Source organism: Vicugna pacos, chromosome 33 (assembly GCF_048564905.1).
Source record: "Vicugna pacos chromosome 33, VicPac4, whole genome shotgun sequence".
NCBI lineage: Eukaryota > Metazoa > Chordata > Mammalia > Artiodactyla > Camelidae > Vicugna > Vicugna pacos.
In genome coordinates, this window is record NC_133019.1 from 19894627 (window position 1) to 19966715 (window position 72089).

At 43.9% G+C, this 72089-nt stretch overlaps 1 protein-coding gene and 1 long non-coding RNA gene across 2 annotated transcripts; one reads left to right on the forward strand and one right to left on the reverse strand.

Annotated features, from left to right (window-relative positions):
• The first annotated feature begins 10586 nt into the window (after positions 1 to 10586).
• LOC140691104 (rho GTPase-activating protein 20-like) lies at positions 10587 to 42419 on the forward strand. The gene is made up of 9 exons (XM_072953912.1): positions 10587 to 10877; positions 17091 to 17157; positions 19512 to 19700; positions 26787 to 26965; positions 28368 to 28529; positions 31832 to 31941; positions 34605 to 34794; positions 35944 to 36058; positions 37211 to 42419. The coding sequence occupies exons 1-9, from the start codon at positions 10734 to 10736 to the stop codon at positions 39043 to 39045; spliced, it is 2991 nt and encodes a 996-aa protein (XP_072810013.1). The 5' UTR covers positions 10587 to 10733; the 3' UTR covers positions 39046 to 42419.
• On the reverse strand, positions 29498 to 34633 carry LOC140691105 (uncharacterized). Its single transcript, XR_012066572.1, has 3 exons — positions 33412 to 34633; positions 30823 to 30987; positions 29498 to 30348 (listed from the first exon to the last, which is right to left on the reverse strand). It is a non-coding gene; the product is annotated as an uncharacterized lncRNA (long non-coding RNA).
• Positions 42420 to 72089: the final 29670 nt, after the last annotated feature.

Here is a 72089-nt window from a genome sequence, read left to right on the forward strand (position 1 = left end):
GCGCCCCAGCGCCCCGGCGCCCCGGCGCCCGTGCGCGCGCGCGCACGCGCAGCTTTGAGCGCCCCTCCCCCTCCCGCCTGCCTGACAGCAGCATGGAGGCTTGGCTGGGACTTCAGCAGTAGGGATGCTGCGAGTGGGGCCGGGCGGTGGGCCGGTGGAGCTTGGGGCGGTGGGGCGCGCCCGCCCGCGGCCAGGGCTGGCCAGGTCCCCAACCCCAACGCGCCCCCCCCCGCCCCCCTCCAGGGTCCCGGTACCCAAGTAGGACCACCACGGACCCAGGGCCAGGCCACGCCCCACCAGCCCCACTACCCCTGCTCGCCGATCGCCACCCAGTCAATGCCTCCCCACCCCCTGCCACGCCCGGTCCCCCGATCCACTGCACCCCCGACACAAAGCTGCTTCTCCTCACACCCAAGTCCCGCCCCAGGTCTGCGCCCCACTAGGTCCTACGCCACAGCCCCTGTAAACCGCGCTCACCCCTCGTGCCTCACCCCAGGTCCCCCCACCGTCCGGAGATACTCCCCTAACCCTTCACCTCGGAATGACCCCCCCACCCCTCAGCCGGGTCACTTCTGCTCCCAGCAACCCCTCCCCCTCAGCCTGTCCGCCCTCACCGCCAGATCGCCCCACACCCAGAGTGCACCCCTACCCCAGATGACCCCATCAGCCCTTTCCTCGCGGGAGCGGGGCGGTCTGGGCTCCGATCACCCCGGCGACAGCCGCTAGACAGGGATCCCCGGGGCCCACGGCAGGCACACAGCCCTGGGTCCCAGGTGCCCGGCCCTGGGCGGGCGGGAGGGTGGGCGGGGCTTGAGGCCATTCCACTTCCCTGCCCCACCCCCATGCCCACTGCCTCCTCTGAGGTGCCTCCCATGGGTCAGGGTGTTCCTGGGCGGCACACCGCTAGCCAGTGGGCCTTGGCTGCTTGATGCTGCTGCGGGGAGGGAGGGTGCAGCTGCAGCCCGCCCCCCGGGATGGACAGCAGGCAGCAGTGGCGGCGGCGTGGGAGGGGTTGCTGCCCTGGGAGAGCCAGTCCACTTGCTCCCATCTCCCCTGCTGCCTGGCCTGGGGGCAACCTCTGCTGCCAGATCTTCCCGGGAAGAGTTTCCTCCTGTCAGCCTGCCCCTGGGAGGCAGGCCGGCTGTGGCCAGGGGGGCGGGGTGGCGGCAGTGGCAGCAGCAGGGCTGGAGATGGCAGGATTGGGGCTGCCCCAAACTGGATGAGGGATGTGCTCCCATTTCCCGCTGTCACTCTCTCTGTCCCTGTAGCTGCTGACCCCGCCCCCGGCACACTGACTGCACCACGCCCACCTCTCAGGAGCAGGCTGACCTGAGGACAAGCCTCCAGGGACCCTGGGGCAGCAGAGGCCGCCCCCAGGTCAGGCCGCGCGGGAGATGGGAGCAAAGCCATAGGCTGGACCAGGGCAGCGCCCTCTTCTCCCGCCACCCCCGCCGACGCCGCCTCAGCTGCCGCCGCTGCGGTCTCCCTGCTGCTCCCTGACCGAACCGTGCAGGCCTCCAGGAAGGAGGCTGACCTCAACACGTGAGTCCTGCAAGCCTGGGGCACCGGACGCTGCTCCCAAGCCAGGCCGCTGGCGAGATGGGAGTCAATGCGACGGCTTGCACAGGGCAGCCTCACTCCCGACACCCCACCGCCGCCCTGGGCCCTGACCCAACCATGCCAGCCTCCTGGGAGCCGCCTGACCTAAAGACGTGGGTCCAGTCAAACTGCGGCGGCAGAGGCCACCCCCAGGTCACGCTGTGGGGGAGATGGGAACAAACGCATGGCTCCCAAGGGGCAGCCCCCCCTCTTCCCGCAAGCAGCTGCTCCTACCGCCACCATCCTCCCAAGCCACCCCCCCCCCCGCACCACGCTCAGCCCGCCGTCTTACCCAACTGGGTAAAGAGGGAACAGATCCCCAACACAATCAAAGCGACTTGTGACAAACCTACAGCCAGCACAATACTCCACCGAGAAAAGCCGGAAGCCTGTCTGCTAAAATGGGGAACAAGACAACGATGCCCACGCGCACCACTTCTACTCAGCAGGGTATTGGAAGTCCTCGTAGAGCAACTGGACAAGAACAAGAAAGAAGTGGGAAAGAAGAGGGAGGGCTGTCATTCTATCCGGATGACACGATCCTATAGACAGAGAGGGAAAACCCTGCAGGCTCCACATACAAAACTGACTAGAGATGAGAAAAGAACTTGGCAAAGCAGCAGGACACAACAACAACGTACAGAAATCAGTGGCACTTCTTGACACGAAACGAAGAATCCCTTTTAAAATGGCATCCAAAACAAGACAACGCTTAGGAGTACATCGGACCCAGGAAGTGAAAGACTTCCATGCGGAGGACCTACAAAACCCTGGCGGAGGAAATTCAAGAGGACTTCAGGAAATGGAAAGACAGCCCACGTTCTTGCACTGGAAGAATTCATCATGTTCCAACGGCCACGCTGCCCAAAGCAAGCTACAGATTTAATACGATCCCTATCAAATTACCCAGCCCATTCTTCGCAGAACTACAACAAAGCATCCTAAACTTCACGTGCAATCACAAAAGTCCCGGAATGACCAAAGCATTCCTGAAGAAAAAGACCGAAGCTGGACGAATACCCCTCCCGGACCTCACACGATACTACAGGGCTACAGGCAAAACAGCACGGTACTGGTCCAAAAACAGACACACGGGATCAATGGAACAGGACACAAAGTCCGGAAATAAACCCACGCACGTACGCTCAATCAATCGATGACAAAGGAGGCAAGAATATGCAACGGAGGAAAGACAGTCTCTTCAGTAAGTGGTGCTGGGAAAACTGGACAGCTACCTTGTAACAGACTGAAATTAGAACATTCTCTGACAGCACGTACACAACGAAACTCAACTCAACACGGACGAGAGACCTCAACGTAAGACCAGATACCGTAAAACTCCTAGAGGAAAACATAGGCGTGACACTCGAGGGCGGACATTACAGCAGTGTATTTTCTGAACCAGCACCTGGAGTATAGGAAATCAAAGCAAAAATCAACAAACGGGATCCAATTAATCTCACAAGCTTTTGCACAACTATGGATACCATCAACACAACGAAGAGACAACCTACACAACAGGAGAAGATCTTTGCAAATGACGGGACGGACGGGAGACTCATCTCCAAAACATACAAACAGCTCATACACCCTCATACCAAGGAAACAAGCAACCCAATCCAAAACTGGGCACAAGACCTACACAAGCCATTCTCCAAGGAAGACACACAAATGGCCAATAGGCACAGGAAAATATGCTCAGCATCGCCACTTGTCAAGAGACGTGCAGATCAAAACTGCAATGAGACAGCACCTTACACCAGCCAGAATGGCCACCATTGACAAGTCTACAAATGATACATGCTGGAGAGGGTGTCGAGAAAAGGGAACACCCCACACACACACACACACACATAGACACACACACGCGCGCACGTGCTGCTGGTGGGAGTGTAGATGGGTGCAGCCACGATGGAGGACAGTACGGAGGTTCCTTCAAAAACTGAAAATAGACCTACCATGCGATCCACCAATCCCACTCCTGGGCATGCATCCCGCGGAAAATAAAATTCAAAACGACACACGCACCCCAGGGCTCACGGCACCACTATTTGCCACAGCCAAGGCGCAGGAACAACCCAAATGTCCATCGCCAGGTGACCGCATAAAGACGACGTGGTACAATATACACAACGGAACACTAGTCAGCCACACAAAAAGAAGAAAATAATGCCATCTGCGGCGATACGGACGGACCTGAAGGTTGTCATTCTAAGGGAGGCGGGCGGGAAAGAGAAAGAAAGCTACCCTAGGACTCTAAAAACTAGTAACAAACATGATAAGGCCACCAAAGGACTAACTGTCACTTTGAATTCTTGAACATGTATAAGCATATCTGACTGTCCTTTATGATCAGATTGCCGCCTTCTGTGGATTCTCATCTTCTAGCTGGCTTTATTCCTCTGATAACTATGTAAGCTGAGAAACCTAAGCTCTTCCTAGAATCGGCAAGTAGTACACACGTGGAAACTTAAAAAAATGTGCAGTATACTGTAAGTATGTAACTACATGCAATATACTGTGTACGTGCAGCACAGCTGTAGTACTTCTGACCAACAAAACTGGAAGAGGAGGAAAACACAAACGGACCGAGGGATCAGTGGAACAGAATAAAGAGCCCAGAAACACACCCGCAAACTTTGACAAAGGAGGCAAGAACGTACAGCGCAGTAAAGACAGTCTCTTCTGCAAACGATGTAGGGAGAACCGGACGGCTGCACGCAAAGCAATCAAGTTAGAATACTCCCTCACACCATACGCGGAAATAAATCCAAAATGGCTTAAAGACTTAAACATAAGACAAGACACCACACACCTCTCGGAAGAAAACATAGGCCAAACAGTATCCCACGTACACCTCAGCCATGTTCTCCTAGGGTAGTCTCCCCAAGCAACAGAAAACTGAGCAAAAATAGACACACAGACGGCAGCAAACTGAATTCATCAGCTTTGGCACAGCAAAGGAAACCACAAGCAGAACCAAACGACGACCTACGAGATGGGAGACAGTATTTGCCAAACACGAGACTGACTAGGGGTTAATTTCCAGAATATAGAAACAGCTCATCCAACTGAACGAACAAAAGGCAACCCAACCCGAAAATGGGCAGAAGACGACCTCAGGAAGCAATTCTCCAGTGAAGACATACCAGGGGCCAGTAAGAGGCACATGAAAAAAAGGCTCAACGTTGCTAATTACCCGAGAAATACAAGTCAAAACTACAATGAGGTGGCATCTCACCCCAGTTAGAGTGGCCATCATGCCAAAGCCCACAAAGGATCAACGCTACAGAGGCTGTGGAGAAAAGGGAACCCTCCTACACTGTCGGTGGGAATGTCGTTTGGTGCAGCCACTGTGCAGAACAGGAGGGAAGAGTCCTCAAAAGACGGAAAGTGACACTGGTCAGAAGCTTTGGATCTCGGGGGCAGGCCAACAAGCTCCCAAAGGCCCGGCCTCGCCCCTGCTTCTGCCCCAGCTCGCCTGTGCCCCACAGGGTCCGGGGCGGCCTCCACTCCCAGGGCAGGGCCACCCGCGCGGGAAGGCCACGCAAGGCCTGAGGGCCAGTCTCGGCTGGTCCGGGGCCGTCCATCGCCCTCCCATCTCCCGGGGCTCCCCCCGCTTTGCCAAAGCCGCCTATGAGCGGCGGCCAGGAAAGCCGCGGGGTTCAGCCAATACTAATGGGGGGTAGGCACCCCAACCAGGGCGGGGGGCCCCGGGACCCGCCTCAGGGTCCCAACCTGGACGCGCGGCCTGGACCCCACCGACGCACCCCTCCCCCCCCCGCGCCTCCCCAACTGCACAGCCCAGGCCTCACCCGCCGACTCCCCGACCTGCGCGCCCCCACCAGCGCCCCCTTACCTGACTCGCGACGGCAGCACAGGCGACAGCAAGCGGCGGGAGGCCGAGACCCCAGGCAGCCTTCCTCCTCCGGGAGCTGGTCCAGGAGCACCCAGCTCCCGCCCAGCTTCCTCACGTTCTGCGCGCGCCCCAGCGCCCCGGCGCCCCGGCGCCCGTGCGCGCGCGCGCACGCGCAGCTTTGAGCGCCCCTCCCCCTCCCGCCTGCCTGACAGCAGCATGGAGGCTTGGCTGGGACTTCAGCAGTAGGGATGCTGCGAGTGGGGCCGGGCGGTGGGCCGGTGGAGCTTGGGGCGGTGGGGCGCGCCCGCCCGCGGCCAGGGCTGGCCAGGTCCCCAACCCCAACGCGCCCCCCCCCGCCCCCCTCCAGGGTCCCGGTACCCAAGTAGGACCACCACGGACCCAGGGCCAGGCCACGCCCCACCAGCCCCACTACCCCTGCTCGCCGATCGCCACCCAGTCAATGCCTCCCCACCCCCTGCCACGCCCGGTCCCCCGATCCACTGCACCCCCGACACAAAGCTGCTTCTCCTCACACCCAAGTCCCGCCCCAGGTCTGCGCCCCACTAGGTCCTACGCCACAGCCCCTGTAAACCGCGCTCACCCCTCGTGCCTCACCCCAGGTCCCCCCACCGTCCGGAGATACTCCCCTAACCCTTCACCTCGGAATGACCCCCCCACCCCTCAGCCGGGTCACTTCTGCTCCCAGCAACCCCTCCCCCTCAGCCTGTCCGCCCTCACCGCCAGATCGCCCCACACCCAGAGTGCACCCCTACCCCAGATGACCCCATCAGCCCTTTCCTCGCGGGAGCGGGGCGGTCTGGGCTCCGATCACCCCGGCGACAGCCGCTAGACAGGGATCCCCGGGGCCCACGGCAGGCACACAGCCCTGGGTCCCAGGTGCCCGGCCCCGGGCGGGCGGGGCTTGAGGCCATTCCACTTCCCTGCCCCACCCCCATGCCCACTGCCTCCTCTGAGGTGCCTCCCATGGGTCAGGGTGTTCCTGGGCGGCACACCGCTAGCCAGTGGGCCTTGGCTGCTTGATGCTGCTGCGGGGAGGGAGGGTGCAGCTGCAGCCCGCCCCCCGGGATGGACAGCAGGCAGCAGTGGCGGCGGCGTGGGAGGGGTTGCTGCCCTGGGAGAGCCAGTCCACTTGCTCCCATCTCCCCTGCTGCCTGGCCTGGGGGCAACCTCTGCTGCCAGATCTTCCCGGGAAGAGTTTCCCCCTGTCAGCCTGCCCCTGGGAGGCAGGCCGGCTGTGGCCAGGGGGGCGGGGTGGCGGCAGTGGCAGCAGCAGGGCTGGAGATGGCAGGATTGGGGCTGCCCCAAACTGGATGAGGGATGTGCTCCCATTTCCCGCTGTCACTCTCTCTGTCCCTGTAGCTGCTGCCCCCGCCCCCGGCACACTGCACCACGCCCTCCTCTCAGGATCAGGTTGACCTGAGGACAAGCCTCCAGCGACCCTGAATAATTTTCCATCGTCTGATATACTATACTTTATTTATTCATTCATTTTCCTAAGGACATCTTGCTTGCCTCCAAGTGTCGGTAATTATAAATAAAACTTCCTTGATCCTCAGTTTGCACGTTTTTGTGCGGACCTAAGCTTTCAGCTCCTTTGGGTAGATACCAAAGAGCACAATCACTGGATCATATGGTAAGAGTATGTTTAGTTTTGTAAGAGAATACCAAACTGCCTTCCAAAGTAGCTGTATCATTTGCATTCCCAACAGCAATGAATGCGTTATTTCACATCCTCATCAGACTTTGATGTTTCACTGTTCTGTATTTTGGCTGTTCTAATAGGTGGGTATTGGTATCTCATTGTTGTATTAATTTGCATTTCTCTGGTGACATGTCATGTGGGCGATCTCTTTTTATGCTTATTTGCCATCTGTATATCTTCTTTGCTAAGGTATCTATTAAGATGTTTGGCCCAATTTCCCTTTAAGTTTTTTGTTTTCTTATTGTTGAGTTGTAAGAGGTTTTTGTATTTTGGATGATAGTTCCTATCAGACGTGGCTTTTGTAAATATTTTCTCCCAATGTGTGGCTTGTCTTGTCATTTTCTTGATACTGTTTTTTTCCCCAGAGCATTAGATTTTAATCTATTAATTATTTCTTTTTTGGATCTGGTCTTTGATGATCTATCTAAAACATCATCAGCATACCCGTGGTCATCTAGATTTTCTCCTATAGTTTTGCATTTTTTTAGGTCAATGACCCATTTTGAGTTAATTTTGTCAATGGTGTGAGGTCTGTATTTAGATGCATCATTTTTCTTTTTTTTTTTTTTTGGCATATGGATACCTAGCACCACTTATTGAAGAGATTATCTTTGCTCCATTGTATTCCCTTTGTCCTCTTTTCAAAGATCAGTTAGCTATATTTATGACTGTCTACTTCTGGGCTTTCTAATATGTTTCATTGATCTGTCTGTTCTTTCACCAACACCACACTGTCTTGGTTACTGTATCTTTATGCTAAGTCTTGAAGTCGGGTTATGTCAGTCCTTTAACTTTATTTCTTCAATATTGTGTTGGCTATTCTGGGTTTTTTACCTTTCCATATAAACTTGAGAAAAACAAATTTATTCTTATCTATAAAATAAGCTGCTATGATTTTGACTGGGTTGCACTGAATCTATAGATCAAGTTGGGGATAGCTGATACGTTGACAATATTGCCTTCTTATCCATGATCACAGAATATTCCTCCATTTATGTAGTTCTTTAATACTGTTCATCAAAGTTTTACAGTATTTCTCATATAAATCTTGTATATATTTTGCTTGATTTATACCTAAATATTTCATTTGGGGGTACTAATGAAAATGTTATTTTGTATTTAATTTCAAATTTCACTCAGTCATTTTTGGTATATAGGAAAGCCATTGACTTTTTTATATTAACCTGGTATCCTGCAACCTTGCTATGTCACTTATTAGGTCAAGGGGTTATTTCATTGATTCTTTCGATGTACCACATAGATGATCATGCCATTTGCCAAAGAAGAAAGTTTTATGTCTTCCTTCCCAATCTGTCTACCTTTTATTTCCTTTTCTTGTCTTATTACATACCCAGTAATGTTCTTATAAAACTGTATTAACATGTTAACTATATAGAGGCAGAAGAAAAGGTCAATCAGAGATTAAGCAGGGCTTGTTTTAACTGCAGAATATTTCAAAGATTTAATATAGACATTTTATAATGTACACTAGGACATCAGCTGTATTTCCCATGGAACCTTCAACTTTGGAACGCTTCTTTTTCTAAAAGCATCTTTAGAAACTAGTGTTGCATATGACATCCTTTGGAAAATATGTTTTAAAGTAAAACTTCTTTCAGTATGTTTAGCTCTAACTTCTTTCTAACTTCTTTTTATTTGACACAAGCACTATTTAAAAATTTAAGCCATATATTTGTTTAATTATCAGTACCGTTTTCTGTTATTGTATACTACAAATACACAACAGGTGATTTTCATTTATAATTCAAATAGGATTTAAGAGAAAGAATTTAAGTCTCACAGTTTTGAGAGTAACAACTGGACTAGAGTGCCGTTCCACCACTCATTAGCTGAGCAATCTTGCACAGCTCACCGAATCTACTCACGGACTGAGCTCCCTAATAACTCTGCCACATCAGCACAGACAGTAATCAACCGTGCAGCAGATCTAGCAGGGAAATAGGAGTATAATTAAAAGAGCAAGTTTCCAGAGATCTCTGGAGTGGATTATAACATAAACATGTAGACAGAGTTAAAAAAAATGCAGTCAATTGAAATGCCCCCCCCCCAAAAAAAACAAAGAGGAAGAAATTTTTAAAAACCCAAAGTGATTTGTTGGGGAGAGAAGTGTCAAACATTGTGCTTACCCTTGAAGAATGGGCATGAGCACGAGGCATGTGGTAGACAATAAATGATGATTAGTTAATTAATTTGGTCTGACTCAACAGAGCAACCTAAACTTCGATGGAAAACAGACATTCCTCGTCCGTTTTGCTGTTTCTTATTAAAATATCAAGTTGCTTTGAAAAATACATTTTTTAAAATGATTAAGCTAAGCCTCTGACTAGCAAGCAAGCTTACTGTAGACAGAGCAGAAGGGATCATAACAAGTTTTATCTCACATGAAATGGATGCAACACAATTTATGCACTCATAAGGAACTAAAATAAGACAATACCATCAAGTGCAGGGTTTAAGAACATAGGCTATGGTGTTCTGGGTTTGATCCTGGCTCTTGGACTCAGTAGCCATATAATTTCTGACAAATAACTTAGTATCTCTGAGTACCAGGCTCTTTGCGTAGTGGGCATAAAACTACAAGCCATTAGATTTGTTCTGAATATTTTAATAGTGCATAAAATGCTTAGCACAGCATTTGACTACCTAATCCATGTTTCCATGTTTCTAGAGGCCCGGTTAGTGACACCAGCCAGTGAGCCCCTTCGGACGGGACCCACTCGGCATCGCGGACTGAGGTCAGTCAGTGGCCGGTGTCCTAATGTATATCTAGAAAGGCGGGCGGCAGGCCGGGCCGCCGCGGGGAGGGCCGCCGCCGGAGGACGGCGGCCGGGGGGCGGGCCCGAGGCGGGGCGGCCGCCGCCGCAATCGCCTGCAGCCGCCTGCAGCCGCGCTCCGGAAGGCGGGCGGCGGTGCATGGCCCCGACGGGAGGTGCGCGGCCCGCACCCGGAGCCCCGCGCGCCGCCTGAGCGCTGCGGCCGCCTGGGCGCTGCGGCCGCCTCGGCGCTGCGAGTCCTCGGCAGTCCGGCCGCCGCCCCGCGGACAGGACCGCGTAGCCCCCCCCGCCCCCGGGCTGGAACTTGCTGAAAGTCTTCCCCCTGGAAGCGATGTCCCCCCAACAGGAGACGCTAGGGGGGCAGCCGGGGCGCTCCTCTTCCCTGGCAGGAGTGTGTCTGATCGCGGGAGGCTCCAGCACCAAGGTAAGGACCCCGAGCAGAACCCCGCGCCCGCCGCCGCCGCCGCCGCCGCCGCCGCCGCCGCCGCCGCCGCCGCCGCGGCGGCCCCATTCCCGGCGCGAGCCCTCTGCGCCCCCGCCTCCGCGGGGCTCAACGTTCGAAGCTCGCGTTCGGAGCCGTTTGTTCCAGGCCATTCCCGCCTTACCCGCCCTCACGCCCGGCAGCGCCCCCAGCACCTCCCGGCCTTTTCTCATCTAGCCTTACTCGCTCCACACAGGACCCCGCGGCAGCCCATCCACCGCGACCCCGGCGGCCCCGCTCCCGCCCCCGGCGGGGGCGAGGGCCGGGAGCCGGGCCATGCCTTTCCCCTTCCCCTCCTGGCGCCGCCCCTCGGCGCGCCGCCCGAAGTCCCCCGGGCACTCACCGCTTCTTGACCGCGTCAGCTCCGATGTCGTTGAGGCCGGCGGCGTCTGTCCGGGCGCGGCTACCGCGCCGAGTAAGGTAGGCGGCCGCGCTGCGGCGCCCGCGGGGCCCAGCCCCTCACCTGGACCCCGCGGCGCGGCCGCTTCGAGCGATTTGCGAGGGGCGGGGGGGGCGCCCCGCACTGCGCTCCTGGAAGGACTCCGGGTCTTCGAGGCGGTGGGCAGCCTCCTAGGTGTGCTGGGGAAGCTAACGGTCAGCGCCACGGAGGAGCCTGGGGCCGTGCTGGGTGGGGCCGGTGGGCTGCAGCGGGGGGTCGTGAGGGCTGCGGTGAAGGGCCTTGGCCCTGCGCTCGGTCCCGGCTCCGGGGCTCGGCGGGGCTGGGGGTGGGGGGGCGGGGTGTCAGCGTGGGCGTGCGGACGGCGCGCTTGGTCCCTGTGAAAGCTGGGAGGAGGGATGCGGGCCACGGGCCACAACTTGCAGCGTACCATGCCGATCAACACAGCCGCCGTGCGGCGTGCCCATTCCGATCGGGTCAGGTTTCCTTGGAACCGTTCCCTCCGCAAGTGCACGTGGCCGCGAGCCGCCGGCCTCTGCGGCTTGGCTCTCTCTCCCAGTGATTGATTTGGGTGTTTCTAGCCTTGCTTGCTCTCGCTCCTCCCCTCCCCCAAGACCTTCTGCTATTTGGCCATTTTTACTGAGGGATAACCTAACTCTTCCTTGAGAAATGTCTTGAGGCATTGTATTTATATCTTTGGAGCCCTAAGGGACCGCGGAGGCTCCCTGATGTCAGAATCTTAGAGCCTTTCATGACTCCTCCGACCAGGATCCGGGTGGGCTCCAGGTCAATGGCAGAGCGGCGAGATCCGTGCGTCCGTGCGCCGAGTTGAGAAGTGTGTGTGAGCTCCCAAGGACCATGACCATGTCAGCAAGTCATCTAGGTGTTGGTGAACTCGGTATCGCTGTAGTGCAGGCTCAGCTTTTGATGTATTGAGGCTGAGGTTTGTCCTTGTTGCTTGTCCCCTTCAGAGATGCACGGATGGGGGGGGGACTTAAAAGGTTAGAGCTTTATTTGGGAAGGTACTTGAATGTTCAGTAATTAGCATTTTAAAGCATTTTTATTCTTGTAAACTTAAGGAATTGGGAAAAATCAAATATTTCTATTCGTGAACAGATCTCTTCCTTTTTTTACTAACGGTAATTAGGCATACTGGTGAGGGGAGAACACGTTAAAGGAGCTTGCTCATGTATCAGTAGTATTGTCCAATAAATGATAGGTTGCTTTGCATCTTAAGCCATTGTCCTAAAATGCTGTCCTTCATTATAAAACATAGTGGGTTGTCTTGTTACCAATCCAGTCTTTTCCTTTTCCTTTTTAAAAAAAGTAAATGGATGTTGCCAGTCTGGTCTTTTGACAGCATTTTACTGCCTATAGAGCAGGAGTAAGGTTAAAGAACTGTTTCATTTTGCTTTTAACATTTTTTTTCCAGAAAAGTGCGTCTCCGCCTGTTTAAATATTAGTAGGCATGTCTATTTGATTTCAGACCCCCAGAGCAATAGGAAGTAATACTGATAAAAGATTATTTACAAAAGCATAGCTCAGAGAACACTGCCATTTACACTCATGGACCACAATCTTCATGTATCCCAAACACTAAACAGACTGATCTTTTTTAGATTTCACCCCACCATTCTAGTGCTTGGTCGTCCAGCTAAGTCATGGGATTTATTTCTAAAAAGTCTACTATGTGGTTGTAATGTTAATTACTAGGACTTGGATCAATGTTGTTTAATCACCAGTTATAATCAACATTTAAAAATGAAATAGAAAAGAAAATATTAGCAGGGTAGTAAGGGTAAAGACTGTTTTGTGTAACTTCTTTTTCTCTGTGTCACATATGTATATGTATTTTGGGTAGGGATGTAAAATATATTTCTTACTGAACGGTCAGAATTTTTAAAGATAGGTTTATTGGCCAGACCACTGCATGGGATGAGTTCACTTGGCTTTTAGTTCTAGCTGTATTACTGTCTCAGTAATCTTGAGAAAAATCACTTAACATGTTTCTGTTTCCTCATCTGTAAAATGGGAATCAAAGAGATAATGCTGGAGCAAGTGCTTTGAAAAGTATACACAGTGGACAAATACATCTTTTACTCTATGAAAATAAGATGCTCTTAAATAGTAGGCCTTAAAGGAACACGCTAAGCAGTAAAGCAGTAGGGGTCTTTCAAGCTAGTCATCCTGAGAGTCTGAATTCAGTGGTGTTACCAGTGCCTTGAATGTGGTTGCCAAGGACGCAGCTTTGTACACTGTGATGAAATTTGGAGTGTGATGACCTAGGTTCAATTCTACATTGTTTCTGTCCTAGCCTACTGACCTACTGAACCTTTCAGTTTCCTATGTGTAAAATGAAAATAACAATAGTACCTAACGCCTCGAGATTTTGGGGGAAAATCGAATGTGAAACTGAGTGAATATTGACATATAATAAACACTCAATAGGTGTTAGGTCTTATTGTTTGTACTTAATGTGCATGTCTGCTGTAATTCCTAGTACTATGCCCCAGTGGTTCAAGCCAAAAATCTAGGATTCATTTTCAGCTCCTGGCATTTCCTCACTCTATAGCAACCATCAGAAAGGCCAGTTGACTATCACATCAAAACATGTCTTGAATTTCTCCACTTCATCTCCACTGTTGTCACTGTAGTCCAAACCACCACCATCTCTCTTGTACCTTTGCAGAAAGTCCTTAACTTGCCTAACACCTTTTTTTCTTGTTCTTCCCTGACCCAGTCTCCATTTAGGAGCACCAGAGTAATCTTTTAAAAATGTAAATTGATGCTGTTGCTCACCTGCTTAAAATCTTGTAGTGGCTTTCCGTCATACTTAGGATAAAATTCAGACTCCTCTTCTTGGCCCCCCTTTACTTCACCCACCTCACCTGCCTTCTCTGCCTTGTTTGTGGATGCTCCAGCCACATGGGCCTTCTTTTTCACACATCACGTCATCAGATTCATTGTGTCCTGATGCCTTGGTGTTGCTGTGCCCTGGGCTTCTGCCACAGGTCTTTGCCATGTGGACACTTCCGTATTGTTCAGATCTTGGGTCCTCCCCAAGACCCGTCCTGACTGCCTAAGTAGAAGTTGCTCCTCAGTCATGCTCTATGCCTTCTGTTTTATTTTCATCTTAGCATTCATCCTGGCCTGATATATTCTTATTTATTTCTTTGCTGTGTTACCTGAACCGCTCACCAAATTGTGAAAACCATGAGAAGAGGGACGTTATAGTGTTCAAGGCAGCCTCCTCAGTGCCTAGGACACTACATTTAACGTATTCATTAAATATTAGCTGGGTTGTGTACAGCAGCGAACAGGGACAGATACGCCCCTGTGTTCAGACTTTGTGACTTAGGGCAGGGTCAGCAATCCTTTTCTGAGAGGGCCAGGTACTGAATAATTTAGGTTTGTAGACCATAATGTCTCTATTGCAATTGCCCTCTATGCCATCATAGTGCTAAAGTAGCCATAGACAATGTGTAAATGAATGGGCATAGCTGTTTTCCATAAAACTTTATTGAGAAAAACCGGCAGTGAACTCCTGGTATACAGTTTGCCAACCCCGGTCATTGAGCATCACAGTTGACTAGAGCTTTCTGGGGTGGCAGGACTGCTCTTTATCTGCAGTGTCCAATTTGATAGCCACGAGCTCCATGTGGCTGTTGAGCACTTGAAATGTGGCTGGTACAACTGAGAAACTAAACATTTTTAAAGAGCTTCATGGAGGTGTAAGTGGCATACAGTAAACTGCGCATATTTAAAGTGTATAGATCAGTAAGTTTTGACATGTGTATACAGCTATGAGGCAATGACCACAATCAGGTTAATGATTGTATTTATCATTCTTCAAAGTTTCCTCCTGCCCTTTTCTAGTCCCTTTGTTCCCTCCTCATTCCTAGGCAGCCGCTGGTCTGCTTCCTATCACTATAGGTTAATTTGCATTTTTAAGAATCTTATCTAAATGGAATTATACTATGTATTCTTTTTTGGTCTATCTTCTTCAATTATTTTGAGATCCTTCCATGTTTTTATGTGAATCAGTAGCTCATTTCATTGCTGAGTAGTATTCCTTCATGTGGATAAACCACAGTTTGCTTATCCATTCACCTATTAATGGGCATTTGGGTTGTTTCCAGGCTTGGGATATTACACATAAAGCTGCTGTGAACATTCGTGTATAGATCTTTGTATGGACTTGTGCTTCCACTTGTCATTGTATGACTATTCTTTCCCTGTTTCCTCTCTTAGTTCTTCTTTGTTTTCTGTTATTCTCTTTATTATCCCAAAATTCAATTCAGTCTTGGGATGCTGAATTATGAAGGATTTACTCTATAGAATTTTTACATGAAGAATATATAGCTAGAAACCATATTCACTGGCTACAGGTTCAGAGGATAAGAAGGATGGTGCCTCTGATGAACTGCTAAATTAAAAAATAAGCTTTGAATTAGATCATGGATTTAAAGATCTTTAGTATGCACACCACATTTTCCCTGTTTAGCTTTTAGCTTCCACTTATTTCTTTTCACGTTCAATGGTGAGTTTTTAAAAATTTTATTAGTGGAGAAGATTGGAATGGTTGAGGATGAGGTAGGGAAAGAGCATTGGAGAGTCCCATCTCCTCCTTACTGGTGTATAAACACCACACAGTGGGTCCTCATATTAAAGGGAATGACTTTCAAAAGGGTGGATGCTTAAGGAAACATTTGGACAATACCATTTCTTGCGTGAGATTCTCTATAAATATGAACACACGGTGTTACTATGATGTGACATGACATGTATTTAAGATACGTCATAGTCTTAAGTATTTTGATTTGCTTGTACACATTGCTGTCGTTAAGCCCTTAAGAAAGAACTCAGGGCCACCAAAATTTAGAATAAAATATCTGATTTAGTGTAGTTCAATTTAGTAATATATTTAAGATATAATTAAATCTATATGCACTGAGTAAAGCAGGCCCCTCTGCATAGATTTCTAAGCCTGTAGAATTATACATTGGAAGAGAGTGAGTAGCTTGAGGGGAAGGAAGGGAAGTTAATTAATGACATGACTCATTTTCTTATTTATGCTTTTCTTTTGGATAAGTGATCAGTCTCATCACCCCAAAAGTATTTCTATTCAGTGTGTAATTAGGAATTGAGTCTCTCTGGTTATACTCCTCTAAGGAATTATTAATGTGTACACTATACTACATGAAAAGAAAGGATTTGTACTAGATTGCTCTTCCTGTTTGCAATAAAAATTTTTGACTAGAGGATAGGAAAGGAAGTGACAAAGTAGGGGAGGGGACTTGGCAGGATGATCTCCTAGCCAGTTCCCTTCATTATAAGGTCAGGGTCATGATTTTTAATCAGAAGATAAAGGCAAGAATATTAAATATTGTCATTCTGTTGTGACTTCATTTTAAACATTTTTGCTTTATCCTCTTCTAGACGACACAGCAAAGTCTGTATAATTTGGTATTATTTCTTTGAAATAGAATTTTTAGTATTACTGGGTTGTAATTCTGCTAGTGAACGGTTTCATTGTTTCCCATAACTGGGCCTATTCTCTAGACAGTATTCTTGTCCTTTCTGTCCCCAGGACTGGACTTGCCCAAAATAAAGCCAGTGTACACTGTGCCAACTACCTGTCTCCCCAAAGCCCCTTGGTCAGTCTTTCTTTCCACTCAGGAGCAGCTGACTTAATAATCAGCCTCTGAAATTTTACTTTTTCATCACAGACACAGCAGTGTTGTGGTTTTCTGGATAACAAGGTTGTCTTTGCAGGGGCACATTGGAGATTAATTCTAGTATTTGCTAAGAAGTGCAGAGACCTAACAGAAGTCAGGAATCTAAGTAAGATAGATTGATCTTTTAGTAAACCAGGAAGGGTTTTGGGGGTTTTTTTTGGTTTTGTTTGTTTGTTTACTTTACACAAGGGCATGTATGTGATCTCACATTCTGTGGGCTACCCTATTTATAATACTGAGAGCCTGATTCCACTGAAGTTCATGGATCCCCCATCATCATGGGAAAAGGGCAAGATTTCTGAATCCTCTGTTAGGGGTTAGAGGAGAGATGGGTTGTAGGAATCAGCATTGCCACCTTCAAAGACCGTATCACCCCCATGAACCATGAAAGCATTTATATTGGCCCTATGTTTTTGCAAAACATAGAAATGCCAAAAAATATGTCTTTGTTTAGTTACCAGATGTGAGAGAATGATTGTTAATTCTTTTATCTCCAAGGGCTCTGAGAAAGAGTACCATTCCTGGGCGAATTCTAGCAAAGAAGAGGCACCATACCCACTTACTGGTAAGTTTCTGTGAAAATATAAGATGGATTGTGTTTTAATTATCGTTCTAAATGTCTCAGAGAATTGGTCATATGGCCCTAAATTTAAATACTATTAAATAATTAAGCCCATGTAATATTCACCTATTCATTTAATAAATACACGTATCAAGTATGTCCTATGTGCAGATAAATGATAGCTCTTCATTCAAGCAACTAGTGGTGTAGAGGGGAAGAGAAATGTCAATTTTCCTTTTTTTTTTCACTTTACAAACAGAACTATTTTGTCAAACCTTTTAAAACTTTCTTTCTAAGAGAAAGCAAGATGTGCTGGAATTCCATTTTCCCTGTATATTTATTTTTCATATTTAGTTCTTGAATCTCCTTTCCTTTTCCTACCGTTTACCTCTATAGAAAACCTCCTATGATCCAGTCATGCCTCTTAATCTATCAGTGAGTATTTAACACTTGCCCTGTACCCAGATCTTTGCTAGGCATCAAAAAAGAAAATGAAATTAAACCGTTTAGATTCCTAAAACTCTTTATTGACTTATTTAGCAATAGGTACTACCTTACCAACTAACTACTTTGCTATTTTTCCAGCCAAATTTCCCAGCATCCGTTTTGAGGAATTACTGGTAAATAGGTCACATCTCACCTTATTTAAATCATTTAGCTACAAAAATATTTCTTGATCAGTGAAGTCCTTCAGTATAGTTAACGGAAGTAGGGCAATTAAAATAAGGGACAGCATCTGTAGCAAATCTTGAGATGATGACATTGATGATGATGACGATTTCTGTTAATGATTTTTAAATGCTTGCTATCTGCCTAGCATTATGCAGAGCATATCACATGAGTTATCTCATGTAATCCTTTCATTGACCTGTGAGATCACTACAGTGTAATTTAGGTTTCAAGTGATATGAATAATCTAAATCCAAACTTTTCTATGAAATGTATATTCTCAAGCTTTAAAGCAAGCCATCATGCACATAGCACAAAATTCCCTGCATTTCCAGTTTATTTCTTAATGTTGTCATTTGTGTAAAAGTCAATGAGCAACAATTAAATCTGTGATGAAAAGTCAAATAAGTACTTAAAATAGTTGTTTTAATAAAATATATTAATTTAATTAAAACTATGTAGGTAGTAACTGTCAGGCTTAAAACAACATGAAGCTTCATTTTTAACTCACTAAAAAAAACACATAGGATATGGGACATGGTTGTTACTTAGCAGCAATTCTCCATTGTATATTTTACTGCATCTTGCAAATTTCAGTTGTGGATTAGCTACTGGCTATTTTGGTAAATCAGTTTTGTTTTATTGCTGTCATAGAAGTCTTTTTTATTTTTCTGCCTTAGTCCCTGAAAGTTGCTATAGTACTTAATATCAGTGAAACATTGACACTGTATGCCTATGCGAGATGAAAAGGAAAAGTTCACTGAATTAGATTCAGTGATAAGTCTGGAATGGAAGAGACCTTACTCTCTGTACTTAAAAAGTAAACAAATCTACAGCACAATGGTACTTAAGAATTGAGGAAATGAAATTACTCAGCGTACTAAAGAGCAAAAACTGATATTGCAGCCAGATGTCCAGGGTTTAGTTTTTCTAGTTTGAAAATTCCTTTTTGAATCTTGTTTTTGTGTCTCTTATACCCTGCAGTCTTCCTCCTAACTATTGCCTGTGAAAAACGGCCTCAGAGTGGCGTGGTGGGAGGGAAGCATAAGTCAGACAAGCCAGCCCTTGAATAACTCTAATTGTGTATAACTAATAAAGAGTATAAAATGTCTTCTTTCAGGCAGATATCTTGTACTGAATAATAGTAATAATAGTGATCTTTGAAATATATAGTTATTTGCCCTTTATATTTAAATACTGTTAGCCACTAAGTTTTACTTATTTGATCCTTATAATACTGTGTGATGGGTAGGATAAATATTTTAATTCATGGATTTAAGGCTGAGAGAGGTCAGGGATTTGCTGAAGATTTACAGAGGTAGGTAGTGTCAAAGGAGAAACTAGAATGCCTTTCAGTATTCTCAGATGTGAACATAGGAAAAGTCAACGTGATGCAACTCACAAACTAACCTGTGCATTCCCAAACAAGATATTCTTTAAAGACTTTTTCCTCTTTGTTTCTCCTCTCTACCCCCCCCCAAAAAGAACTACTTTGGTGGGGCCACCTGCATTACACAGTGGTCTCCAAGTGTAAGAGTGTGCATGGTGATCGCTCAGTCAACAAAAGGATTCTTTATACCAAAAGTCCCAGGAGCAAATTGCAGGACATTCCAGTCTGTAGCACACATGCTTATACTGACACAGTGCCAGTCAGCCTAAAGTCTACATTTAGACTTTTCTCTGTGTAGGACACGAATTCGACTATGGGATTAAAATGAATCACCTCCGAGACACGGCACTCCTGACGCAGGGGTCAGAGGACTCCCCGACGCCTTCCAACCTCCAAGAGCCCTTCCTCATGGAACAGCTGCCCCAAGAGAAGCAGTGTCACTTCATCTTGAAGCCCAGCCGGCTGGCTGTGGCCCAACAACTGGGTGGTGAGTTTTCTCCCTCTTTCATGAGAGCCTTTTTTTTAGCAAAACTTTTCATTCCTGAAAACCAAGTTTTCAAAGTTCTTTGCCTTTATACAGGCAAAGACCCAAACTTCCAGCCAGATGAGGTATTTTTTTTTCTTTTGAATTTTCTAAGTGTTTTGAAAGGAAAGATGGAGCTTTAGAAGATGGGTTTATAAATCAGCGGTAGGAGTGACTGACGGGTAATCAGCGGTTGGTTGTGGTACGGTCTGTTCTTTCTTCACTATCCTTCCCCCTTTAACCTTATGCCCACTGCAGAGTCAAAGGCACCAGGCAGTGCGGCAGGTGCTTCAGTGCCTTCTTTGTACTGTAATGCATTGCATTGTGTGTTCCCCCTAAATGATCACATTATTAAAAGAAGGCCATCAGTGAGGGGTGTCAGGAGACGCTGGTGCCCTACCTGAATCCTGGCACTGATGATCATGTGAAGATGAAGGTAATTTCCACAGAAATCTCTCCTTAGCCTGCTAAGCTAATCTGAATTCCCTGGGAACATAGCCATCTGTTACCCTCCCCATAATAAAGACTCCAGAGTGATAAAAAGTGGTGCTCAACACAGGAGGACCATCATTAATTACCCTAACCCATGTTTGAGCTTTAAACCATCAGTCTGAAAGTAAGATTGTATAGAAATAAAAGCATATGTATCATACCAAAAAGTGTGAGTTGGGGGTGGGAGGATAGCCGAAAATTGATGCTGAATGTTTGGAGCTGCTTTTGTAAACCTGAACGAACTGGGATACCCCATGGACAGTGGCCACTGTTTTATGCTCATCTCCACACACATGCATGTCCAGCCCTGTCTCTTTCGGTTGATGACCTAGCCTCAAACTTTATACTTTATTGAAATCACTGGTCAGGACTCCTTCGTCTTGCCAACACCAGTGATAAAAACTGACCCTGCATTTGCACCAGTCCTCCTCTCTCCCACAGACTTAAAGTGAGTTTTTGAACTCTAAGGCTGTTTACTCACATCTTTGGGGTGTTATGGAGATACTACAGTTTTCCATCCCCTGAAACGTGAGCTCCATGAAGGCAGAGAGTTGAGTCTGTTTTGTTCACTGCTATGTTTTCAGCACCTGAAACAGTGTCTGCATATATAAATTGAACTCAATAAATATTTGTTGAATGAATTCTTTTATTGACAGGTCTGTTGCTGGTACTCATTGAAGACACAAAGGGACTGTTGCCTTTATAACTAAGCTGAGGAAAATGGTGTTTTACTCTTCTATCTTTATACCCATGTTGTTCAAAATGATTTCTCTGGGTCCCTTGTCAGTAAAATAAATTTATTTTAACTGACTTGACCAAAACAATCAGGAGTCAAGAATCCTAAGAGTTTTACCCAACTTTGTCAACAGCTTGCTTAATTAAACTGTAGGCATCCTCTGTGTGTTAGTCCTCTGTTTCTCTCTGTTGGAAGTTAGGATACTATTGGTTGCAGCTGTAAGATGATTCACGCTAAGGGAATGGAGTGACTACAGACCCATGGTGGCAACCTACCTGTGAAACTAAAACTTTAACAAGTGAACCAGTTTTGTATTTTTTTTAATACCCAAGATTTTGATGAACAACTGCTTTGGAAACCACTGACTTAGAGCAGGGCTCAATAGACTTTTTCTGTAAAGGGCCAGATAGTGAAATTTGCAGATCAAGAGACAGAATTGACGGTATTACACAGGTACTTAAATAACAAGAGGAAAAGCAAATTTTCACAAATTTTTTATCGAGGACATTCGATACATAGTAATAGAGTACAATTTTGTGTGGTACAGATCTACTAATGAAGAGGAATTGGATTGTTTTGAGGGAATAACATTTTGCTTAATTGAAGTGGAAAGTTAGTATTCCAGTTATCACCATTGAATGGAAAGTGTTCTGATCTGTAATTAGGTTTCATGGATTTCATCATCTTTGAAAATACCTTTTCACACAAGTAGGTACTGCCAAATACTGAGATACCACGCTATAAGTGTACAATTTTAATTGAGCATGTTTCTCTCTTCAGAGACATTTGTAGAATTTTGTTAGATTCTTCTTTGGATATTTGCCTTTTGGCGTGTCGTTTCATTGCAGATTAATCACTTCCAATTGAAAGTTAGGTAGAAGTGAAAGGCTTTTGAAACATGAAATTCCCCTTTGCACAGGTCAATTGCACAGTTAAAGGATTTGCAAATGTAGAAATATCCTTTGCACTTACATTGAGGCAGGTAAATACTGCTAGACATGTAGTTTGAGCTCAGAAAATATCACTGCTGCAGTTTTTTTTATGGAAATGGAGATCTTGCTTCTTGTTTTGACTTTAGACAGCGAGAAAAGTGTGAAAGTAGCTTGACATTACTTCATCACTAAATGTCATTAAATGTCAAAGTAGTGTTTTTGTTTTCTTTAGATAAATACCCAGCAGTGGGATTGCTGTGTCATATGGTTGTACTATATTTACTTTTTGGAGAAACCCCCATGCTGTTTCCCATAGCAGCTGCCCCAAGTTGCATTCCCACCAACAGTGCGTGAGGGTCCCCTTTCTCCACATCCTCACCAACACTTGTCATTTGTGTCCTGCTGATAATAGCCATTCTAACAGGTGTGAGTTTCTATCTCATTGTGGTTTTGATTTGCATTTCTCTGAGAATTAGTGATGTTGAGCATCTTTTCATGTGCCTGGTTGCCATCTTTATATGTTTCTTGGAAAAAGTCTCTTCAAATCCTCTGCCTATGTTTAATTGGGTTGTTCATTTTTTTGCTGTTGAGTTATATGAGTTCTTTATATATTTTAGACGTTAACCCCTTATCAGATATGTGATTTGCAAATAGTTTCTCCCATCAACTTATTGAAGTAGGTTGATTTTTCATTTTGTTGATGGGTTTCTTTGCTGTGCAGAAGCTTTTTAGTTTGATGTACTCCTGCATTTTTCCTTTCTTTGCTTTTCATTTTTGGTGCCAAATGCAAAAAAAAAAAATCATTGCTCAGACCAGTGTCAAGTAATTTACCCCCAAGTTTCCTCCTAGGAGTTTTATGATTTCAGGTCTTATATTCACGTCTGATCCATTTTGAATTAATTTTTTGTATGGTGTGGTCCAGTTTCACTTTTCACTTACTGCTCTCCAATTTTTCCACTAGAACAAATCATAATAAAATTTATATGGAATCCCAAAAGACCTTGAATTGTCAAAGCATTACTGAAGAAAAAGAAGGAGGCTGGAGGAATAACCCTCCCAGACTTCAGACAATACTCCAGAGCTACAGTAATCAAAACAGCATGGTATTGGTACAAGAACAGACATCTGGATCAGTGGAACAGAATAGAGAGCCCAGAAATGAACCCATATCACTTTTGAAGAGACTGTCCTTTTCCCATTTTATATTCTGGGGGGTATCCCAGCGGCCCTGCCCCTCAGACCAGTGCCTTAAAATTAGGAAATAAGTCTCTTTAACATGAAGTCAGTGATTTGGAAAGAACTGCTTCTGCCCTGAGCCCTGGGGTGGGTAGTGTGCACACAAGTGCTTTAAGAACTGTTCCCCAGTCCACCATGGACCACAGATCTCCTGGGCGTGAGCTCTGTTGGCCTTCAAAGCGAGATGTTTTAGGAGTTTGTCTCACAGGTGCCAGACCTTAGAAGTTGGGGTGACCTATGTGGGGTACAAACTTTTTACTCCTTCTGGGGAAGGTCTGGGTTTTGAGGAGATTTTAAGTTCCCTCCCAACTGTAGGTTGTTGCACCAGGGATGGGTTTTATGGTGAGATTGTCTCAGCCTTTTCTAGCCACTTCCCTCTCATTTGCCCAATTTGACAGTCTCTCTGTCAGTTTTTAGGTTTTTTTCCAGAGAAAACTGTTGCATAGGTAGCTGTAGATACGGTGTGTGCGTGGGAGGAGGTGAGATCAGGATCTTCCTATGTCACCATCTTGCTAAAATCTCTTATTAAAGGTTTTTTTTTGTTATGATTATTCTTTAACAATCTATGAGGACAGACTTCTGAGAATTATACTTTTTAATATTCAGCTCCCTAATTGAAGCATGGAGAAATGCTGGCTTGGACCTTGTCGGGGCTGTCTGGGACGCTAAGCCTTCCTGAACTCCACTGGCCCTGCATTTACATCTCCCTTACAGTTTTTATAGCAATTGCATGTCTTTTCATCAGTCTTTGACATTTGGAAAGTAAGAGCTGTGTATTAAAGCTCTGCAAGAAAGTAAACTTTAATGAGATTTTTTTTCTCTCAGTCCCAGAGGGAACGTGAGCTTTAAAATTGAATGTTGTACATAGTAAAAGACATTGCTGCAGCTGAAAGTATTTATAATAAAGTTCAGTACTCAATTTCTGCTTTATCCTCTGCACTCGTAGGATAGCTGGGTATATAACTTTATGATAGAGCATTCTTTCTAAGAAGTGTATGAAAGCTAAAAAAAAAGCAAATAATTCTGATAGTTTTAGGAATAATGAAACCAGATTAAATGTGAGGAAACTAGACTAAGTAGAACTATTCAACATATGTAAACATACATACCCAACAAACATTTGCACAGATTGGCATTGCTGGCACACAGGAACCCCCTCCTGGATTTAAGAATGGGTTCAGCTTTCTTTCCTGTTCTTTAAGATGGTGCAAGTTGGGAATGTCAGGACAGGAAGAAAGTGCTTTAGTTAAGCAGATTCTGGTATTTCTTCCTGTCCACACACTTCCCGAAGGCTGTTAAACAAGTGGAGAATGGATGTGGGGAGGAGGTCCTCTTTCTGGGGAGGAGATTGGTGTCTTGGCAGCTCTGTTCAAGGCTGCTGTGGACCTATGCCCTGGGCAAAGTAACACTTTTCGAACATTATCCTACTTAATTCTCTCGGTGAGGCTGTTAGCTGTAGGTGGTGTTCTCATGTTAAAGTGAAGAAGCAGAATAAGTAACTTGCACAAATAAATATCTGAAGCAGGAGTCTAGCTGGGCTCCTGACTCCTGAAACAAAGAACTTTACAATGTATGAGCATTTATGATGCACTTCTTGAATCCTGAGGAAGCCAGGGGTGGATGATGGTCTAGCTGCTGTTCAGTAAAATGTTTCCTATTTGATTATCTTCCCACGACGTGGCTTTTTTAGTATTTGGTTTATGTTGGGTATGCTGAGGAAATAAACAGTATGAAACACTTGCTTGAAATGAGCACTGGGCACTGCCGACTGTGCCCCTCCCACCCCCTGGAATCATCTCCTTCAGTGTCCCCACCCAGAATAGTGTCCTTCATGTCCCCCTACCCCCGAATGTTCTCCTTGGTACCCCGCCCCCCGAGATTGTCCCCTTCGTGCCCCGTGGTCAGAGAGAGCTGGGGGGTAATGCACCATCTCTGGCAGCATGGTTGGGGGTCAGGGCCTCAAAGCCAGAGCGTGATGACCAGTTTCATGCACTGTCCCTGGTGAAAAATGTAGTCAGACTCTATGTGGGCACCACCTGTGGGCCCATTCGCCTCAAGAGCTGTTTCGCATCTGCCCCACTCAACGCAGTTTTCGGGGGTCAGCCAGAGGTTTGGGCAGAATTCATGCCCATTATTTGGGTTGGGGCTCCCACTAGTCTGTCTGCTCCTTCCTGGAGTTCCCCCTTCACCCTCCAGCTGCTGTGGTCACCTCCATCTCCATTCTCTATAGTTTTTTCAAACCAGCAAGAGGACAGGTTTCTCTCCAAATTTTAGTCACCCCTGCCACCCTGGGTCCTATGCTCATGGAAGAAGCTGTAAAAATGGGGAACTCACCCAGCGCCATGCCATTTCCTTCTTCCCAAGTGTCAAACTGTTACCTCCACTCTGTGCCTGCCTTTGGTCACTCTTTAGTGTCTTCAGGTCTGCTCTTATATCTTTAAGTGTTGCCTGGAGTTTATAGCTGTTACCTGTGTGTATTTGTTTAGGCCAGGGGGTGTAGGTGGCAGAAAGGTCAAAAAGGACCCTAAAGAGCTGTCTTTTTAGGTATCAGATCCTGTGCAGATCCATCCATTTTTGTCTTAAAATTAGATGCAGATGACATCAGAACTGTTTTAGAACTATGATCTCACAAAACCATGATTCATTGCTGACCTTTCTCCTGCCTGTTTTGTTCCTGCTGTCTTTTTTCACCTAAATGTCTGCTCAGTTCAATTACTGTTCGAGAATGATTTATTGATTACTCACTAGACATGAGGGATGATGCTGGATCCTCTACCTGTTGAAATCGTGTTGATTCCAAATTCACATCCAATGCAGGTGCCTGCAGGACCGCTCCCTCTCTCCTGACGGGGAGGCAGATGTGCTTCATGGTTCTTCTGAACACCTCTGGTGCCTTGTTCCTCCCTCAGGATGTCTTATTTATTAATATACTTGCTCTCCCCCACCCACCCATCACCAGTCTTGTCCCCCTGTAAGATTATAAACTTTACCGTGGCAAGGGTGAGTCTCACTCATGTTTTCATCCATCCATGCTGCCTTAAACATACTTTTTAAAGTCAGGAACCAAAAAGATACATGAAAAGTCTGCAGTTGGAGAGAAAGGGGGGGGGCGCAGAGCATTAGCTTCCTGTCTCTGTGCTCAACAGCAGAGTGGGGCATCAGGTAGCAGAGCCTTCTTGTTCTCAGAGAGCACCTTCATAGTGATGCCTCCTCCCCTTCCCCAAGGTCTCCTCCCTCCCCTTTTCCTCCTCCTCCTCCTCTTCCTTCTCCCCTTTCCCCTCTCTTTCTCTCTCCTTTTCCTCCTCCTTCTTCCTTTCTTTTTCTCATTACTGAATTGTGGTCTAATTTGATCTTCAGCTTTTTTGTTCACTTAGTCTCCTCTTTAAAATGGCCTGTGTGTTGGTATGAAATGCTTTGTGCTGTAAGTTCAGTAAATGGGGAGCCCTTTCACCTTTGAAAATTTGGTACCAGAATTCAAGCACATAGATCAGTGATGCCCCCAAAATGGGGGGAGGGAGAATAACCCAAGCGTTTAATGTTTCCTTACCTTTAAAATGCTGAGCCGTGGTGCTGAGCATACTATACAATGGAAACTATAGAAATAAGATTAAGTGAATTAAATGAGTTTTGCTAATCATCTCACTTCTTCCTTAGATTCAGGCCAGAAGACGTTTAAAAGAAGAAGATCTGCCATTAACTGGGCCTTCTGGCGGGGCTCGAGCACCCACCTGCACAACCAGCCCGTGTCACCAACGTCTCCAAAGCCGGGACTGCTCTTTGGGGTGTCTTTGCCAGATGTCTGTGAGAACGACAATCTACCCAAACCTATCTTGGTAAGTCTCGTTTTGGTCTGTAACACTTAGCAGGAAAGGAGAGCTCCGGAGGGAAAATCTACCCCAAATGGAAAAATTGTGGACACTCATGGCTTTGGCTGAGAACCTTTACTATTACTTCAAAGAATACAAATCTTGACTAAACTATTGCAGCATCATGAGGCAGATGTGATGGGGAGAGATGGTCTTGTCTGCTGGTGGCAGGAAGGAGCAGCGTGAACCTGCTCTGATAAACTATAGAGTCTGTCTGCCCTGTGGACGGAGAATGCACTTTATCCTGCACGTTCCTCTCACATCCTTTCTTGAACCCTGTGTTGTTCAGAACATGACTCTTTTAGTCACCTTAGCAGCAAGGACTAAACCTCATACTTTTTATTAGTATTCTAAGTGTTTAGGCATGAAGATACATCCTCTGGCATTTAGTTACCTTTTGTATGTACAACAGATCAGGTGAAAGCCACTGAGTGTGTATGGTCTTCAGTGAAGGTAGTAAATGAACCCTGTCAAGCAGCATTTTTTGAGTGTCCAGTACCCTTCAGGCACCGTCCCGGATGCCTGGCACTTCATGCTCTGCTCTGTGTCTGTGAGTACCAGACGCTACTCTAGTCACTTTTTCGCTTGCCTTTCACAACAGATTTAGAGGGTAGTTGTCACCAGTGTCATCATCACCATCACCATCTCCATCAGTCCTACTTTACAAATTAAAGCCCCACTCCCCCCCAAAAAAACCCTCAAGTTTACTGAAAGTCACACACAGCAAGCCTGAGCTGTAACTAGGTCTCAGGTCCTGTGGGTTGCACATCTCCGACACCCACTTGTTCCTCCTCTGCAAGCATAGGACGCGCAGCTGGAAAGGAAGCAAAATGAAAGACTGATTGGAATGGAATGGGACAGAGAAAGCTTCCTGGAGGTGATGATTTTGGAGGCTGATTTTAAAAGAAGTCAATACAGGAAGTAGAATGAAGTGTAAAGTAGAATGAAATGTAAAGTCGCATGAAAAGAAAGACAAGCAAGTGGAGGATGAATTAGGCAAGAACATTTCCATGTCTGGGGACAAGATTTCGTATTAGAGAACAGTGGGCAAAGAATAGTGAGACAGGAGGGAGACAAGGTAACAGGTACCTTGAAGTGACTACTGGATCGCTGAAAAAGGACAGTCGCATGAAAGCAAGTGTTGAAATGTAGCAAGAACAAATGGGAGAAAATAGATTTAGAGACACACACACACACACACACACACACAAAGTGACTTTAATCCTCTGGCAGCCTGTCCAGCCCCAGCCCTTCAGTGCCTCCCGCCGGGCCGCCCCGGCCCCTGGCAGCCGGGGAGGGCAGCGGTGTGTTCTCCGGCTCCTTCTGCGTCAAGTGCCATTTTGATTTTTTTTCCTTTGTTTCCCCGTAGGATATGCTTTTCTTCCTTAATCAGAAAGGACCCCTCACAAAGGGGATCTTCAGACAGTCGGCCAACATGAAATCCTGCAGAGAGCTGAGAGAGAAACTGAATTCCGGAGTTGAAGTACAGCTAGACTGTGAATCGGCTTTCGTGATAGCCTCTGTCTTAAAGGTGGGGAACACACGCCCTTCGTCCCCCCTACAGTGGAGCTCTGGGGGAAGACAGCTGGTCTCCCTCATTATAACGCTATCCCCATCTGTGAAGAAGCGTCATAGTTAGAGTTTCACAGCCAATTAGCTATGTGATAAAAGTATTTGTAGCAGAAATTCTTGTGGCAAAGATGTCTATGGCAAATAGGTTTACTTATGGGGGAAAAAAAAAACCTGGAACCCAGCCCCATGGTCACTTAACTCACATCCATAGTTGAGTTAGACTTCTTCTAAAATGTTTTCCTCCCCCCATTCTTGAAAATGTCTCACGTCTTTGCAAAAGCTAAAGTCAAAATGAGCTTTCAGCAGCGCTCTTGACCACAGCAATGGCTTCTGCAGACCAGCGTCAGGCTGCCGTCTCTTAGCAGGCTTGGTGTGCACCCGCGCCAGGGGTAAGGACAGGGCCCCAGCCTGCATCCCAGGGCCTGGAGCATAAAACCCAAATTCCAGAAAACATGGTGAAGAAGGCTGTTACGTGTCCCTGCTCCCAGTCAGTTGCTCACAGAACCGTACTTTATGAATTTAGGAACAGTCAGATGTCTCTTGGTAAAAGGGCCATGTCTGCTCTTAAAACAATCCCTGCCACAGACTTTGACAATGAAGTGTCACTCAGAAGAGCTGGAGGGCGGAAGCGGGGAGCATCTTGTCTATTTTACACAGGGTTTGCACTTGCCTTTCAGTCGTGGAGCTCAGTAGAGATATGTGTGGTGTGCTAGCTGAGCAAGACCCATGTCAGGGACGTGTATGCATGGTGGATTATTCTTTGCTTTTTTTAAAATCATATGATTAGGCTTTCTCCCATCTCTTAATTTAAGAAGTTAAAGGCTATGTTTTAGAAGATTTTCCTAATTTTGCTATTCTTCACAGCACCATACTCCTCAAAATTTTGAACTAAATTGTTGAGGCTGTTAATAAAGAATTTTGGATGTAAAAGAGTTAAGCTGCATTTCACATTGCAGAGAAAGTAGTTGTACAAGAATAAGCAAAGGGCAAAAATAATCCAAATGATTGGAAAGTCTGGTTAGATGGGTTCCAACTAATTAAAGCTTTGTGATCATGGAACTGTGCTTTACTCTCAATTTTTTCCCAAGTGGTTGCAGGAAAGGAAATACTTTTTGCCAAAAGTTATTGAGCTTTAGTTTTGTTTCTTGTTTTTGAGACTACTTGGGAGTGGTACTTAAGTTTTCCCTTAATTTTTCACTTAGGCTGGTTTTGCTTAAATATAAGCTTCACTCTGAACTATAATTGGAATAAAATTTCTTGAGAAAGCATAACTTTGACCCATCAGACCTTTGAGGAAAAGTTCATTTTTTAATCCTGTAAGAATCTCATCTCAGATTAATCTGGGAGCTCTGCTGATGGCCGGGGCCCTGCCTTTGGAGGGGAGGAGACTGAGTTGAGTGCTGGGCCCTGGCGATTGTAATTCAGAACCAGCTTTCACATCCTTCTCAGCTGCGATGGTTGTTATTTCGTAACTTGTTATTCCAACTGTGGAGAGTCCATTGCGATGTTACGACTTATCTTTCAAGTGTAGGTTTTAAGATTTAATGATGTTTTTCTTCAAGACAGATCATAAGTATGTTTTCCACTGATGTTTAAAAAGAGCTATTGTCACTGCCCCACTTTGAAATAACTGATTTCGGCTCTTCTGAATCTGACTTGTCAAGTAGGTGCAGCACTAAAATTAGTTAGGAATTATGAAAATTCGATAGTTTTCCCCCCCAAAAAAGGTAACTTTTGTGATGACGCGTCTGAATCGCAAGTATCCAGGTACATCTCTCCTGGAAAATACAATAGAACAGAGACAGACTTTAAATCAGTCACTTTCCTGCTTACTAACCACTCCAAAACATTGTCTTATAATAGGTAACATGACCACGAAGAGGCTTTTAAATTATTTGAGAGCCTCAGCTATAGTTAGCTGGCCTTCCCTTGTCCCTCACTAATATTTGGCTATAGGACATACAGCAACATTTCAGTAATGACCCCTGCTATGTCTGCGACTGTGCTTGGCGTTGAGTGTATGAAGTGAAAGGCAAGGGTCTGGTCTGATCCTGCCCTGAAGGAGCTCGTAGGCTCGTGGGAGACATGCTCACCTCATCAGCTGACTGCAGCACTGAGGCCCAAGGCTTCCATGTTAGTCACAGAAACACGACATGTTGTCTGTCACAAGTTGTGTGTCGCCTTTGGTGAGGCACATATGTAAGGCTGCTATTTGATTTTCCAGCAAGAATTAAAATTACTCCATTGCACACCTGTCTCTGTGTTGTAAGCAGGAACTTGCAAGAGGGTGGTCAGCCATGGGTCCAGCACTTAGACATGGAATTGGGTTTTCTCTGCCTGAAGTTTCCTAAGGTGGAGATCAGACTTCGCAAGCTTGGCTTGTTAGGACCGGGCCAAAAGCAACAGAGGGTGTTGGCCTAGAAAGGAAAGGAACGTAGGACCAGGACCAAAGTGTGTTTACTTTTAAGCTTTTTTATAAACAAATGTCAAACAACAACCTCCCTTGGTCAGATCCTACTTGTGTCATTGTCTGGTTTCACCCACACCTGGCCCCACAAGTGCTCTAAGGAGGAGTCTCGAAGGCCAAGAAGGATAATGTACCAGGGACATGTTATTTAATATACATTAGGGATGAGAGTGCTGCCCCAGGCTCCCAGAGCCAGCCATAGCCTGGAATGCCTTCTCCCCTCCTATGAAGAATACAGGGGGAAACTCCAGACACCTCTGGATGGAATTAGTCACCAATGCTGCTGGAATCTAAAGTTCTAAATTACCAGGGACTTTGTTTTATTTACTACCCTGTTCCTGGCACCTGAAACAGTGCCTGGCACAGATGAGCAAATATGTGTAGAATGACTGGATGACTGACTACCACATTATGAATCTCACAGATACCTTCGTGCATTCCTTTTAACTAGTGATTTGAGAGACAGAGAGAGAAAAAAAAAGATTAGGATGGTTTGCCAGATCCTGTCATGTTATACTAGTTTGCTAAGATGTATACAAACCGGAGGTTTCAGCCCAAACAGGTTGTCCTTTATCTTTCCCACTGTAGTCCAGACCCCAATTTCCCTCTGGTTTTTTGTTAGAAAAAAAATCAAAGCATATTTTTCTGTGTGCGCACATCATTGGAGGGCTGGCGCAGAGCTCTGTGTGTTCCAAAGAAGGGAGGACTGAACTTTCCAATAAAGTGTCTTCTTTCTAATTTCTCCAATACAAATTGTTAGAATAACAATTTAAATTTTTTTCCCTCTATTTTAGGATTTTCTACGGCACATTCCGGGAAGCTTATTATCATCAGATCTCTATAATAATTGGGTCTGTGTAATGGACAAAGGAAATGATGAGGAGAAAATAAATGCAGTTCAAAGGTAACTATTCCAATTTGGTCATTTCTCAAAAATACTTTTTAAAATAACTTATTTTATAAGCTTGTCTGTTAATGTAATAATAACTATCAAAGTCATATCCATAGGGGCCAGTTTAAAAGTAGACTTATGCTAGCAACTGTCATTGTTATTATTGGTTTTTTTCCTAATCTTACTAATATGGAATACTTGACCATTGTACACCTTCTGTATATTCTAATCTGATAGGCACTGAAACCCATTAGACTAATAGCAAATACTGTAGACCCAATCTACAATTTATGACCTTAATTTTGGTAAGTATTTAATTAACCAGACGATTCCTTATACACTTCATTTAGCAGCCGAATTCATACAGAGAAAATTCCTTCCTCTCAAGGAGCTCACAGTCTAGTAGAAATAGACAGATAAAACCCAGAATTCCAGTGCGGTACAGTCAGTGCCATGACAGGGGTATGTGGAGAAGGGGATGTGAGGAGACTCCAGAGAGACAGTCAACTCATTGAAAAGTGTCAAGGGAAAAGGGAGTTGCAGAGCTTTAGCCTGATCACAGAGAATGCATTGTCTGTCCTCATGGAAAGGGAAGTTGCCGGCAGAACCCAGCACCCCCATTCCTGAGTATTTCCCACATCATAAGAGAATAGGAAAAAAGTGTCCATTAACAAAAAGCAATACTTGCATTTCTGTGAAACCCAAGAATCCCGGTACCATTTATTTGCAAACGCTTGTTCAGTGCAGTGTTATCTTGAGCAACTTTCAAATGCAAATCATTATCTACACGCAGCTACTGATGGTGTAAGTGTTGAAGGCACCAGACTCAGAGCCATGCACAAAATGCTGTCTCTGCTTTCGTGACAGCTTGGTGGGAACCGTTCAGAGACAGGGAACCTGAGATTCTGTATGTTGTTGCTCATTGTCTAAAACTTTATATTCTAGAAGCTATTAAAGGATGATTTTTAAAAGGCCAGAATTATGGCTCTCATATAAATATGCACACGTGAAAGAAATTTTATTTAAAACAAGAATTAATAAAGAGAAGTACTAAGACGTTACTGCCACCGGTTCAGAGAAGATGGTTAACTACCACAAGTTATAATAGTTGAATCAGAAATGCTGAAATGAACTTAAAAAACAAAACTGGCTTTTTCTGCTGGGGCATGAGGCAGTGCAAGTAAATCACGTGTCTCTTCACCAGAGAGAATTTTCAGGTCTATGGACAAGTCTTATGTGTATTGCTGTCAATATTCTATAGTTTACAGAGGTGTAAAATAACTCAAAGGCTCAGGGCCCCCTCAGAATCTGACACCCCAAAAGAGCACGCTAGGCAAGGCCTTAATTTCCACTGAATACATTCAGTAATCTTTTGGCCCATTGTAATCTGTCATAATGTGTCCCTAGAAAACCATCCTCATTCTCAGTCTGTGGTGCTGAAGAAGCACCTCTCTGGTATTTATGCAACAAGAGCCAGATTACCTGATTTTCTTCCCCAGGTTGTGATACAGGAAAACGGGGCACGAGAGGAGGGCTGTGTCCCAGGTCTCACTTGAGTCCCTGGGATGCGCCCCGCCAAGTGAGGGTCGTTGGCTTCACGCGGGAAAGAATTCAAGAGCGAGCCCTAGTTGAGTAAAAGTAGATTTGTTTAGAGAGATGCACACTCTGTAGACAGAGTGCAGGCCGTCTCAGAACGCAGGAGAAGGGCAGAGGGGAGCAGGGTTGGGTGTTTAGTTTAAAGGAGAAGTAGACACACAGTCCATAGACAGAGTGCCGGGCATCTGGGAAGGTGAGGGAGCAAGAGAGTCCACGAGGCACGGTGTTGCGAGTTTTTATACATTAACAAGTGAGAGGATTACTCCAACTGCTTTGAGGAAGGGGCGGGGATCCCCAGGAATTGGGCCACTACCCTCTCCTTGATTTTCATGGTCAGCCTCAGAGCTGTCATGGCACCTGTGGGTGTGCCATTTGCGGTGCTAGTACATTACAGTGTGTGTGAGGGAGCTCAGGGTCCACTGGAGGTCAGCTCTCCATCCATCCTGGTCCTCAAGGTCCATCAGGAGTTGACTTCCTCCACCTTGGTGCTAACTGCTATGTCATTCCTTTAATGGCTGTGTCCTGCCCCCTTCCCTCCTGTCTCAGTTACAGGTTCTTGTTGGAAAAAAGCAACAATCATGAAAATATATATATGTATGTATAAAATATATATATGTATATTTATTTCCTGGATGGTAGTAAATGATGGTGAATGATAATTTAAAAATCCCTCATCAAGTACAAAATTGGAACAGTAGGAAATATACTGTTATAAGCTTGACTGACATGTGAAAGTGGTACCACTGAGATAAAGAGACATGGGACAGAATTGACCTTAGAAGCTGGTAGAGCAGAGTGTAAGCTCTCAGGATGGAACTGGGAGTCTTTGTGGCTGAGGCTTGAAAGGTTCTCACCCAGAGACAGAATATACAAAATAAATGAATAACCCCCCTGAGTCTTACTCTCTCCCCTCTGTAAGACAGTCCTCGCTCTGCACGTACCATATGAGCTGACACTCCCACATACCTGAACTGTGTTTCTGCTTCACGTGGTTCCCCATGAAAAGTGAAGAAAGGTTGCCTTGTCTACAAGTTTTCCACGAAATGTCTTGCTTAAAGAGCACCTTTGTCTGTCTTTAGGCTATTAGACCGGCTCCCAAGAATGAATGTTGTTCTGCTAAAGTATCTTTTCGGGTTATTGCACAAGATTGAAAACCATGCCTCATGGAACCAGATGAATTCATTTAACTTAGCAGTGTGCATCGCTCCAAGCATCCTTTGGCCTCCTGCTTCCTCCAGCCCCGAAATAGAAAGTGAATTTACAAATAAGGTAATGTTTTTCATTTTTCTGCCCTGGGGCACTGAGTCCCCGTTTTGAACCTAAAGTTTGGGGTATTAGTTCTGAAAGACATGTCCTTAAGTACATCTTCTTATAAGTCTGAGTTCATCGACTGTTCTGTCCTCTCCTGGTAGACTGCAGAAAGCTGATTTCTTAAGCAAAGAAAGTGATAGTAATTGGGTTACTTCTGTTTTCCCTTTAAGGAGGCAAAACAGCTGTGATTGACTGAAACCGTAGAGGGAGAAGAGCAGTTGATAAGATTTTAAAAAGAAGCAAAAGACTTTGAAATTGAACAGGTGCAGGTGGAAATCTCAGGCCTCCCCACTTGCCAGATGTACTATCTAGGGCAGAATTAGTTACACTGTTCCACAGTTTCCTCATCTAACACAATGGAGGTGGCGATGGTACCTCGCTCACTCAGTACTTACTTGAAATCACACTCCTGCAGTACCTGATGGTTAGTACAGGGATGGGGCACTGATTCCTCTTCCTCCCAACGTTCTGCCTGCTCCTTTGCCTCAGCTATTGGGGCAAGAAGACTATGGAAAGGTTCCAGTATATCTCAGTGGAGGCGCAGCGCTCCCCAGTGAGCTCTTCTCCAAGCATCTCCAGTTCTGGCTCCTCAGGGAGGCAAATGCATAGGAAGAGGCTGGTCAGGGAAAATGTACGCTTTTCTCTCCAGCCGTCTCTCTCCTTCACAGTAAATCCACAGAGGATGCCCACCTCCCACACTTATGACACCTGCCTTTTACATAAGAAATATATTTTATAAGTCTAACGATGCTTCATGAATTTTAATAAGAAAGTATATTTCTTCATCCCAAATGCCCTGTACAGAGAATACTTAAAATTACCCTAATTTTAAAGACAGGACCATTAGTATCAAAATGTTAGCATTAAACCAAGGCCACAAATAATAACTTTAAGCCACTGGTTAAAATGGATTTCTATACTCAAACTACGTTGTTTTTTTTAGGGGAAACGGTTCTGTTTAGTTTCCAAGCAGACGTGAACTTTGACTTTTTCTCAGGATTCTTTCACTTTTTTTTTTCGGTTTGAACCAGGATTCGTATATGAAGTGTGATTTATAGGTGTGCTATGTGAAAAGTAGGCCTTCATTTTTGTTCCTTTTTTGTGCAGGTTTCTCTGCTTATACAATTTCTGATTGAAAACTGCTGTAGAATATTTGGAGAAGAAATCACTTCCCTTTTGGAAGAGGTTTCAGTGACATGTGCTACGAAAGAGAATGTCTCAGGTATTGTGAATAATGGGGTTGTTTTTGTGTGTGAGAAATGGACACACACGTGAAGGTCAGCGAGGGCACCGACTACCCTGCAGCCCAGAGCAGCTCGGGTGAAGGGGCCTCTCGCCTGAGTCAGGGGCCGCGGGCTTCCGCCCCTTCCTTAGACGGCCTGCTCGTAGGTCAGGCTGTGTTAACACTGTGGTCAGGTTACCTAGTGTATAAGACAAGGTTCCCAAACTCCAAGAAGTTGTTAGTGGCAGAATTCTAACTTCTTTTTTCAAAATAAAACCTTACAAGGATATACAATAGAACAATTAACAGATTTACAATATAACAATATTGTTACAACATATTGTTGCAATATCTTACAGTATAACAGAACTGCTGTGGTTGAAACTGGAGTAGGAGACCCAGAAGCAGGCCTGGCCTGGTTGCTCCTCATCTTCCTCTCCGAGGTCCCTGACACCTCTCAGAAATCCAGCGCCCTGCAAAGTACTTGAGAAAACAGCTAGCTTCATGGGGCGGGGCAGGGTGTGTGGGGCTTGAAGACATTCAGCCTTCCAAAATATGAATGCCTGTACCACCAATTCTTGGTTATCTTTGAACAATTATTCTGTGCCACCATAACATTAGTATCTTCTCCTGTAATTATGGGAAACCATAACATCCAACTGGTATGATTGCTGTAAAGAATAAACAAAGTAATAGATATTAAAGAACTTTGTCAAAGGGAAATTGATAAGGTTGGTAAATGGTTTCTCTGAGACTAATAGAGTTAGTTAGGTGTATCCACCAGCTAATCCATTTAAAAGACACAGTCTTATTCAGAACCTGAGTGTATCTGCATTAATTTCTTTGTATTTTTTACCATTTCCTGGTATTATGACATGTCTTCATTGCTTTGAGGAAATCTTACTTAAAGAAAAGCTATGTCTTCAGGGACTGAGGTAAATCTAGCATACTCCAAAAATTTACTTTTAGTTTCTGCACTAACAACTAGAAAGATTTTGAAAGATGCTTTCTTTCTTGAGAGTAGGAATTTGAAAAATCTGCATGAAAACAGAATTAAACTAAACATCATAGTTGTTTAGTTTTTTTTTTTTTAAGGCAGCATGTATTTGAGGCAAGTGCAAATGTTAATCATGCTTTGATTTTTTTCGACAGATAACTCTTTCTTCCAGCTGAATGACTCCTCCTATGACAGCCTGGAAAATGAGCTGAACGAAGAAGTTGATGCTCCATGCAGTGACTTGGTAAAGAAACTCGGTCCAGGCAGCAGAAGCATGGACTCCATGTTAACCCTCAGTGACTATGACCTCGAGCAGCCTGAGGCGGAAGGCGATTTAACCCTGAGCGACTTTGACTTAGACCATCCTAAAGATGAAGACGTTCAGGTGGAACAGCCCGATGAGCCTGAGCCGGTGACCGTGGCGGCAGTGTACAGAAAGGCCTCGCTGCAGGACCAGGCCAGTGCCCCCTCTGGCATGAGCACCCCCAGCCACCTGTCCGCAGCTACGGAAGATGCTCCAAAAAGCCCGAGGCAACAGCGGCGCTGCTCGGAGCCCAGCATCGGCTACCTGGGTTCGAAGCTTTCCTTTCTTAGGGTGTTTTATCAGAAAAGGATACGCAAGTCCAGCTGCGATGCGATTCTCCTGAAAAAAGATGAGAACCATCTGAGTCAGAATCCACCCCTCCAGGAAGAGGGTAAGACAGGTTTTAAAACAAGTTTAGTCACAGACACTGATGTCAAGAAAAATGCCACTGATGAAAATGATAAGAAGCAAAGCTGGTGTGATAGCGAAGGAAATCACGTAAACCTTTTTCCTAAATCCAAGCCAGTGACCATTTCCTCACACGATTGTCCCACGAACCAGCCCATCGCTGTGGACACGGCTGGGTACTCCCCGCCATGCCCAGCAGAGCCCCTCAAAGGCTCAGGGAGGCAGCGGCACTGCTCAGAGCCCAGCACTGATGACCAGCACTGCAAACTGACCTATCTCAGGGGACTTTATTCAAAAAAGAAGCAGCACAACACAAGCTGTGACGCCAGCCTCTCGCACAAAGAGGAGGATTATCTCGAGCGGCACAAGTCTTTGCAGATGGAGGGGCAAAAGCTTATCAGTCAGAGCTTGGTCATGGGGATCGAGGTTGGCAAGAGTGGTGCCACAAAGCAGATCACTGAGAAGGTCTTCCCCCCAAGGTTAAGCATTTGCCCGAGGAGTAGCTGTTCCAGCTTGTCCTCCCCGGACACGTCCCCATCTGGCTCGCCAGTGAGCTCCCAAGACAGCGGTTTTTCTCAGATTTCTGAACAGTCGGTGTTTACACCCACTGAAACATCCTCTCCAGTAGATTGCACTTTTCAAGCTCAAGGAAAACAGGAAGAGCTTTCTTCTGACTTAAGCAGTTCCAGCCTCATTTCTGGAATTCCCGGTCCCTCGTCAGGGCAGGCCAGCAGCCACCTGGCTCATACAAAAAAGGACAGCCTAGAAGGGCATTCACAAATGCGTTCTGTAACTCTGCACCCCAGCACATGGTTGAGAAATGGTATAGCCAGTTTGAAAAATTGGTCTCTCAAAAAGAAGGCAAGGGCACCGAGACCAGAAAACAATAAAACAGGTTCTCTAAAAGGACCCACGGAGCCACCTCCATGTGCTCCTGGCATTCCAGAAGCCAGCGCACTGCAAGAGAGACAGACAGACATTCCCCAAATGGCAGCCGAAGGGCTTGGAGCTGTGCAAACAGCCCAGTCCTGTAGTTCTTACCCCAGCCAGGAATCAGAGAAGGATGGTAGCTCTCCATCCAGCCTGGCGGAAGACGGACTTGAGCTTTGCATGAAGTCACCTGAGGAAGGAGAGAAGGATGGGCAGTGTTCTCCTGGTACTCTGCCTCTAGAAGGATCCTCACCCAGCTCTTTGACAGTGGATGACGTGTCCAGCCCAGACTCAGGGCCAACAGTGGTTTCTGATGTTGAGGACACACATGTAACCAAAGACATTTAACCACAATCAGAATTCTAATATCTGCAAGGACAGAAACTGGGCTACTAATAACATAAAGATAATAATTACTATGACCCCAGTGTATAGAATAACCGAGACAGGTAGCATCGGGGTTATCACTGCTGATACTTAGGACAAAAAAAAGAATCCTCTTTATTGAGACTATTTGGCAAAAAGTCAAGGCTAAAAGATTTTATCACCTGTTTGGGAGGCTTTTCCTTATTAGAGCATGGATTGATCCTGTCATGCATTTTAAGAGGTCCCAGCAGAGGGCTAAAGACGCAGCATCATCTCTAGAGGAAACATGCCTTAGATGACACTAAGAAGGCCAGGATATCAAAAGGGAAGAATAAAAACCATGGACAGAGGGGGAAGTCTGCAAAGAAACCATCCACATTCCATGAAATGTTTTTAATAAGTAAGCAAGAAGAATGCCACCAATCAAAGCACTAAGAAGGAAAGCATGTCAGATGATCAAGGAAATCACGTCAGACTTTTCCCCAAAACCAAGTGAGTGGCCAGTTCTGAGACATCCCATAGTCAATCACGTGCCCTCACAGAATCATTCCAGGTACCGGCCCATTAAGGCAGCTAGTGTGGAAGAAACTCGAGGGATTCGAGCCATGAGTACCATGACATCATAGTTTTTGTTGGTCGGTTCATTTTTCCATGAGCGTTTCACTGCTCTGCAGAGGCCCCCGGACACAGCTGTGGGGAGAAAGAAGGAAATGGGTGCTCATTTCAGTGTTCTTTCCAGAGGTGCCTGAGCCAGAAACATTCTCCAGAAATGCACTTTTTCCTCCTAGGAGGTGCCCTCCTGACAGCATTGGCTGTCTTAGTGAGGAGGAAGAGTCTGCAACAACAGTCCTTCCTTTGTTGCACGGTCACTGTTGCCAACAGGTGATCAAAGCAGGACTCCTCTTTGCTGAAATGTTTTCTGCAGCCTTGCCTCTTGGATTAATCAACCAGAAAAAAAATTGCTGATCTTCCCTTTTCTGATGGCCATTTAACAGCTGAGAGAGCAGTTTTGAGAGCTGGCAGGTTGTAAAGAGTCACAGAACAGAAGAACCACCACAGTGGCTGTCTGGCCTTCTTTCAGATACTCCTCGACGCTGGATTTTCTCACCTCCAGAAGTTTTTACATCATTTTGTCCCAAAATGATTCACGGTGTATACCCCACTGGCCTATTCCAGTGGGGTATACACCACCGTGTGTGCCCCACTGGTCTATTCCAGTGGGGTATACACCACGGTGTGTACCCCACTGGTCTATTCCAGTGGGGCATACACGGTGGTGTGTACCCCACTGGTCTATTCCAGTGGGGCATACACGGTGGTGTGTACCCCATTGGTTTATTCCAGTCGTGTATACACCATGAATCATCTTGGGACAAAAAGATGTAAAAACTTCTGGAGGTCAGAAAATCCAGCGTCGAGGACTGTCTGAAAGAAGGCCCGACAGCCACTGTGGTGGCTCTTCTGTTCTGTGACTCTTTACAACCTGCCAGCCCCTCTCTCTCAAAGGTTACACCTCTCCTGGATTACCTCCATGGATTATTAGGCCTTGCCAGACAGTACGAAGGGACAAGCGGGAATGGCTGTGCACCTTCCTTCATTTTAAACACTTACTTATTAGAAATTGCTTAGAACCCATTTGACCTCTTTAATTCAAATTCCGATGGCCCTTTCTCCCACAAACTTGCTTATTCCAAATCACTTTTCTTAGCCACCCAGAAACTTTCATGCCAAATATGCTTCCCCTGTTGTCCTAACAATTGCATTTTTTCGTTATAAAAAAAAAAATTTCTGTAAGCTAGAAGTCCTTTCAGTATTAGCCATAGGTGCTACCTACTTCTTGGGGACATGGCCCTTTTTGTCCTTAGCATTATAATAAACCTTTAGAATTCTGTGTCCAAAGAGCTCCTTTATGACACTGGCCATCTCAGTCACAGATGTGAAGTAGATTTTACCGTATCGCCAACCACTCCTATATTTAGACTCCTCTAAGTGTCCATATGCATCTCACATGATACATGTATGAGAGCAGCAGGGATTCCCCTCACCCTGAGGGCACACTACTGTCAGAACTGCAATATGTGAATGAAGCTCTATGGCTTGGAGTGTCTTTTCCAGAAGCAAACTGCTTCTCTACTTAACAAAATAATAGTTCTAGCCATTTTTTTTTTGTTTTTCTTTTGTACTGGCGGGAGAAAATCATACGCCCAGTTTGAAGCAGAGAAAAGAATAGACACTCGAGTTCTTTAATAACCATTTCTACTCTATGTTCCCTTAGATACTCCTTACATACTTAATGTGAATACTTAATATTGCTGTAAAGTATTATATTGTATGATTTGAAGACAGACTACATGTCATTTTATTACACTCTTGTCAATCTATAATATATCAGACTGATGCTTTATCTAAGATGCTTTTGAGTTTATATAATATATCTTGACAAATTTTACTACATATGTTATGTAAGAAATGTGTATTTTTGTATTTGCAGAAACCGCTGCTAAATTTTAAAGTTGTTTGATTTTTCAAGGCACTGATAATGGATATGTATGAAATCATGCTATGTATTAAATGAAACACCATTCTTCAAAAGTTAACAATCCCACCAGAGTAATACTGCCCTTTGTGCAGTTGTTTTAGCTAATGAGCTCAGTTTCTGCTTAACGTTGGGGATTTCATAAAATGTAATTAATGCTGAATTGGAACTTTGAACTTTTCGTCATAGGCCATGGTCAGTCTTTCCAGAAAAAGACATTTTTCTAATCTTATCATTTACCAAACAAGTCATGCTTTAGACACAAAGTCTTCATTTTCTTAGGTATTACATTCTCACGGTGCTCCTAGAATCAGATGCACATATAGTCTACATTCTTATAGCAAAAAAAAATCAACTCGATTTGATTGTATAAGATTTTCTTATCTAAATTTGAACCATTCTGACCAGAGTGTCCAGTTGATTCCAGACACACCCAGGCATCCCAGGATGTCTGGATCCAGATTCTACAAGACATCAGTACTTCTAAGGTCGTGTAAACTTAAGCAGTATTACTGGTTTCTTGTGACTGCTGCGTTTTTGCCCTCTCAAAGTTCACGGAGTTCACTCTGTGTGAGTTTAAGCACCATTTCAAAGAGATTCAAAAACATATATACTACCTTAGTCCAGAAAAAAATGATTTGCTTTGAACAGTAAAGACCTACAACCCACTGTCAGAAATGTCACTGATTAAATTTGGGCAATGTACACATATACTGATGTTAATTTCTACTTAATGTTAAACAAAGTAATTTTTTGCTTTTAAAGAAGAATCTCAATCTACTATGGAAACATTGGATTGAATAAATTGTCTCACATTGTATTTTTCTGCTTTTCATGGTGTGATATTGAATTGAAAGCGTCTAATGTATCCTTGAACCAGTGGCATATTTTGTCTGTTGAAAGGTAACTGAGAATATTATGTATCTTAGTCCGACTTCTAGTAGTAAATGTTTAACTGATCTTTTCCTACCTGGTCATGTTTTAATGACTTGAGAGGAAGTCTTTGGAAAGTGTTTATTTCAATACAAAGAAAAAAATTGAACCATAAAGTTGGATAAAATGTTAACTTTTTAAAAAAATATCTATTCTGGTTATGAGGATATCTCATAAGCTAACTTTCCTGCTGAAAGGAAGAGTACTCTTGAGTTCTGGGTTTTCTACACCAAGCATGGGTCTCCCTTATTTCCGAGCCACTTATGGGTATAAGTCCTTCATTTTTTTTTTTAAGTAAATTCCTAAGCTTCTGTTTTGCATGATGTCAGATGTGTGATAGAATTGGCAGAGGCTCTGGGGTGTGATTTGAAAAATTTTGTTTCCTAATCCTCAAAAAAATTTACACAGGATGGTATTAGATATATACTGTTACTTCATTTTTACAGCATGTGTGCTCATTGTGCAGTGCCAGGGTGCACATACGTACATAGGTAGATAGTTCAAAGTGTTTCTCTAACCTATTTTAATTTGTTAAGGCAAAGTAAATATGCTTTCTGGAGTTTGATATTACACGACAATGTGAGATGCAGGTTTGGGAGGTGTTGAGATTTAAATGCTAGTTGTTTTATCTAGGTTTGATCTTTAGATTACAGCAACTTGGAATTCAGTTTAGGACTCCTCGCAGCCTCTTGGTCTGCTGTGAGGAGTAAATAAATTAGCTAAAAACCTCTACTTGTGAGGCAGGCCCTTTACTGTGAGCAAGTAAAATAGATATTTTAAAGAAATACTCCATCTTTCCCAGGTCACAGGGATGGTGAATATTATTGCCTAAAATTTTCAGAAGGAAAAGAAACATTCTATCTTTCCCAGGAATGAAATGACTGAAAAGCAGAGAATCTTCACATTGTGTTATTTCATTTAATGTTCACCGTATCCTATGTGGTGGGTACCTTCAGAACCTCACTCTGACTCCAGGCTCTTTTTTTCACCCTTTCTTAAAATAGGCATGATAATACTTCTTCCATAATAAAGCAGACACAAGGCGTGTACTGAGGACCCATCCAAACCTTACTATGTTATTGTGTCTCTGCTAAATATCTGTAAGAAAATGCCCTCTCCCCTCCACGCGCCTTCCAACAGGGACACCTGCTGATGCCACACACGCACTCAGAGCTGTGGCAGCGGACAGAGCAGCAATTGGAACTGTAAGAGGGGGACACACAAACAGAGCTCCCCTCAGCCGGGCTGGGTCTGAGGGATGCTCTGACCTACAGCTCTACCTGTCCCCGACCTGGCGTCCAACACAGGCCACAGGCGACGGACAAAGTCAGAGGAGCTGATTTCAGTCAAGGCAGCTCTCTGCGCCCTGTCACACTAGATCAACCAGTGGTTGGTCTCGTATCATGTGGACAAAACAACTCTTTGATGAGTGAGGTGTTTCACTTCCCTCAGCTCAAGTCAGCATGAGTCCAGGGTGGCGCCTGCCAAGTACGTGGGCAAACTGGGGCCCTGAACACCTTGCTGTTTGCCATGCTGGAGGCAGCCTCACTTTCTCACTGCCCTCAGAGGGGTTTGGTCTGGAGCTGGGGGCAACAGAAGGAAGCTAAGACTGGGAAACTGACAACTAGGATGGGGCTAACCTGAAAAGGTCTCAGGGGTTTCCCAAGTTTAGTTACCCTCTTGTCCAGAGAGGGGTTGGCAGAGACCTTGGCCTCACCCCAGCGTGTGCCTGTGTGTGACTGACCAGGCTGTAACAAAGGCTTTCTCGGAATCTGAGGTTAAGAAAATGTCATTGTCACCTTTTGTTTTCTGTGAGCTACCACAAGATCTTGTGTATATTTCCCTGTGCTATACAGTATAATCTTGTTTATCTATTCTACATTTGCCTGTCAATATCTACAAATTTTGAACTCCTGGTCTGTCCCTTCCCACCCCCTGCCCCCTTGGCAACCACAAGTTTGTATTTTATGTCTATGAGTCTGTTTCTGTTTTGTATTTATGTTCTTTTTTAGATTCCACATATGAGTGACCTCATATGGTATTTTTCTTTCTCTTTCTGGCTTACTTCACTTAGAATGACATTTTCCAGGGACATCTATGTTGCTGCAGATGGCGTGATGTTGTCATTTTTCTGGCTGAATAGTATTTCATTGTATAAATATACCACTTCTTCTTTATCCAGTCATCTGTTGATGGACATTTAGGCTGTTTCCATGTCTTGGCTATTGTAAATAGTGCTGCTATGAACATTGGGGTGCAGGTGTCATTGTGAAGTAGGGTTCCTTCTGGATATAAGCCCAGGAGTGGGATTCCTGGGTCATATGGTAAGACTATTCCTAGTCTTTTGAGGAATCTCCATACTGTTTTCCACAGGGGCTGCACCAAACTGCATTCCCACGAGCAGTGAAGGAGAGTTCCCTTTTCTCCACAGCCTCTCCAGCATTTGTTGAAATGGTCTGATTCTTAAGAGTCAGGGAAGGATGCTTTAGTAGGACAATCAGAAGATGACACAGCTCTTGGCGATTGCTGGCAGTCACCAGCAGCCTCTGAGCAGATGGACAGGGGCTCAAATCAGCACAGGCCATCATGTCTGCACAGCAGCACTGGGATGTTGGCACCAGGAACAGTGAGTGCTTGTGCCTGTGTGGTAAGGACTGTAGGTCAAAGGACTGGACTTCTTAGTCACTTATATATAAAATGACCATCAGCATTGGTTTTTAAAAGATTTTTTGGCAACAGCTTTATTGACATACACTTCATATACCATAAAATACTCATTTAAGACACACAGTTAAATAGTTTTTAGTGTACTCAAAGTGCAACCATCACCAAAGTCAGTTTTAGAATATTTTTGTCACCTCAAAAAAGAAATTCCTGTACCCTGTAGCAGTTACTCTCAATGTACCTCCCCACTCCACACCACCGGAGCCCTAAACAACTTCTCATCTATTTTGTGTATTTGCCTATGCTGGACATTTCATACAAATGGAATCCTATAATATATGTCTTGTATGATTGGCTTCTTCCAATTAGCATGTTTCTAAGGTAGTATCATCATTTTAATAAAAGTGTCAACATTATGTAATAAATACTAGCTCATTGTATAAAATTTGGAAAATACAGAAAAATAGAAAGATGAGAGAAAAATCATTTTAGACCCATCACCTGAAAACAACTATTTCAATATTTAATATATTTCCTCTTAGTAATCGTGTCAAAAGAAAAAAATCTAATAATAGAGATACATAAAGTAAAAAGTGAGAGCCTCCTTTTACCTTGTCCCAATTTCATTCTTCTTGGAGAGAAAAGTCACTGTTCACAATTATATATGTATCCTTCACGCCTTTTTCTTACGTGTTTTACACATACAATGCACACTTTATATACTGCAGGAGGGACTACATAAGATCAGTTTATGATATTATTCTGTAACTTGTTTTTTGCACATAATAGGTTCTTGGAAATCACTTCCATATTGACATATATTTTCTCTTTGACATCTTCAAAGAGTGCCATAATATAGAGGGAAATATCAGAACCACTTTCAGTAATAATTTGTATTATATTGTTTCCAATTTTTTGCTACTATAAATAATGTTACAATGAACATATTAGTGAACGTATTTTGGCACGAATGTGTAATTTTGTGTGATGGATTCCTCAGAGTGTGTTTGCTGGGTCAAAAGGCAAAATTGCACATTTTTCAGTAGCTGTTGCCAAATTTTATTTTAAAAGAGGTCAGTGGGGGGAGGGGAACGGTATAGCTCAAGTGGTCTAGTTCATGTTTAGCATGACAGAGGCCCCAGGCTCAATCCCCAGGACCCCCTCTAAAAAAATTAAATAAAGAAAATAGTAAACCGAACCATCCCCAAATAAACAACAATAACAAAGAATTCTCGGTCTGGTTAAAAAAATAAAATAATAGCTCTTAATGGTATTCTCAAAAAGAGTAAATAAAACACTTGTTTCCCTCAGATCCCCATTAATACCAAATAATGGCAAAATTTTGACATAAAATGGGCAAAATTTTTTCTCATTTTAATTTGCATGTTTCTGTTCTTCTGAGGCTGAGCAGCTTTCATAAATTTATTGATCATTTGTTTTTTCTTTGGTGAATTGCCTACTAGTATCCTTTTCCAATTGGACTGTTAGAATTTTTCTTACTATTTTTTAGGAGAACTTTCTATAGTATGGCTAGAAATTATTTGTCTTACATGTTAAAATTATTTTCTTCTAGCTTGTTCCAACTTGCTTATGTTATCTTTCGTTGTAAAATTTTCATTTCCCTTTGTGGTTTTTAGGATTTCCATCTTGATTAGAAATTTCTTCCCTAGCCAAAAGTTATAAAACATTCTCACATATTTTGCTTTTTCCGTTGACATTTTTATGTTTCGGAACTTACTTACACATGCCATGATGTGGGGGTTCTTTCTGAGTAAGTAGCCCGTTTTTCCAATGTCATTTCTTCTTTTCTTCAAGCATTCCAATGGCTCTCTTTATGACAGATTTACAGTTCTGTGTTTTGGGACTGTCTGTGTCTATACAGAATCTGTTTCCAGACTTCAGTTCCACTGATTATTAGTCTATTGATGAGCTAATACCACATTTTCATTTACTGAAGTTTTAAAAGATGGTGTCACAATGGCTAAACCAGTTGCTATAAGTAGCTCCCACATTCACCAGCACCCAGACAGTGGTCTGTAAATACTGTTTCCCACTGAATAGAACCAGGGCTCTTTGGTGAAATGGCTGATTCTTGGTCTGGGGTGGGAAATGAACAAAAGGAGCCTGGGTATCTTGTCACACCAGACGGTAAAAAAAAAAAAACAAACTGTCAAAGAATACTATGAACGCAGCCAAAGGACTTAGACGCACATCTGAAGACGCCAAAGCTGGGAAAATGTGAGCATCACAACGGGTAACAGTGTAGCAAAATAACATTAAATATTTAAAAATCAATGAGTTCAAAGTTCCAGGAAGACAAACTCAAAATAAATAGTAAAAGAGCCACTCATACTCCTATCCCATGATTCCCAGACCTGTGATTTAGGATACAGGGGAGACTACAACATATAATGGTCTCTCATTCAAAGCGTATACTGCATTCTTTAAGACTGAACCCCACCCTTACAGGTTTTGTCTCCTCTACGGCTCTGCAGCTGAGTCTTTAGTAAGCCGTTTTCAATTAGGCCAGCTGCTTCTGGGTGACGCGGTACATGGTAAGACCAAATAATTCCACAAGCATGAACCCACTGCTGCATTCCCTTTGCTGTGGAACTCCTTGATCAGACCCAGTGCTCTGCGGGCACCCCCGGATAAGGCATCCTGTGAGTTCAAGTATGACAGTGAAGCCAAACCACGCCCAGAAGATGGATCTGTTCCAGCGAGGACAAATCTCTGTCCCTTTCATGATGGAAAAAGTCCGATGTGATTGCCCTGCAATGAGCGGCTGATGGGGCCCCGGTCTAGGGCCCCTCCGAGACCACACCCACTCTCAGTGAGTCACGGGATTCACAGGACTCAGCAGACCTACTCAGCTATGATTTATTACAGCGAGGGAGACAGAGCAAACTCAGCCAAGGGGAAAGGTGCATGGGGCAAAGTCTGGGGGCAAACAGTCACGAGACTCCAAGGGTCCTCTCCAGGTGGAATCGAGCGTAATCCCCCAGCAACAAGTCGTGACAACATATGTGAAATGTCTATGATGAAAGCTCAGTGAGACTCAGCCCCCAGGGTGTTTACTGGGGCTGAACACATAGGCAGCCTCTGCCTGGCAAGTATTCCAGAATCCCCGAAGGAAAGCAGATTTTCTGCATAAACCATATTATTTGTACAGCTTAAGCATAACAAGCCACTCCTGGTTTCAGAGGCTTCCTGAAATCTAAGTTTCCAGATGCCAACCAAGGGCAGGTTTCCCAAAGCGTAGCAGTCAAGCCTGCTATGTTAACTCTTTTCTGCACAGACCACCCGCCTCACCACGGGGAGTTAGTGACTTGTCAAGGGCTCCCTGTTCGTGTCTTTGGTTGGACATCTATTGGTAGCAGTAGCTGGATCAGCCTTAGTAAATGGGAGTCCATGCTGTTGGGTCCAAGCACAAAGCAGGGCAAAGGAAGTTGGATTTGGTGCTGGAAGCCATAAATTGGCAAGTGGCAAAGCTGCTCCAGTCCACTTCCATAAATGTCTGGGGGCAGCTCCTCCAGGATTCCTGTGTACCTCTCCCTCCCCCTTAGAAGGGGAAGCTACTGGAACAAAAGATAAGAAGTTTCTGCAACTGGTTGCAAGGCCACAACTGATAACTCGCTGTTTTCTTTCTCAGCCATCCATTCTGGACTCCCTCATCCACATCTAGTGTCTCTGCTGGTTTCACTCATGTGTCTGTGGTTTAATACAGACCCTGGCCCCTGGTGGCACCTACGTCCTAAGCCCCAGACGACCCGTGACTGTGTTACCTTATATAGTCAAAATAGCCAAAGGGACTTTGCAGAGTCCCCCAGCAGATATGTAATTGAGTTAAAGATTGTCAGATGGGGAGATTATCCTGGATTATCCAGATGGGCCCAATAGAATTGCAGGGAAAGACGGATACAGGAGAGTCAGAGTCAGAGAAGGAGCTGTGACAATGGAAGCAGAGGAGTGATGCCAATGTTGGAACAGGGCCACGAGCCAAGGAAAGCAGGTGGCCTCTAGCAGCTGGAAAAGGTGAGGAACAGATTCTCACTTGACAAGTCCAGCCTCTGCAGGTTGGGCCGGGAGGCTGGAGGCCCGTGGGAGCCAATTTCCAGTTCAAGTCCAAAGGCCACCTGCTACAGAACCAGGAAGAGTCCATGTTGCAGACGAAATCCAAAGGTGGTCTGCAGGAGAATTCTCCCTTGCTCAAGGAAAGCTGGTCTTTTTGTTCTCTTCAGGCCTTCAACTGATTCAATCGGTCCCACTCACATTACGGAGGGCAATCTGCTTTATTCAATGTCCACCAATTTCAATGTTAATCTCATCCAAAAATAACCCTCACAGAAACACCCAGAATAATATTTGACCAGATATCTGGGCACTCGGTGGCTCAGCCAAGCTGATGCATAACATCAACCATTGTAAACACTGTGTCCTATTAATCATCTCTATAACTGTCTGCAGATCTGATCTTCACATATATTATGAAATTGTGTCCACATGGTTTCAAAAGGTCGTGTTGTGACCTGGCCTCTTTGTTTTAGAGAGCTATCACCCCCATTCTGACTGGGAAGCCCAGCTCTGGAATGGCCTCCCTTACCATCAGCTCTGGCCTGCAGAGAGGAGCTACACCTGAGCTGCTTAGTGAGCGACACAGGTGCCCGTCTTAACAGGACGTTCACCTGGAGAACGTTCCACTTTACCTAGTATATCCACTTCCACGTGCTCTCGTCTCTGAGACTTTTAACCCTTTTTTCTACTATGTCATGAGAGTTCTAGCATTTAGAACGTCATTTAGTGTGGCTGTTACATTTTCTGTTTCTAGAAGGCATCCTGGGAAAAGTTGGCACCATCACCGGGGTCCTTGCCGGAGTTTTAAATCCGGTATCCTGTGAAAATGCTCCCAGATCAATAAAATTTCCCCAACCCAACCTTATATTCTGGGCTGCTCGTCAAGCACCTTCAGGAACCAACAGCACGCGTAATCCCCCAGCCCCTGCCGGCTCATACTTGGCAGTCTTTTGGGATGCAGGCTTTTTCCTGCCTTGTCAGGCCCAGTACATTGTTGACTGGGTTATACTGTGACTCAACCTGAGTTAAGGCCAAGAAAGGGCACGTGTTGCCTTGTGGGGAAAAAAAATCCATGTCATCAACAAGCCAAGGGAGATAGGGAGGGGGTGGAACTTTCGGCTCAGAGGGCCCAGGGGAACCTGGTAATTATGATTTTCTGGGTCATCAGCCTAGGTGACTTCACTCCATGTGTCCATCCTTTCTCAGTTGCGGCCCTGACCTTGGGGTAGAAGGCCTGTCTTGTAGGGGGGTTAACTCTCTTTGAGACTCCTTTCCTCTGAGGATTAAGTCCTGGGCCCGGTCCTTGGCTGTCCCTGTCCTCCCACTGGAGGAGACGAAAGCCTCGTAAGTTATCAGGGAGCCTTCTGGATGTCACACTGTTTCCAGTTGGCCAGTTACTGCTCACAGGTTTTCATTATCTTTTTCTCGTACTAAGTGATAGCCACCCAGGACCACTGTCCTTGTACTTACTGTGGTGACCCCATGTGGTGAGCACACGTTCCTCAGATGCCTTACGTATCGCACCAGCTAACGCATTCTCTTCTGCCATAACGCAGACACTTCACTGCTGGGGCAAGTTTTAACCTTTGATGGTCTCCTTGTCATACTAGTAAGAAGTGATTCAGTTCCAAAACCTCATTTTACTGGGGGGAGGGTATGGCTCAAGTGGTAGAGCATGTGCTTGGTGCACGAGGTCCTGGGTTCAATCCCCAGGACCTCCCTTAAATAAACAAACAAATAACTCTAATTACCACCCCCCCCGAAAAAACCAAAAACAACAAAAAACAAAACTTCATTTTGGTTGCTCTTTTATTGAAAGCCTCCTGGTAACAGCTGTCATAGGATGGGTTTCCTAGGAAGCTGACTCTGAGACAGTTAGGGTGAGATGTTGAGCCTTTATTCCTGTTTGGTTGATAAGTTGCCCGAGACGGGGCCTTCCAGAAGAGGTGTGGCCTGGGGTGTGGCTTTGGGTGAGGTGGCTCTGCGGCTGGGACAAGTCCGGAGAGAACTGACAGCTGGATGTTGCCCGTGGATAGCAGAGCTGAGGCAATAAGCCCTTCACAGAAGGGGGTCAGGATGGGGCATCTCAGTGTCCACCACAGAAATCTGTAAGTTAAAAGAGACTTCAGGGATCTATCAACCAAATGTATTACATTGACCATATGATCTTGGTTTAACTAAAAAAGAATTTGGTGACAATCAGGGAAACCTGAATAGTAAACAATGAGATTAAGACATCACTGCCTTAATGTTGATTTTTAGGTGTGATAATGGTATTATAGCCTGGTTTTTAAATGAGCCCTTATGTTTTAGAGATACACACTGAAGTGATTATGGATGAAATGATAGGGCATCAGAGATTTGCTTCAAAATGATAGATTAGAAGTAAATTGGAGTGATTATGAGTTGTTTCTATGGATGGAAGACAAAGGAATGCCTCCGCCACCCCTCAGATGTTCATGCCCTAATCTCCACAACCTGTGAATATGTTACCTTACGTGGCAAAAAGAATTTTGCAGGTGTGATTAAGTTAAGGAGCTTGAGAAGGAAAGAGCACCCTGCATTACCCAGGTGGGCCCCACTGTAATCACAAGAATCCTTATAAGAGGGAGGCAAGAGGGTCCAAGTCAAACAAAGAAGACTCGGTGACAACAGAAGCAGAGTCGGAGAGAGAAGACGCTATGCTGCTGGCTTAGAAGTTGGAGGAGAGAGCCGCCAGCTAGGAAAGCTGGCAGCCACCAGATGATGGAAAAGGTAAGAAACAGATTCTTTCCTGAAAACCTCAGAAGAAATGCCAGCCCTTCCAACACCTCGATTGTAGACTTCTGATCTCCAGAACGGTAAGAAAATTAATTTGCCTTGTTTGAAGCCACTAAATTTATGGTAACTTGTTACAGCAGCAACAGGAATCTAATACATTATGTGTATGGAGTTTCATTGTGCTGTTTTTTCTACTTTTATGAAACTTTCTTTAATAAAAAGTTAAAAAAAACACCCAGCATTGAAAAAGTAATGTGGGTTGATGTGTAGTTGCACAAGCCCTCTTTTCTTTAAATTATTTTTTGGTGTTCTTCCACATTTTTATCTCAGATACATTTTTAATTGGCTTGTCAAGTTTTTATTAAAAAAGATTATATATTTTGCTGTAATTTTACTGAATATACAAATCAATTTGGGGAAAATCGTATCAAAGAGAACTGTCACAGGATGTCCCTGCTAGTGCAAGCTGATTCTTGTGCATTCTAGTGGGTAGATTCCAGGCTCTGGTCCCTTCTAGGCTGCAAGAGTTGAAGGAGGTTTGTAGTTCTCTAGCTGCTCCACCTACAACTAAGTAGGGAAGTTCTATTCAGAGGGAAGAGAAGAAAAAACAACTCTCGCTCTCCCTTTCGAGACGTATTCTCCAGGATAGCTTTACCACCATGATTTAAATATTTTAAGCCCCGTTTGTCCCCTTATGTTCTCAACTGGCCCCTAATTAGCATCTCTAAGTACATGTATTCTCTGAAATCACTAATATGTTGCTGTAGGTTCTCAACTAAGTGATGGAGCTGAAGATTCCAAGCGGAGTTGATATGAACATTTTGAAGCAAGCCCTGGAGACTAACAAAATAAAACAAAAAAAAGTGAGGGGGCAGAAGTGAAGGCTGATGGAAGAAGTGGCAAAATTAGTATTAATATTGATTAATTATTATTAATATTAATATTGATATGATCTCATTGCCTAGATTTGTGATGCCTGGGGATATGTTCTTTTTATAAGTACTAAGTTACTAAGCAAAAATACAGCAGGACGCATCTGTTGTCCTATAATTACTAGGTTGCTTTGACACAGCAAAAATACTGTGACAATTCACTTCAGATTTAATTAAATTAAAAAACTGAGTTTCATGTAGAAGATAACCTTCTAAATTCCATTACTACAGTGTTACTTTCATAGTCTCTCCTTATCTTGTAAATTGTCTAAACTGAGAATTTTAAAATAAGGATTTTAAAAGACAGTAGCTTGAACTAAAAGTACTATAGGATTTAAAAGTGAAACTCTAATTAGTTGAAGTTTGCAAGTGATCGCATGAATGACGTGTTAACAATTAGCCAACAACCTTTTTGCTGCTTAGCACTAATCAGGCAAGATAAAGGCTTTTTTGTTTCTATTATTGGAAAAGTGAATGTGTAATTATAGACAATAAAACAAATGTTACAAGTGTTGGGGTGCAATTATGTGTGTTCCTTTCAGGGTCTTTTAAATCACCCTTGAGCCAAAAAGTCAATGGGACCCCGGATGGCCGCTCCTGCCACTGTAGCTAACTGACGTACCACGGGGGGAGCTAGTGAGATGCAGTTTTGAACACTTCCACCGCAGTGGCCGCAAGCCCAACAGTGGTCGCTGGAGGGTACCAGAGCGCAAGGTTAAGGATCCCGGAGTTAAAACCTCTGACTTGCCTTCTGATGTACCACTGGGCCTGGAGTTCATGTGCTGGTCTTCTTTGCTCCCCACTGCTGCTTCCAAATCCTCCTCTTCCCCTGTGCCCTAAAAGCACTCAGCTTTAAGTCCGGTGTCAGTGGACTATCTCCATCCAGTCACCCTCCTTGTCACAATTGTGTACTGACCCCTGTCCCCCGGTCATTCTCCTTCATTCCTTAATTTACATCCTGACTCACTATCATTCTCTCCAACATGACTCCTCTCATAATTCTTGGCGATTTCAATATCCACAGAAGATTTATTAGTAACCTAGTGTTTTAGTAAGGTTTCTTCGGAAGGTAGACCCTGAAATAAGGGCTTGGGAGATAACCCGGGAAGCAGGAACCAGGGAGCAAGGAGAATAGGATATAGGGAAAGAGGAAAAGCCTCTGTAAAGGTGTGGCTTCAAGGTCACTACCGTGAAAAAAAAAAGGGAGGGGGACTCAAGTCCAATGAGACCTCTGGGAAGCATCCTGAGTGTCCCACAAAAGCGTCCGTCTAAGGACTGGAGGCTGGGGCGCTTACTCACAGGCTTCCAACCCTGCTGGTTGGAGGTGGTTCCCTGAAGCTTACCTTCCCCATCCTTGCTGTACTTTGTACTTGTTTGTGAACCTAGCAGGCTCCTGGGCTTTAAGAGAAGACCTTGAGTCGGAAGCAGAAGGAGGGGGCCCTTTTCAGGTGGGAAGATGTCAGGGGAAGTCTGAAAGGTCTTCTACCATAGCTGCTGCTGAAACCAGAAGTAGGTCAAGGAGATATGACTAGGACATCGAAAAAGCACCTGGGGTGCCTGGCTTCTTGGCTCTGCTGATCTCTAGCTCTCCAGTGGCCCCGTCCTCTACCCTACTCCAACCATTCTCTCCCATGATCATAGGTGAGCCCTTTTCATTGCCAATAACTGCAACCAATAACAGCCTAAGCTCAGTTTCACCCTCAGCCACCTCCTCCTCTCAGCTTGGTCCCTCCTGTATCTTGACGCCAACAATCCTCAGATGCTTACCCAGACCTCAGTACTTTGATCCTCTTATCTTTCCACTGTTCTTCACCCTCCAGATTCAGGTTTAATCCCATGGTCAACCATCATACTCCTTTACATCTATGCTCACTCCAGCCTAGGTTACAGCTTATTCTGTACCTATTCAGTGTCTGTGCCTGAGCAGCTGAATGTGGCTTTAGAACCAAACAGGTCTTGCCACTCATGAGCCGTGAAACCTTCAGCACATTGCCTAACCCTGCTGAGTCTTAATTTCCTTAGCTATGCGGAGTGGTCTCAACTAAAATTCAGGACCATTGCTCTCTAGTGGGTCCTTGGGGCTACCTAGAAATCCTAATGCATTTCCCTAGCCCTTCACCTTCTCCACTGAAAATAATTATTTCCTATTCTCTTTTCTTCTTAAACCTCACAACATCCTATCAGCTGGCTTCCAACTTCAGCCAGAGAGGAGAAGCAGTCAGAAGAGAACTCTCACTTCCAACAGCCCGTCCACTGTTTTGCATCCATCCTGCTGCTACGTGTGACTCCCGTCTCTCCATTTGTGCACTACATGCCATCTGCTCTCCTCATCAAGAAAATGATTCTGAAAATTTCCCCCCTTCTATCTTCTGCATTGTTTTTGTAACTGCATCATTCCCATCAGCTACTTTTGATGATTTCTCTCCAAAGATGTAAAGTTTAAGTGATGCTTAAAGTCTCCACAAGGAGGGATTAAACTCCAGCATTTAATATATTCATCTATGTAAAGTGCATAGAACGGTGCCTGGCATGTAGTAAGCAGTTTACATGTATTAGGTCTTATTACATTTATTGAGGGCTCACACGTGTAACACACTATACTACACTGCACCTTATATACACTGTCATATTTAATCCTTACAATAACTATGATGGAGATGCTGTTTTTATCCTAATATTACAGACAAGGCAACTAAGACTCAGCAGGGTTAGTAATGCACAAGATATTGACTATAATTCCCTGTGCTACACAGTAGAAATGTGTTGTCTATGTTATATATAGTAGTTAGTATCTGCAAATTTCAAACTCCCAATTTATCCCTTCCTAGCCCCTTTTCCCCCTGGTAACCATAAACTTGTTCTCTATGTCTGTAAATCTGTTTCTGTTTTGTAAGTTCATTTGTGTCTATTTTTAAGATTCCACATATAAGCGATATCATATGATATTTTTCTTTCTCTTTCTGGTGAAGCACATGCACTTAGCAGTATACAAGGGTTCTCAACCATTAGTATGTATAAACATTTTCAGCAGGGGAGGATATAGCTCAGTAGTAGAGTGTGTGCTTAGCATGCACAATTTCCTAGGTTCAATCCCCATTGCCTCCATTAAAAATTAAAAAAAAAAATGAATCTAATCACTTCCCCCTAAAAAATGAACAAAACAATTTCAATAAGGTTGTGGATTAATCTTTCTCTGAAACTTAAAAATAAAATTAACTCCTCTGATCAAAGGGATTGGTCAATACTTTAAGATAGACACCCCAAAGAGATAGCTGTGAATTTCTTTTCTCTGATGAATAAAAATGAAATTCAATAATGATTTTTTTAAAAAGCCCAAATTAGCAAAGCACTAACTGATTTATACGATTTACACAGAAGATAGTCATGATAAGTGGAGATAAACATTTTTCTCACAAGGAATACATAGAACTTGATTTTAAAATAATAAAGTAATTATTGGAAAGAATAATCTTTCATTTCCTCAGATTAGGTCTATTCTCTCTAATGTATCATTTGGTAACATTACAACAGCACATGGACACTAATTCTTCCACCTGCCCCAACCCAAATCTACTGCATAGGGAATGAACTAAAGAAGCGTATTTAGGGATCCATCGAAGTTACCTTTGCTTGTAATAAGGTGATGGCAGTGATTACAGAGAGAAATGGACAGAGTCAAATTATGTTTTGGAAACAGAATGGAGGGGATTTGCTGATGCATTGGTTGTGGGAAGTAGGGGAAAGGAGAAAGGTTTTGGACGTCAACAGCTGGGTGGAGAGTGGTTTAAAACTGGGATGAGAAGCCTCAGGAAGGTGAGAGAGAAATACATTTGGACCAGGGAAAGGCGTGGAAATGGCTGTTAAAGAAGAGAGAAGATCAGAAGTCATGCTTTACACATTGTCAAAGGTAAAACACCAAGTCAGGAAGCTGATTTTACCCAGGCGAGTGCAATGGGGACGCACCCCAAATCCAAACACCAGAGGTAGGTCCTTAGGTGATTCTGTCTGGAAGAACGACCAAGTTACAGGCAGGGTGGTTCTGTAACTAAGCAGGACCCCATGGGCCTTCCCGGGACAGACCCCTCCCCTACGTCCTCTGCTGTAGCTCCTCTCTGAAGGACCCAGATAACAGTGTCCGATGCACATTTCCTGAGTTGTTTTACAGATATGAAAATCCCCCAACAAATGGAATTTGATGAGCATGAGCACACAGCCCCCAGGCTTATTGGAACCTAAGGACTGATAATGTTAACCCCTGGGACACTGCCCTATTATCTCACCATCAACCAACCAGAGAACTGTGCACAAGCTGATCGCTTACCCTGGGATGGGCACATAAGTACTTCTAGCAGCAATGGGCCCCCTAGCATGTACTGCACAAGTGAGAATGGAATGTCGGCTAATCTCCCTTACTATTAAGTGAGGTTTCTCCTCGAAGACCAGAACATTGGTTTCCAAATTTTATGGGGGACCCAGGCTGTTCTGTCCTATATACCCTCCCAGCCACAGCACACAGCACACTCCAGTCCCTTGATGTTGCCCCAGTCCACAGCCTGGCCCGCCCCACCTCTGCCAGTTCACATCTAGGGCTGGGATCACAGGGGCCTTTTATGCCCCTTTCACTGAGTTCTGTTGCTCAAGGGCTGCTCTGTACAGATTCGAGCCTCGGAGGCGCCCCCTCCATCCCGCTGACCTCTCTGTTGGGGAGGGGGAGACCCAGCAAAGGAGTACTGTTCCTCCTTTTCTGCTCCCTCCCCTCTGGACTGGTCCAGCACTAATTTCCTTCTTCTTTCTTTTTACCTTTTCTCCTACCAGATTTGTGATGAATTTTGTCTTTTGAAGAAGGCAAAGTTATGTCAAAGTTCAGCAAATGTTCTGAGTGACTGGGTGTGTCCGTGGTGTCTCTTGGTGTATTCGTGGAAGAGGGTGAGCTAACAGTGCCCTTCTATTTTTAATCTACCTTTGATACATACAAATCCCAGCATCAGAGATTCTGACTGAAAATGTGTGGATTCAGGTGGGGCATTGAGATTGCTTTTAAACCTTCTCTAGTTCATTCCAGTGTGCAGCCAGAGTTGAAAAATCACTATGCACTGAATGCTTTACATAAGTGTTTTATTTAAACCTTAGAAAAACCCACTGAGAGCTGTGTTATTTTCCTTACTTTATTTATGAGGAAACTGGTTCAGAGAGGTTAAATAACTTGACTAGGGGCCAAGCTGGGGATTTGAACCTGCATCTTAATGACTTGAAAGTCTGTTGCTGTAACCAGTGCACTATTTTTCTGTTCAGGAGTGATACCGTTTGTGGAATTCAATGAAGGGTGTGGCCTGGCTGGGACTGTATTTCTAGCGTTTCACTGCCACTCACCTACTAATAAACTCCCTACTGTAGGCTTTCTTTTCCAGTGGACTTACTTAACAGCTTATGCCATTTCATATTATTTGGGCTTTATTGGCTCAACAGTGAAGTTAGAGGATGTCTTTCCAGACAGAAGCCAAGCTCCTGTCTAAAGCAAAGCAAAACCAGCCCCAGGGAAGTCTGCATTATATCTATTTAAGTATATCCTTTTGATGTGAATAGTGTGCCTCATGCTCAGAGTAAATTAGTTTAATCAGGTCCAAGTCAGAGACCCAAGGGGGAGACGTTTGAATTGCAGCTGCCTCAAAATATTTCTATAAACCACACACTGTTAATATTACACCCAGAGGTCTTTTAGAGCTCAGGTTTTTGTTGTACAATTTCACTCTGCAGTAATTTTTGCAGTGAAAAAAAAAACAGTCTTAACATTTAACTTTCCTTGGGCTACTGTGGACTTAATCCAAGACCCATCCTCTCTGGGAATGAGAGGAGAAGGTCCTCAGTCGTTGGACCTGGCTTGATAATCACCCTTCACATTGGCATTTATTCTCTTAAAGTTCATTTCACACACATAGCCTCGGGTTACTATAAGAAGCTACAATTCCATGCTATATATTTAAAATGAAGCTTATAAACCTCCCAAAAAAAGAAAGAAAGGAAGGGAGGATGGGAAGGAAGGAAATACTTTATCCATTAACCCTCACTGACAGTAAAATATAAACAAAATGAACTACTATTTCCATTTCTTTCCATTCTTGTTTTTCTAATTCTTCTCTTTTAACGGTTCTCTTTTCGTGTCCTCCACTGGTGGCCGTCTAGAGGGAGCACTTCACCTGCTACACACTCCTCCTTTCAGAGCAGCTTCACACAATGAAGCTTTGTGTGGACTTTATTCGTTAGTCTTTGCTAGCTGCAAGGAAATGTTCTCACCCTCAGCTTTACTGACTGCTTAGTTTCTGCCCTAGGTAGTCTAGCTGTGGTTGCAGAGTCTACACTATTATTATCAAATTCATGTAGCTCTTTCAGAGATCCTTAACAAATGGAGTTATTTCACTGTTTCCTCTTTGCCTTCTCCTTCCTTGTCATTCTTCCTCTGCAGACTACTGAGACGTTGGTCTGCCCTTCATACCGCCCTCAGCAGGAATATTCAATGTCCTACTCTTTCTTGCAGAAGCATCTTTCTCATGGGATATGGCTTTCCTTTCCTTTTTTCTCTCCCCATGCCTTGAAATCTTCCCAGTCTGCCCCCCACTTCCATCCCACTTTATTTTTCTTTTCTAATTACTCATGTATACGGCAAATATTTATTGAGCAGTGGCATGCCAGGCACTGAAGGAGAAGATGGAGTTACAAATCTCTCCCCTTGAGCACCTCTAATCTGGTGTCTCCAAATGCATTCAGACAGATGTTGCCAGTTCCAAACCTTCATTTTTCTTTCTTTCTAAAAACTTGCAGTGGATCCAGCTGTTCTTAACTCCAGGCTATCCTGTTGACATCAATCAATCAAAAGTTGTACCATGACAGTTACAATGAAAAAAAGAGGCAACTGGAGCTTTTAACTGGGGCTTTGGTGAAACCTTACTTAACCATTCCACAGAAGCAATAATAAGAGCAGCAGATAAACTTTCTTGCAAAAGGAAAACTCAACAAATTATTTCAAAGATGAGTTTAAAATAAAAAGATGTGTTATTAGGTTCCAGAACTCCTGTGTCTATGCCTGGGAAGAACTTGGCAAGCCCAGCCACTCCTCATCCACTGGGTTGACACAAGTGGTGTTCTTTCATAGAAGTCCCCAAGCACTTTACTGCAGGAATCTATGTCTTTGTTCAGTTTGATGTGGCCCTAGATCTCCCTTCAAGGGGAAACACCAAGCCCTATAGTCCACTTGACTCTATAATAAATCCTAGAATATCGCCTTTTCTCCTTCTTTCCTTAGAGTTAAATTTTGTTTTAATACAACAGGCAATTCCTCCTCTCTTTCCTCTCCCGGTTGAGAGAAAGGATGACACAAAATTATGATAAAAGGCTATTTTAGGAGTGCCATGTGCCAGAGCATTCTAAATAACTGACAATAAGTGTGTGGGTTTATTTCTGGCCTCTCTATTCTGTTCCATTGATCCATATTTTTGTTTTCATGCCAGTACCATACCATTTTTGATTACAGTAGCTTTGCAGTATAGTTTGAAGTCAAGGAGGGTTATACCTTTATTTCTGTTCTTTCTTAAGATTGTTTTGGCTATTCAGAGTCTTTTGTGTTTTCATACAGTTTTTTAAAATTATTTGTTCTTGTTCCATGAAAAATGCCATTTGTATTTTGATACAGATTCCACTGAATCTGTAGATTTCCTTGAGTGGTATGGTCAGTGTAGAGGTTTCTAAAAAATACTAAATAGAACTGCCATATGACCTGTCAATTCCACTCCTGGGTATATATCTGAAAAGATAAAAACACTAATTCAAAAAGATACATGCACCCCAATATTCATAGCTGCATTGTTTACAGTTGCCAAGATTTGGAAGCAACCTAAGTGTCTATCAACAGATCAATGGATAAAGAAGATGTGGTGTATATACTATAGAATATGGCTCAGCCATAAAAACAAATGAAATTTTGCCATTTGTAGCAACATGGATGGGTATTAAGCATATTGAAATAAGAGAGAAAGACAAAAACTGTATGGTTATCACTTATGGAGTCTAAAAATTAAAACTACTGAATTTAACTAAAAGAAATAGACTCACAGATAGAGAGAACAAACTAGTGCTTACCAGTGGGGACCAGGGAAGGGGAGGGGCAAGAGAAGGCTAAGTGGTTTATATAAATAGGGCTAAATGATTTATATAAACAAACAAGCTATAAGGATGCACTGTATAGCACAGGACATATAGCCAATATTTATAATAACCAGAGATGGAGTATATTCATTACAAACTGAATCACTATGTTATGCACCTGAAAATCAACTATAAATCAACTACACCTCAGTAAAAAATTAAAAAGAACATCTTGGAAGGTGATTAGGTGAGAGAGCTATGAAATGTGGAAGGAGCATTGCTGTTCAGTTCAAGCCTGGCCATATGATGGACATATCATCAGGTACATTTGAAAATCTTGACAGGTGTTCCCTGCAATTGGCAGATGCAGGGGTTTGGTGTTCATCTGTTGCCTGCCCTCAGCAGCTAAGTAACAGATGTCCTAGAGAAGGTCCTACATCTGCAGTGTTAACTGAATTCTCCTGTGATTGTGCGTCAAAAGCATGCATGTTCCAGAGAGCAGGTCTGGAAATAGCAATGGGAATTTGAAGCCTGATGTCTGTTTAAAAGGTTATATTTTATAAGTGTGGCTGCCAGGGAAAAGGGTCCTCAAAAACTATGGGCTTTTTCAATGCTGAGTGGGTGAAGGAGTGACCAGCTGTTGGAGAGGACCAGCTACATCAAAGGAACTCCAGTTAGGAGGGTCCAGAATCTGGGAACCTGGGGATGTATCCATGAGACAGTCAGAGCCAGAGGTGAGACATAGAGATAAAACTGCCCTGCTCCTCCCAGAAGGCTCATCTGAAGTCAGGGAGACTGCCTGCACCTGGGGAAGCCTGGTGAGGTCTTACCTTTGAATGAAGGTTGAAATGTGGATATTGTTGAAGTCCTAATTTCTAAATTAAAATCACGTTCTGTGATAAAGCTTGGTAGTGACTTAAGTAAGATAAGAGTGATCAGAAAAGTCCCTGGACACCTTGAGTTTCCACCCAAAATACAGAGGAAGGATAACTACCCCTAAGAAGATTTAGACGGAGAGTGGGGACACTGAGAAGGAGGGTGCGAAGTAAGTATGCTTTAATATTCTCGCCACAGGAATACACATTTCATCTTTTTTTTTTCTTCTTGTAACAACTTGGGTTCTCTTTCTTGCATCTTAATGTCTCAAAGAGGCAGGGACATGGATTCCTAGGCTTTTTTAGGAGGCAAGAATAAACAGTGGAGAAGACAGTCTCTTCAATAAGTGGTCCTTGGAAAACGGAACTGTTACATGTAAAATAATTAAATTAGAACATTTTCTCACACCATATACAAAAATAAACTCAAAATGACTTAAAGGCCTAAACATAAGACTTTTTGATATAGGCAGAACACTCTTTGACATAAATTGTAGCAATATTTTTTTTGGATCCGTTTCCTAAGGCAAAGGAAACAAAAGCAAAAATAAACACGTGGGACCCAATTAAATGCAAAAGCTTTTGCATAGCAAAGAAACCCATCAACAAAGAAAAAGACAACCTCCCAGGTTGCCAAGGGGGCGAGGGGTGGGAAGGGACAGACTGGGAGTTCAAAATTTGTAGATACTGACAGGCATATGTAGAACAGATAAACAAGATCATACTGTATAGCACAGGGAAATAGATACAAGATCTTGTGGTAGCTCACAGGGAAAAAAGTGTGACAATGAATATATGTATGCTCATATATAACTGAAAAATTGTGCTCCACACTGGAATTTGACACAACATTGTAAAATGACTATAACTCAATAAAAAACATTAAAAAAAAAAAAGACAACCTCCTAAATGGGAAAAAACATTTGGAAAGGATGTGACTTACTTACAAGGGGTTACTATCCAAAATACACAAACAGCTCATACAATTCAATATTGAAAAAAAACAAACAACTCAGTCAAAAAATGGGCAGAAGACATAAACAGATATTTTTCCAAAGAAAACATACAGATGGCAAACATGCACATGAAAAGGTGTTCACCATCACTATTCATCAGAGAAATGTTAATCAAAACCATGATGAGTTATCACCTCAAACCTCTCAGAATGGCTATTACCAAAAAGACCACAAGTAACAAATGTTGGCTGTGTCTCCATGAGGATGTGGAGAAAAGAGATCCATCGTGCACTAGTGGGAATGTAAATTGGTGCAGGTAAGATGCTCTTTTAATCTCCACCTTCTACATCTTTTTTCTCTCTCTTGTGGTTGAGAAGTTTCTAGAGTTGTAAAGCCAATTCTCAAATATTTGAAAACCTGCATCCTGACCTGGTACATCGCAGTGAAATCCCACATCCTTGTATGTGGATGCTTCAGTTGAAACTCCCTGTTTACTATTCTGTAACAGAATGAAGAATGAGTATGTCTTATCTCTCAAAGAGTGTAACTAGCCACACATGCAGAGGAATTCTCTCTATTCTCCACCAGGTGCTGGAGCTCCACCAGCAGGAAGCTGAGGGGATCTTCTCAGTGGCTGCTCAGGTAAGAAAAAGTGATCAATTTTCCCGCCACGAGACTGCAATTGCAGTGGGCACATGTGTCCCACAAGCAGGTGTTGGAGGCAGAGTATTAAAATTAATAAAGTATATTATAAAAATGTTTCTAAAATATATACTCTGATAGACATTTTTTGTAAAAATTTCCAAAAAATATGAAGTTGACAAAAACACGGCAACCATGTAAAACCTAATTAATTTTTAACCTGTGAGGGTTTTTCCCCTTTTCTATTTTTTTTATTGAAGCCTTTTCATTCTTTTACATTTTATAAATAAATATTTGTCTGTGGAGAAACATTTAGAAATTGACCTGAGGTTTACGTTTAAAATGCAGTTTCCTGACAAAATCCAACCTGAATTACATTCAGCATCAGAAGCAGGGGATTGGAATGCTTTTCTTTTTAAATGTCAGAAAGGAGCATTGTGGGAACAGGACAACAATAATCAGTCAGGCTCCAAATAAACCCGAAATGTTTTCCCAATCAGAACAGTTGGTCAGTCACAACACCTGCTTCATAGACCTCTCTTGATTTTCCATCCCTGATTATGAATTATGAGGATCTTATGAGACAATTGAATGGCCATGACAATGGATTACTATTTGACAATATTATATTCAGGATATTTTGCTATTTCATTGTTAGAATATTCTTTGTAATTTCCCCCTCATCAGAGAGAGTAAAACAGTGCCTTTTATGTTTGTTTTCAAGCTCTGTCCTGATTCAGGATACTGGTACTTTTCTTCTTTTCAACTGATGTAACAATTTCATCTTGACTGACTCATTTGAGGAAGAAATTAACATGCCCAATGCGAAGTAAACAAAAGAGGATCACTTAGTAAAAAGGGAAAGATGGCAAGTTATTCTGCAGTTTTTTTTAAGACAGCAGTGCCAAGTCCTCATTAAAAATATGAATAGCAATAATATTATTAATAATAATAGAAACACTGGCTAGAAAGTAAGCTGCTGTAAAGAAAACTGAAACCCTGGCTGCTGTCACCAAGGGCTTATAAGTTCATGTGATCTCTCCGTGGAGATGGTTTTGTCTTGATCTTTTAACCCTGCTCTCCAATTGTCCCTGTATATGAATCATGTGACAAGCTCCAAACATAGTACTCTGACCCAATGACTAAGGTAACACCAGAATCTTGGTTTTCCTATCTTTTGCCCCCTCATTTTCTATGTATCAACTGCCTTTCAGCAGACCACATATTTCCACAAAGACAGAAACATTTGTCTCCTTTAAAAACCACACACACACACACACACACACACACACACACACAATGTTAAAGCTGTAAGTCAAGTTTATTCTGTGTCTTACTAAAGGCTAGAGCCTTGGAGACAGCCTCTGAGACAGCTCTGGGAAAGTGTTCCAAAGAGGTAAAGGAGGACACCAGTATACACGTGACTTTGTTAAAGGTGGTCCCTGCAACCAAGCACACGTCTCATAGAAGGTTTCTGCCACTCATGAGGAACAGGTATCTCAGTTAATGGTTTCAGTGATTTTAAGTATGGGAAGATGCAAGAATCCAGGTTCATAAAAAAAAAATGTTTTCCTGGAAATATATAGTTATCTGAAGTACTGCTCTGCCAGTTTTCCCAGAGCAGAGAGGATCTCAGTCCTGCTCCCCGCCCTGAGCTCCTGTCCCGGTGTGTTTAAGGTCAGCGACTGCAGTAGCTAATGATTCACCCCGCATAGCTCGGTGGCGAGCGACATTTTTAGCTGGCACACTGAGAACTTGAAGACTAATTTAACTGTTACTCATTTAACCCTAAATCTTTTAAACTTCCCCTTTTTATTTCCTTCAGTGCTTTTATCGCCTGTTTTGGGAGCTCAGGATGTAGTAGACTGTCAAGGTCTATTTCATTTTTCATTCTTTCAAGGGACTTCTCTTGTTCTTTTATTAGGAGTGACTCCTCTGCTTCTTCATTTTTCTGGCGTATGTCTCTGAATCTGGGATTTTAGAAGTAACAGTTATGTGCTGTGGTCTTGAAGAGCTTTTTCTTTTTTTTTTTTTAATGTGGGAGCTTCTCTGTGTAGACTGTTCACATCTAACATTTTTGTCACGAGGGCTATGTCTAGTGTGGGTGGCTGCCACATCTTTCCTCCCTGTGTGCTGGCTGTTAGCCTCTTGATTGAGAGTGTAGTGGGTGCTTTGGTGGCCTGGGCCTGCCCTGCTTGCTGAGGTTGGCCTCCTCTTTGCTCTGTGGTTTTTGGAACTCTGACACGGGCTGAGTCTGCTTCCCCATTGTTGGAACAGAGGCTCCCAGACAGCTTCTGAGCTGTGGCATGTGGCATGTGTGACTGGAGATGTCCCCTGGAAGGGAAGTTGCTGAGCACACCTCTACTGGACATGCCCACCAGAAAGTGCCTCTGTTTGGGCTTACAAAGCACACTTTGCTGTTGCTGCCCTTGTCCCTGGTTCAGCCACAGGTATGCTGGCAACCTGCCCTGATGTCCCCCAGGTTCTGTACCCTCAGAGCCACCAGTGCAGATCCACCAACACCAGGCACTAGGACCCGGCAGTGCACATGTATTCATGGACCTGGATCCACTGTGAGACACAGAGTCAACCCAGACCCCAGCCTCACCCCGCATGTGCAGGCCTGCTGTTAAAGCAGACCCAGCCCAGCTGCATGCCAGAATTCCATTTAGTTGTCTCAGAGGTGTGGGCCCACGAAGGCACCAGTGGAGCAAATCTGCTACCCTGCCTGGGGCTGGATCCAAATCTCAGTCCTGCCTGCACAGTTGCTGAACCCCTGGGAATGGATTCAGGTTTCAGCCCCACCCCTACCAGAGAGCAGTGCACCAGTGATTGTGCCTCCCCCAAAGCAAGCTGAGAAGATGGCTGTGTTTGTGCCATGCCCTCTGCTCAGGAGAGCATGTGCCAACAACAGTGCTGAGCAACTCCCTCTGGGCTAGTGGAGATGGCTGCTACCATCCCTCCGTCCCATCGCTGGGGTGCTCTCAGAAGAAGTAAAGTGGGGCTCATCCATACTTGCTGTTGAGGGGGTCCCAGGGTTGAAACCTGAAGCCGTACCCAAGGGTCCACAACTTCAAACTGTAACAGAGGAGAACAAATCTGACTATGTTGGACCTGCTCCTCCAGTTTTAACCACTGCACCCTGTTTTCCAGGCTTAGTCTCGCTAGCTCTGCATCTTTTGTGAAATAGTATTGCCTTTGGCCTGGAATATACAAGAGAGCCTATTCTTGGGGCTCTGACCCTTAAAGATAGTAACACTTTTGCACTTATGTAAAGATGACAAGTTGTGGAATAGAAAAAAACATTCGTTTTGTTGGAGGTTTACAAGGGCACCATGGCCGGACCCACATGGACTGCTGCAGGAACAAAGAATTCCTGCAGCAAGAAGTTTGCACCAACCAACCACACCCCTCCCCTGTTTTTTCTGTATTCCGACTAGAGCAGGATGGTTCTCCAAGACAGTCTGCAGTCCTCTTGATCTGCCAGCTTTCTGAATACAGTCGCTATTCCTTGCCCCAACACCTAGCCTCCCGATTTATTGGCCTGTCGTGTGGCGAGCAGAATGGGTTTGGACTCAGTTCCAATAGGTGGACTGAGATTTGTTTACAGCCCCAGGCAGAGGGAGCCAGTTTGCTCCACAGGTCCTGTGCCTCTAAGACAAATGAGCAAGGAGCAGAGTTCTGCCGCACAGCAGGGGCGAGAGCTGGTGCAGTGTTTACAGCAGGCCTGCTTACCACACGCAGACATGGCGCTGGGAGAGCGCTGACCCAGTAGCGTGCCATGATCTAGGTGTGTGACCCAGAAGTTGGCAGAGCTGCACTGGTAGCTCTGAGGGCAGAGAACCTGGGGGGCACCAGAGCAGAGTATTGACATTCATGGGGCCAAGTGAGGACAAGGGGAGCAGCAACAAGGAGCACCTGAAGCATTCCCACCCCACCTACCACACACCATGGCTTAGAAATGGGGCTGGAAGCCTCCATTACAACAAAAGGAGGAACAGACCCAGACCCTGTCTGGGCTGTGACAACCATAGAATTAAAAGGAGGCCCCGCTGAACAATCAGGGCAGGCTCTGTTCACCACAACACCAACCACAGCCCTAATCAAAGTGATAAGAGGCAACACACACAGAAGAAAGATGTGGCAACCATCCATACTAAAAACAGACCTTGCAACAAAATTATTGGAGGTGCACAGTCTACAAAGAAATGCATGCTCTTTAAAAAACAAAAAAGCCCTTCAAGACCACAGTAGATAACTGATAATCCATAGTGCCAGAGAGATGCAACTAAATGAAGAAGCAGAGGAACGATTCCCAATTAAGAAAACAAGAGAAGTCTCCTGAAAGAATGATCAATGGACTAGACCTTGAATTGCCAAAGCAATATTGAAGAAAAGCTGGAGGAACTCCCCTCCCAGACATCACACAGTGCTACAGAGTCACCAGAACAGCATGGTATTGGCATAAAAACAGCCACATGGGTCAAAAGAACAGAACAGAGAGCCCAGAAATAAACCCACAAACGTTTGGTCAATTAATCTTTGGAGGCAAGAACGTACAATAGAGTATAGATGGTCTCTTCAGCAAATGGTGTTGGGAAAATTGGACAGCTTCATGTAAATCAGTGAAGTTAGACTACTTCCTCACAGCATACACAAAAATAAACTCAAAATGGCTTAAAGACTTCAATATAAGACAAGACACGATTAACCTATAAGGAAACAAGAAAAACACTCTCTGACATAAATCTTAACAATGTTCTCCTAGGGCAGTCTACCGAGGCAATAGAAATAAAAGCCAAAATAAACAAATAGGGTCTCACTAAACTAATAAGCTTTTGCACCACAAAAGAAACCATAAGTCAAACAGAACGACAACCTATGGAATGGGGTGTAATGTTTGCAAATGATACAATGGACAAAGGTTTAATTTCTAAAATATATAAACAGCTCAGACAACTTAGGAACAATAAAACAATCCAATCCAAAAATACGCATAAGACCTAAACAGGTAATTCTCTAATGAAGACATACAAATGGCCAATAGGCACAAGAGAAAATACTCAATATGGCTAATTATCAGAGAAAGGCAAAACTGCCGTGAGGTATGTCCTCCCACCAGTCAGAATGGCCATCATTCAAAAGTTCACAAACAATAAATGCTGGAGAGGCTGTGGAGAAAAGAACCCTCCTACACTGTTGGTGGGAATGTATTTTGGTACAGCCATTATGGAAAATAGACGGAAATTCCTCAAAAAACTAAAAATAGAGTTATCCTATAATCCAGCAATCCCACTTCTGGGCATATATCTGAAGGGAACAGTAATTTGAACAGATGCATGCACCCCAATGTTCATAGCAACAATATTTACAATAGCTAAGACATGGAAATAACCTAAATGTCCATCAACAGATGACTGGATAAAAAAGATGTGCTGTATTTGTACAATGGAATACTACCCAGTTGTAAAAAGAATACAATAACGCCATTTGCAGCAACATGGATGGGCCTACAGATCATCATTCTAAGTGCAGTAAGCCGGAAAGAGAATTAAAAATACCACATGATGTCACTCATATGTAGAATCTAAAAACAGAAAAATAGAGGACACTAATGCACTCATCTATAAAGCAGAAGCAGACTCACAGACACAGTAAACAGTCTTATGGTTACCCGAGGAAAGTAGGGGTGGGAAGGGATAAATTTGTGAGTTTCAGATTTGTAAATGTTAGCTACTGTATATAAAAATTGATTAAAAAACAAATTTCTTTTATATAGCACAGGGATCTATATTCAATATCTTACAATAACCTTTAAAGAAAAAATATAAAAATGAATATATGTATGTATATGCATGACTGGGACATTGTGCTGCACACCAGAAACGGACACATTATAACTCACTATACTTCAATTAAAAAATAAATAAAATAAAAGTAGTAATAAAGGAAAATTGGAAGGGACTGTTGTGCCCATTGACGTCCTTCATAGTCCAGTGACCCCCATTCCTAGGCTCTCAGATGTCTGCCTGTGATCCCTCAACAGATAAAGTACATTCTCTCGTTTTTCCCCTAACAAACTAATAGCCCTAGGTGATGCTCAGGCTGGCCTGTTTGAGCCCACCTGATCAGCGTCATAGAACCCACCACCTTTCCTGGGCCCGACACTTCTTACCTCCACTTATTACCTACAACCAATCAGAACGTATGCATGAGCCAATCACACAGCCCCCAAACCCACTGTAACCACCATCTCCTCCCTACAAAAAAAGATGCTGTACTCCCAGCCCAGGGCTCACAGAGGCACCCTTGTCTGTGTGGCCCTCTGTGGTCTGTAACAGCACACCCCAATGAACTCCTTTCCTTTCCCATACTTTCTCTCTGTTAAATTCTCTCACCACTGGCTCACTGCCCAGCTGCCCTGCTGTGTCCCACAACAGGGACCCTATGACCTACTCTTGACTACACATACTTCCCTCGAGTTGGGCGGGATCAAACCGTGGATTCACCACACCAGAGCGAAACCACCAACTGGAGCTGATGCTGAGGTTAAAGGCCCACCCCTTCACAAGCAACAGCCAACTGAAACAGTGGAGCATTGGGTTGCACAAACGCTAAAGGACCATAAGTATTTGTTTAAACAAAAAATATAACATAAAACTCCGCTCTTGCCATCTTTCTAACCCTTCCTTGCCTGGTAATGGGAAATAACTCTTTTTTTTTTTTTACAATGGGCTTATTCTTATGCTGATTCTTTTAATTACTTTAATTGCTGGATTTGCGGCCAGCTTCCTACATCCAGATCATCCATTCCCGGGCTTCCGTGATGGGTTTCACCCTTACAGGGAACAGACTGGAAATAACTGGGTATTTTAATTTATGAGACTCACAATCAACTGCTATAAACACTGAAGTTACTATGACCCGTTAAGCTGGCCTACTAGAAATGCCATAAGCCTGCCAGGCCACAATTTCCCTTTTTCCTTGAGCTCTATTACCCAGATAAATGTCAATATGGCTCTCAAACTTAAAAAACAGCCAAAGTTTGTTCAAAAGCCACACAAGACGATGGAAAGATTTAATCAGATGTGGGATGGAACCTTTTGGTTAATTCCTGAATATTACAGACTAAACATGAAAGTGCCCCTGTGTCGGGAACAACAGAATCACACCTTCTGTAACTGGCCTAACTCTACCTGACATTTAGGGTGGATCTCCCTTGAACACTGTGACCACCTCATAATTTTAAAAATCGGTGACTGGTTTGCTACAGACTGGATTCACAGACCAGGCATTTCCTGGTTTGCTCCAAATGGAACTCAATGGGTTTGTCAAACAAACTTATGGGCCCTGGCTTCCCCCTGGGTGAGTCAGAAGATGTGCTTTGTGTTCTCCCTGGGTGCAAGGTCATAAGTATAAATCCTTAAAAACAGCCAAAATTGCCAACTTACCCTGTCTCCATTCTTGATGGAGTAGCTCAGTCTTTAAATGGTATAACTGTTGACTCAATTTCTTTGTTTCAAATATTGGGTTAGGGAGTGTATCCCTCCACATTGAAGCCTTAGTACAATTTACCCAAAACTCTGTCTCTGAGACTCAATTTGACACCAATGCACAGAGGCCAGCATTTCAGCAACACTACCATGCAACAATAGCTTGATAGTCTTATAGAAAAGACATTACTAGCTCAAAAATATAAGAATATTTCCTGCATAAATTATTAGAAATTCATACAATTACTTAGAACCAAAGATTGTCACTACAAAGAGAAATTTTAATTATTTTACCTTAGCATTTTAAAATGTTTTTATTAATCAATAAAGTAGTATGAACAATAAAAAAAGTGAGAAAGGCAGAAATTAATTTTAAAAAAGCCTCAGTCTAAATAGAGATCAAGAAACCAAAACTGATCTGTTGAAAACATTTACAAAACTGAAAAATCTCAGGCAAGATTGATTAAGAAAAGGAGAGATAAAGGGAGACAGAAATGCCATACATAAATAATGCTATTAATTAAAAAAAATTTAAAAGATTTTAAAAATAAGTTTATACTGTAAGTTTTTATGACATAAATTAGAAGGCTTAGGCAAAATGGATATATTCTTAGAAAAATATAAACTTCTAAAAGTGATTCAATATTGATTAGAAAAACATAAATTTTATATGACATTAAAGGAAATCAGCCATTTAAAAACTGTCCAAAAGTCTTTACCACTGAGTTGTACCAGACTTCCAAAATAAGTGTAACATACACAAACCCTTTCTAAAACAAGAAAAATAAAATATTCTACCTTAAATTTTATAAGGCTGGTATAACGTGACACCAAAATTAGTTACAAACAACACAAGACAGGAAAATTAGAGAGTATTCTCACTTATGTACATAAATGCAATAGGCTAACTTTGAAACTGTATAAAAATGTGTATTACATCACAATTAACTTCAGTTCATCCTGGAATACAAGATTGGCTCCATGCCAGAAAATATATTAACCTAACTACATTAACAGATTAAAGA

Bases quoted from the DNA above. Each gene is read 5' to 3' on its own strand.
- LOC140691104 (XM_072953912.1), top strand. From the start codon at position 10,734: ATGCCTTTCCCCTTCCCCTCCTGGCGCCGCCCCTCGGCGCGCCGCCCG. The intron at 17,158-19,511 runs GTAAGTTTCTGT...TTCTCTGTGTAG, and splicing joins GGCACCATACCCACTTACTG to GACACGAATTCGACTATGGG. The intron at 19,701-26,786 runs GTGAGTTTTCTC...CTTCTTCCTTAG, and splicing joins TGTGGCCCAACAACTGGGTG to ATTCAGGCCAGAAGACGTTT.